Source organism: Zophobas morio, unplaced genomic scaffold (assembly GCF_036711695.1).
Source record: "Zophobas morio isolate AGI-343-1 ecotype UQ-CSIRO unplaced genomic scaffold, CSIRO_AGI_Zmor_V1 ptg000276l, whole genome shotgun sequence".
Lineage (NCBI taxonomy): Eukaryota > Metazoa > Arthropoda > Insecta > Coleoptera > Tenebrionidae > Zophobas > Zophobas morio.
Genome location: NW_026972380.1, coordinates 357,228 through 429,316, shown reverse-complemented (window position 1 = coordinate 429,316; position 72,089 = coordinate 357,228). Strand labels below are relative to the sequence as shown.

The window sequence follows — 72,089 nt, the reverse complement described above, 5'->3', positions numbered from 1 at the left end:
TTTTTTTCGTGGCGTTTCGAATGAGTAGAGATTTTAGGCAAAACTTTAGTAACCGCTTTCTTCCTTATACTTGTAGTAGTAAAAGGGACTTTAGTAGGATAAGGTCGTCTAGAACTCCTCGTTGTCACCATATTTTAAAACTTTGACAACATTAAATCAAAAAAAACTACCATCGTTACTAAGTACTAAATTTTGAAAAGGGTGGCTGCCCATGTATGAAATAGCGAGGAAGAAAGGTTATTGGTAGGAAATGTTGTTATTTCACGTCTCAAATTATTTGCAATATATAAAATAGTTTAGTACGAAGTAGTCATTTTTTTTTCGTACAAATAGATAATGCATACTAAAAAAAAAGTACCCAAGAGGTTTTTTTTAAGGAGTAACAGTTATCACACCATCTTTTATAATAGTCTTTAAAGTGAATGAAAGAGTTTAACGCAATATTTTGTAGAAGTTTCCTCATTACTTTTTAAGCAAAAAGTGTTTTACTACTAAGTGGACATCATTAGGTATAAGTATGCTATCAAAGGTAAGTAGCTTAGTTATACCTTTCACCGAGTTTATGTTTTTATGTAAGTATCTATAAATACTTCCCTTAATTTAAACTTTGTGTATAGCGAAATAATAGGTGACATATGCTACCTCACTTTTACTAATATAACAATTTTAAGCTTACTTTGCTGAAGTTCAAGAAGCGGTTTAATCATAAATTGATAAAGAAAAACTCTAAGTTCATATATAAAAAGTTTATTATAGTAATTTTAGTCGTTTAATATTTAGCGTTTTAGTTTAAAAGTAGACACCTTTAAACATATAGCTTTAATAGCGCAAATAACTGTTAGCCCTTATAATGGACAAATAGCCTTTTATTAATTATTATAAAGATTTTTTTAAAATTTTCTTTAACATCCGTGGTCTTTCTCTTCCTATAATTTTCAAATAATATTATAAAAATGTAAATGTTTGTAACAAATATTGTGTGACCCGTCAAAAAGTTTAACCTCAAGACTAGAGCAGCTAACACGAAACCACGTTAAATATTTAAATTTATATGATAACAAAGAGAAGTACCTGATATTCTACCAGCCAAATAACCTAAAAAATAAAGTGAAAAATAATTCTATACAATATACTAACTCAAACACACCTCACATATAGTGCACAGAATAGTTGTAGACAAAGTTTAGAACATAACACAAATCTACCAACCACTGAAAATTTTAAAATAATTATTATAGGTAGCTAATCCAAAAGTAGAAATTTCAACCAATCAATATGTTTTTTTTCAATTCAAATTAACCAAAAATTATAATTTAAATTATTTGAATTAATTAAAACCATACTATTTGGAACACGCACGTGGGAGAATTACCATATTTAGTTAATTACTATGTATTGTGTACGGATGCTCGCCCCTATGGCCACTTTCAACCGGAACCGCAAGGATCTCTACGACCACACCTTCTCTTTGCGCTTTATGTGTGCAACGTGCTACAGCCTGACGACTCTCCGCAGATTGCTCTCTAAGCGAATGGCACGGCGATTTACTTCTCGTTCAAAGTCGTATACCTAGTGTGCCAGCATCTGCAGTACTACCTAGTGACACTTGTCAACTAGTGTCGTTAGGAATTTACTATTACCGCAGAAAAGACCAAGCCCTTTTTACAGTAGAAGCGTACTACATTACTCCACCACTGATCTTTGCAAACAAGGTAATTTCCTTGGTGTCCTCGGCAAAGTATTTGGGGATCATTATAGTCGACAAGCCCTCGTGGCGGCGCACGTAATATATCGCGGCAAAGATCTAGGCGGCGGTTTAATTTCTTTACCCTTTACCTTGTGCTAGAAACAAACTCATGTTGCACAACAAACGAGGCTGATGTGTTGTGTATTCGACCAATGACATACGCGTCTATCCCCTCGGCCTACGACATATAGGCAAAAGTCTCCTTGCTTCAAGTAAGAGTAAGCTATTACATCTTTCGACGGGCGCACCGTGGTTTGTTCGCTATAGTGCCCTTACATCAAACCCTCTTAATTGTACCTCTGAGTAATGTTTTTCGACACAATGTACCAAAATTTGTATAAAAACGCAAACGCATATGAAGAAGTATATTAAATCAAGAATGCTTTTATTGACCAGTTTCGGTCTGTCCATATATGCTTCCATATATATACAATAAATTTTAATTGAACCAGATAAAATTTTACTCTGTTTACTTTCTATCCAATTAATAAGCTAGGTGAAATTAAATTTTTTATATTGAAATATTAATTTCTCTTTTCTTGTATTTTTATTGGTGGATTCTCAGGTTTTTGATTGGATTAATCACGATCATTTTTCCTGTGAAGATTTAGAGGGTTAGTCTTTTTTTGTTTGTATTTTTGTGTCTTACTATTGTGTACTTTATAAAGATTGTATTATGCAATCTTTTTTTGTAATCTATGTTTATTTTGTTTTTTTATTTCTGTTATTTTGTCTTATATTTCAAATAGTGTCTTCGGCGTTGTGTATATTGTGTTATTGTATTACCATGTTACCGCCATATACGCTCGGCTCAATGACAAATGAGGTTAAAATCTGGAACGGCGCAAGCTATCGCTGACCGCGCAATGGCTTTAAATATATTCGGTTGAGGGGTGAAATTATTTTTATGATATATATATTTAAGAGATTGCTTGAAAGCAAGCTTAAAGCTAATGTGTACTGAACCACCCTGTTGAGAGGTCATAAATTTAGTGTTTTGTCACGAACTGATTGAAAACCAGGAAATATTATAAATAAAAGGATAAAAAAGAAATTCATGCCCAGTCTCTTTTGTTTTTGAATTTTGAGTCTAGTTGCAGAATAGTTGAATAAACTTGCTACCTCCTTTTATGCCAATTTCAATGATTTAGCGTAACCGCCAACTCGTAAGAACTACGCGGTTGGGGCCCTAACTTTCGAAAGATTCCATTTAAATAAAAAGCTAATATACAAAATATATGTAAAACTTAGCCTTTTTAAAAATAACTTATACGGACTAGAGGGGACTTCTTTATTATCTCTTTATTTAATATATTTTCTTTTCCTGAAATACTTAATTTGTTATCTGTACTTTGGTAAAGTAAAAATTACCACTAACTAAGCAGTTGTTCCTTTAGGAACGTAGCAGTGATTACTAAAAAGTTTGTTAAATAGTTACTGTTCATCACTATTTATAATGTTATAACAATTATAACTATGCTAACTAAATAAAATCTCATTGTAGTAATCTCGTGGTTCTACACCCTTGACGAGCGGTCTAGAGATCTGGACAGTGTAACCATATTCACAACAATCGGCTATCTCTAGCTTGATTAAACAGCGAAACTGCTTGTTTTTTAGAGAGCACTACCCTTCCATAATTGTTCGTTGATAAATCAATATATTTTAAGTTACTATTATAAGGCCATGTAATTGTAAAATAAAGCCTAAATCCATTATAAATATTTCCATTGATTATATTGTTAAAAACAATGATTTCTAAATAATTAATTAATAAAGGATCGCCCTATAGACGATCAATGTCTTTGACATTCAAGCCCTGTAGACTAAAGTCTATAACAATTAATATTAGCTACCGACCAAATTACAAACGAAGAAACGGAAGCAGAGAGCGAGATGACCTTCTTTATTATCTAATGATTTATGCAAATGCCCATTACTATCAAGCGTATACTGCTTTGTGTTAAATAAAATTTTTGTCTATTTAATAATCATTTGGAAGCTATCAAGCTTTTGATTTCACACGTCTCCTAGACGTTAAGCTTTCTTTTAAACTCTCCTATAGTCGGTTATAACAACACAAAAAATTCAGCCCTATAGACTGAACGAACTCTATATAACAAAAACAGAAACAATTTCTTATTTATTAAGGTTAAAATAAATACACAGTTTTAGTATTATCTAAATAGATTTGGCGCAAAACGTATACGCTTCAGTTCATGGAAATCTCCTATTTTTAACTGTGCACTGTAGTGGATCACACCATCTACACTTAGGTTGGACTATAATTTAGTTAAATTGGCGAAGTGCGCATTTGTTTACATTATGATCTCCATTTTATATATACCTTTTTTTTTATTAACATAGGTATATATACATATATGTAAATGGTGCAATTTAGTATTATTTGACATATACTATTTGTAACCATTTTTTTTGATAAAAAAAGTTGTGGTTTACTCGTGCGCCAACAAGTTATCAAAGCAACTAGCACTTCATTGACTGTAATTACATCGAACAAGTATTGTAACGCGCCAAAAGATAAGGTCACTTCTATGAAGATGGCTGTGCTTTGTGTATAAGAATAATATCCAATAGACAAATAAATGTTAACGACTTTATTAAATATGAGACAATAAAAGGAAAAACAAGTATATCAGAACAAAGACGGACAGACTAAAAAAACACAAAAAGAACAACAGATAACTAGAACAGAATAAACAGATCCTTTACGGACAAGAGACCAGAACAGATCCCCGTGATAAGAAAGGGGAGCCCAAACCATGAAGAAAGTAAACACAACGAGTTTCTCCCTGTGCATGTAGGAATAGCGTATATATTTGAAAGGACTGACAAAAATGATTAGGTGACCACGTGCACTAATTTGAGGTTGAAAGGGGTGGTAGCTTAGAAAAAGAAGGGGCGGGTCCGAGTATTATGGAATGTAAGACAACTTTGTATGTTCTACTTTATCATTAAAAAAATTGTAAATAAAATAAATATAAAAAAAAATACTACGAGGAATTTCAATAGAGTATAAAAGTCTATAAATACTAAGCGTTCAACCCTTATTTAGTATGAACGTGTATATGAATATTGCAAACTGTGGACATATAAAAACTTTTTTTCAAGGATTTTTTAAATTATTTAAATTTATTTTTGAGTGTTATATGTCTCATAATAAGGGTCTATAAGAAAATTTTACTTATATTTTCTGCACATAAGTCGGGTACATTCTTAACTCTTTAATCCTCCAGTTTACCAAACGTTATGTTCGTACCAGTTAAAGGTTTGAATAAGTTATACTTCTATTCTTTATCATCTCGTTAATAGATACTTTCCTACTTTCTTAAACACCACTTATTAAATAGAAAAAATCTTCATTATTATAAATAGTAGCATAATGTCAGGCTCAAAATAATATGTTTAAAAGGCTTAAAATATGCCCCTTTCGTCTGAATAGGTAATTACTGTCTAACAGTAGAAAAATTAACCAATTGCTCTTAGCGAACTACACAAGCGCACTGAAATCGGTAAAAAGAATGTTGATATTGTTTATTAATTTATCGTTTAGACGTACTACAGCCGTTATACCTGTTATAACTTAAACTGCTTAATCTATATTCCCTCGTCAGAAGGAGGGTTAAGTAGGATGCCCTCCTTTACAAAAAATAAAGACTTTTATGAGAAGTTAACTTTTCCAGAAAATAATTAAGCCTTAAAATCCTACATATATAAACAATAATGAATCTAAAACTCAGTCGAACTTTTAAAACTTTAATATTCAGCCTCATTTTCTTTAAAACTTATTAAAAACTTTTTTTGCAGTATATCACTTATATAAATGTTAAAAATTAGAAAACTTTACATTTAAATCGTTAGTTACTTTTCACATTTTTGTTTTTTTAATATCGCCCTCCATGTTAACAAACTAGACCTCTTATTTACAAGCGTCAGGGTATATATTAGATAAAACGAGCTTTAACAAAAATGCTAAGGGTCAGAATGCCATAGAAGTATATTTGCTTTGTGCTAAAATTCCTTAGGTTAAAAAGCTTTTTAAACAATACTTGCTTACTACTTTTTAATGCACGACTCCTTAGCGAGAATTTATCTTTAAGTCCCTGTTGTTAAATCCTTTCTGCCATAAGTAATTCCTGAACTTAATCTTTTCAATAGCGTCAACAATAGAAAATGACGCTGTCCAGACTTCTAGGACAAATTAGTTCCGGGATAGATATGAACTTCACATTCACAAAAATTAAATAAAAATGCTATAGTCTGACTTTTCATTTTGGTAAAGACTTTTTTAGTTGTTAATTATGCTCTCTCTGCGTAATCTCTAAGTTAAACTATAAAACTTAAAGCTAAAAAGTTTGCGAAAAAAAGAATATTGTTTAATTATGTTGCTTTACATCCGCACCCTTGATCCACTTAAAAAAATCATGTAATATACAACCGCGTATATACTATATAAAATCGGCACCTCACCAAATAATAGCCAAGTTTAACTAGATCTTCTAATTGATTACTCATACTTCAAAATTAACATAACAAAATACTAAATAAGATAGGAAATTACTAGCGTTAAAAACTTGACGAACATATATAGTTGAATTCGTTTTCTTAAAGTAAAGCTCCAAGCAAACAAAAACGAAAAAATATTTTAGACTCTTTAACAAACTTTTGAACATTAAGGTTATCACATTACGCGTTTTTGCTTTATTATTTAATATATAACGAATACCTTATAATTGTTTCAAAGTGCCATTCTTCATTTGAACAAATATCCTGAGTAGTAAATTGGCTAGCTATTTGCTTAGAAGAAAATTATTTTATCCAATAAAATAAACATTGGCTAACCGAGAGGATGCTGAGGACAAATTAATAATATATTTTACAGTAAGCTATCCAATAGTTTCTTGTTAATCTGGTTTGCACAATTATCAAGAAAACTATTAGTGTTTATCATTAAAGCTGCGACTTTGTAAAGTGGTGAACCCTTCTGCCTTGTAGGTGTTCTTTACTTTATACTCTTTAAGTAATAATATTTATATTAAGAAATATTAAATCTTTTGTAGGAGCTTTAATGCCTATACCATCGCCAAATTTTATTTCTCGTTTCAGGAATTCTTCTACATCTATTTTTGTCTATTAAAGTTTCTGAAAATTGGAGGTGGATTACATTAGCTTTTATTTTATTGTATCTCTAGATCGTTAACTTATTAAAAATTAAAAAAACTGAGCCGTAATAGTAATATCAATTGCAATTTTTATTAATGACTATATACGAGAACTATAAATATTCCATTCTATAGGTATCGTTTGCTAGTGTATATATATTACTTATTATCACTTAGAATACTTCAAAAATCTGTAGAAGACAAAAATCGAGTTAGTTTAAGGGAAGTCAGAAAGTGGGTTATTTTTCAACATGTTCCTTTGAAGTTTTTAGCTTTATAGCTTTTGAAGGACCTTTAGTGGAGGTGAGTTTCTAATTTTTTTTTAAAAATTTTAAATTTAGTATAAAAGCTACAATATTGGTTTCATCGGCACTATATATTATATTTTTGGAGATTTAATTAATTTTTTAAACATATATATTTGTTAATTTCTGAACTACATTAAATTCATTATATATATTTATTTTTTACTTTTTACTTAATTAGCTGGGCTCATACTAATAAATTTCTTATAATAACTTTCATTCTTGGCATCGTTGACTTTATTGCCCTTATTCTCTTGGAGCTCTTTACAATCATCCTTTTGAAGGTTATAAATGTTTATAATAATTTTTATATTGTAATTAAAAATCAAATCAATAATTCGAATTTTTTTTAACATTTTTTTAATAAACTTGAATTATAAATCGTTTTTAAGAATTTTGTGTACTTCTTATTATGTTAAGAATTTACTTATATTTTTACTTACACTTAAGCACTAAACTTTTTTTATATAAACAAAATATTAAAAAATTTAAGTTAATTTAGTTAATAATAATTTAAAATTTTTGTTATTTACTCTTTTAAAATTATCTAAGTTTTTTAGATTTTCTTAATCTTATTCAAAATAAATATAAATAACTGTAGTATTATTTATATATACGATTTTTATTATTCTTTTGTTATAGAAGTGAAACCCCTATGATTATTTTTTCTAAGTTGACTTAAATTTTGTATAAATATAAACTTTTTATAATAAATAACTTTATTTTATTTTTTTGTTATTATGAAAATATTTTTATGAATATATTTTTAAGGCTTTTTTATGGACACGCTCGGTGGAGTCGTGGCATTTCAACCCTCAAGAACACCAATCAACTGCTCTTTTGTTTGCATGCTTTTCTACTTTGAAGACACCTTTAATCGCTGATGTAATTTGCTCTTCCCAGTCAATCCCTTTGCAGTATTTAAAAATAATTCGCTGCATTTTTGCTTATAAATATTATATTTATTCCACTTTATTAACGTAACATAAAAAAAATCAATAAATAAAATAGTATGAAAGCCCATTACAAGTTTATTATGAAATAGACATAAAAAATTCACTAAAAAACAAGTTTTTTAAGGGATTGCGGTAAGCACGCGCTGCAGAGAGCAAAGTATAGTTAAGAGTCACAGCAATTTTTGGCGATACATTTTTATTATAAAAAATATTATATGTAAGAATGAAGCATTTTTTTCTTCGAATATTTCAAAAGTAAAATATTTTTTATAGTATTCTATATATTGAGCATTCTTCACGTTTTTTGGATCATGGTTTTCATGCATGAATGGTGGTTATGATGAATATATATTTTTTATTTTTATAGCTGCAACTTATCGCAACCATTTTTTACTTTCTGGGATGATGTTATGGAAACCAGCTGGACTTCATTGAAAAATTTAATAGGTTAAGAGAAAAAGAAAAAATAAAAATTTTCTATAGCACTTGTTGATATTATTTTTTTTTTTGCGTTTTTTATAAATTCTGGTGAATAATAAAAAGGTACAAATTGTTATTTGTTTGAAACTTAATATTTTATATGCATTGCTTATTGCTTTTTTAAGATTGTATACGTTTATACAAATGTTACAGTTGTTTGGAATATTTAATAAAATTGGGAATTTATCTTCGTAATATTATAATACCTTCGGAAGTATAACTTGCTAAAGCCAAATCTAGTAAACATGCATAAAGATTGGATTTAAAAACATGATTATCCGATAAAGTTAATGTTCTTACACTTTTACTCTCTAGCTGGGCGTAGTTATTGATAGAAGACTTAAAGAAACCTTGTAAATTGTAGCCTTTTAAAGCGAAGTTGCTAACTTTTAGTTGTAAATTTTTCATTCGTTTAATACGATTTGTACTTCTATTGCATTAGTATTTAAATATTTTAATTACAACAAAAAAACAACTATAAGATCATTAACCAGTCGACAACAATTTGCATAAATCAACTTATTAAATAATTATTAATTTGTACATTAAGTCTATAATAATTAAATTGAAGTTACAAAGAGCGAGTAGTCAAGAATATGCTCGCAATAAAGTTGTAGCAACCAATACCTTTTGAAAATATTTTTAGAACAACTTCGTTAAATACAATATTTAATATGTATATTGGATCTTATTAATGTAAACTCGAATTCTTACTGAAATTGGGCATACTATAAAAATAAACCAACTAGTATTTCTTATCAATTATTATATTGCTAGTAATTCAGTTGACTATATATTTTGCTCATCATTATAGCCCTTTACCTTTTTTGATAAAAGATAACTTACCGCTCTTTTTAATCCAAGGACGGCACTTAGAAACTGTGCCAATATATAAAAAGCTGCATAAAATTATGTAATAAAGATATTATTTATGTTGACTAGAAATAAACTAGTTTGAGATCCTTCCCTCCAACATTGATGATGCTACAAACCAAACGCTGGATTTGTAATAAATATGTCACTGGGAGAACAAAAAATTAAATAAAGATTATTTAGATGCTAAGGAGCCACTAACGATAAAACAAAACTTACTTAAAAAGTTAACATATTTAATAAGACTATCCTGAGCTACTAGCTTACAACTCTTAGAAAGCTGTTTACTAGTAGCATTGGATGGAGCTTAACCTTTGATAGTGCAGTTAAAGGGGCCTCCGCAGTTATTAATAGGCCCCTCAAGCAGACTACTTTCATCTTCCGGTTAAACAACCTTAAGGCCAATGCCATTGGATGCGGGGTGCTTCCAAACATATAGTGGTATGCTTGATGAAACTGTCGCCGGTATGCAGGTCCTGCTCGAACGGAGGATGGAAAAGGGACTATAAAGGTATTGTATTATCCTTTCACAATTGAGCAAATTCACCCCGCCAATTCTGTCGCTACTAACAATACCCTCTTTACTGAAGAACGCTGCTGACAGCATTGCAGTTGCAGTAACACCAGCCCAAACCGTCGCAACGACGATGAGTGAAGTTAAGTACAGTTTTAACCGACACTTTGAGAAGTGCCTCATTTAAGCGATCATGGTCTTTGAATGTTGGGTACGAACTGGTGCTAAACCGCATACACAGGCACTTTAAGGAGATGCTCACTGCTGTACCCTAAACTATTTATATGGAAGGTCACTATGAACGATATGTCGGAGCAAGCAACCACGGCTGCCACTACAAAATGGCAGTATTATAGCTGAACGCCATGAAAAAAAACATTATAAAGCTCTTTGCTTCCCAGGGTATACCGCCTAAAACCTTTAATTGCTAAAGACGCGTTCCTTGTGCCAGCTTTTTTCAGCCCAATATAGCCGAGATCTAGGGCTGACTGCCACAGACGTGGTCTGAACGATTACCACAAAGTTAAGACGGCAACACTACTAAAATGCTGAAAACAACTGCCATCGATGGCTTTTTTTTTGGTGCTGCCTAGCCAACTTGAGTAAATAACGGTAATCATTGTTTTACTCGTCGTCATTAAAACCTCACCATTCATGGATTAAATTCAACAGAACAAGGCGCTTCTCATAACCAAAAAAAAAACACTGCGCTCTGCCGATTTGTTAACCATTTACGGCCAAAAAAGTCGATAAAAGTAGTAAGAGGTCGTTTATTTTTAATATATCATGTCGTACTCATGTGAAATACATAAAGCTAATTTCTCTTGTGCTGCAAAGCGAAGATTGTATGCTTTTTGGACCTGAGACCCCTTTATGAAAGCCTTCCGCTACAAGTGAGAAAAATCAACTCCTGCCCTCCTGAAGTTCGCGCTGAAAGTTGTACGTAATTCCCCACTGCGCCGCGAACAAGGGTCGTCATGTGCCTTAGTTTTAGAAGCAATGCTGAAGTCCCTAAAGAACGAAGAGCTGGAAACGCAGATCATCCGGTCATTTTATAGTAGCAAACCTTATTTACGGGTCTCCGCTGTAACGCACTCCGAGCGATGGTAACCAGTTACAAAGGTGTGTCTCCAAAGCGAACGCAAAGGGGGTATATTTTTGTTTATTGAATCACTAAAACTGTCCGATAGCACGTCTATTCTTAACGCGATCGAGCATAAAGAATGCCATTCGCAACTAATAAGTGTAATAGAAGTCCGAATCCTCTGTATTAGTTCAAATTGAACTTTTCTTTAATTGATTACACCGTTTCTGATAACGAATTAAAACATCCAAAGTTGTTGTTTTAGACGTTCACCACAGTACATGACAAGCTTCAGTGGTGAGTTTTATAAAAAAAGTCAAATTAACAATTACAAAATTTTTATATATATCGACTTATAGACTTTAGAAAATTGGTCATCCTGTCGGCACCTGTTTTGATGTAAATTTAGGAAAATATCTTGGTTTTCTTAGTTAAATACTTTTTTTATCTTTAGATAGATAAACTTTAGCTTATTGACTTTAAACAGACCATCGATGGATATCATTCGTTGTATATTTAATAATTACGGGAAAACATTTATTAAGGAAAGTCAGGAAGATCGTATTGATAATAAATTTTCTGGCAGACATAGACTTAAGGAAAGTTACCGGTTTTTACATCTTGACTTCGTTAACTTCCTTTTTAATAACTAACTAGAGCCTCTGTCTTTCAGTTACAATTCACTTATTAAATTAACATTAATAGCCACAAACCTTATCGTATATGTTAACTATAAGATTTTTCAAGGAATCCTTTTATTGAAGTGGCCGCCACCACTACACTTGCTGTAAGTTGTATTTCGCCAACTGCTTGATTGCAAGTTGCAAGCGTATTTTCAAGGTTGCCCTTAAATTGTTTGCTTGGAAGCTGAAAAGGCATGTCGTGTTGCTACTGTAGACACTACACAAAGGTAGATGCAACTATTTTTTTCCAGTCATTACAATAACTGTTATAATAAAAACTGTTTATAATACTTTTTTTGGTAGAGCGGAATAGAACGCTGTGTTGCCATACCTTTAAAGCTTTACTATAATTTATAAGAAAAAACAAACTATTTTAGTCAAGCTGTCTCCACCTAGAAGTTTACGATTTTTATAACACAAGTAAAAAGTTGTGTGAGGTGCGGAGAAACCAATACGGCGCTGGGTGCTTTCCAGCTAAATATAACCGAAGTTTTATAATTCGTATTTTATCACTTACACGAAGTCATCTATACACAATTCTTTGTAGTTCAAGAAATAAGGGATAATTTTCTAATTTTTTTAATTTTTTTATAACCAAATAGAATGTAAGTGGTATGGTTGTATACGAAAAATTGCGGCTATTGGATCTCTAAGCAGTCGAGATTTTGAAAGTAATAAAGCTGAAGCGAAAGTTTGCAATTTGCTAGAAAATTTGCCTTCACAAAGGAATCATAGAGGGCAAAGCCTGTGTTCTTTCTCGCTTACTCCTCTCTGCGAGGCTTCCGTTAGCTTAATAGCCGGAAGACGCTGATGGTGGTGGCTTTTGTAGCACAAGCCTCGTATGTTTATAAAACTCGGCCATGCAGGAATGGCATCCGGCTACCAGTGTTGTGCCTCAAGACAGTTTGATGAACTGCCTTGAAAATTTCTTCGCCGCTGGAGTGCATCGGTTGGCTTTTTTTTAATTTTTTAAATTATTTTTTTTGAGCATTAAAAAAATAACAAAAGCAGTTAACGTTCTTTTTCTGTTTGTAGGTTAATTACTTTCAACGAACACTTAAAAGCAGTTGGCGTGATCAGTCTGTCAGACATATTGGCATAATTGTAGATCACTTGAGCTAAATAAAAGTGACTTTCCAGTCTTGTGCATTCTACGGTAGTCCGTCCAATCAAAAATCAGTTGCATTTGGAACCAGTGGCATAAACAGCGAAAAATCATTTACTACAAGAGGCCGGAAGGCCCAATCGGGGAAGACCCTTTTATAGAGTTTCAAGTAAACGGTGTCTTCGCCAGGCAGACTTCCATTGAAGGCACACTTCATGTAGCCTTTGGGGGGGCCGACAAGAAGGCTAAAGGCGCCTATATACCACAATCGGGTGCCATGAGTGCCTAAAGACACCAGAATAAACCCCTTTAAATACTTTGATTCCAGTTCAAACTAATTCACTTCACCTGCCGTAAGAAATAATTGGGATCCCTCTTACTAATAATCCGTTAAAAACCACCTCTATAAAAATAGAGAAACCTCAAACACAAGACTGGGCATAAATCTTGTAACGTCGCCCGTCAAAATAAGGCGTTTGAGGATCTGCAGTAACGCTAAAACTTAACTACTATTCGCATTATTAAAAAATAAAAAGATTTGGTCCGGATCGCTTGACCTCACGCGGCCGGTTGCTAAGAGTGCAAGGGCCCCATGGTCGCCAATATTAAAAGCTACTCAGTAAAATGTGTCAAGTACACTGTGCCCTACCATTGGTAGAAATTGTACCCAATACCGGGCACGGCGTGTAATGATAGGGCGCGTGGATTGGGGCCTTGACTAATGGATGTTAAGAGTGGAAGTACCTCGTTCGCAAAAGTACGAGAGCAAGTTTACGCCAATACTTGAGCAAACCTCTCCAGCTTGTGCTTGTTTGCAACGCGTGTGCTGGGAAAAGGGCGTGCTTGCTCTGAACATTAAATGCGGAATGAGGAAAACAAGAGCGTCATATTATGTGGTTATCGATAAAGGCAAATAAGCCGCGCTTTGAGAATCTTTATCTACTTTGTTTTTTACTGTGATCTAGTTGCTCTGCACGTGCTTGAGAAGAATATTCAATACAGTCGCTTTATGTCGAATCGCAAAAAATAATTTAGCACAAACGGCAAAGCTTTAATTTAATATAAAATTGCCAATTACTAATAAGGACTGACCGATACTTCCCTTGAAACGATGCGCAGGTAAACAGTAACCTAAGAGTCAACTACCATCCCGTCCCGCACTCCTTTTTTAGCTGCTGAGCACGCCGAGTCAAAGTTAACAAACTCAAAGAAATTTTACTTTAAAGCAAAATTATATATAATTTTACTTAAGTAATTTTTAATTTAAATTCAGCAATTCTCTACTGGTATTAAAAAAATCTTTAAGCTTCTGGAGTACTCCAAAGGTAAATTTTCTTCCGAGTTCCACGGAGTATCTAGAAAATATTGCAAACCTCGATAGCCTTACAGAAAAAAATAAATAAATGATGTTAATATTAACAAGAGGCGATGGCCAAATTTTCGAAAGCGAATTCTGGCGGGAGGGCCAAGAGGAGTGTTATCGCCGGAAAACTGCAGATCATTCATGACTTTTTCGCTTTTCAACTTTTCAAGGGCTGCTAGATCATCCAATTTCAACGTACTTATCAGCCTCGTCGCTGAAGATATGAAAATTTTCAACTTTTTCATCCTGATCCAAAATTTTTTATCTGTATTGAGTGTTTTAAAAAAACTACAACTCTTGTATTAAAATTTATAAGCAAACTAGTAACAATTAAGTTTTTCGTTAACTTATTGAAACTCCTCTGCACAAAAAAAAACTAAAACCAAAAATTAATTAATTTTTATTGCCATTTAACCAATATCTAAAGGAAGATCATTTTCGTCTTCGGAGCGCCTGTAATCGTCAACCTACGTAGCCTGATGGGAGGAAGTACCTGACCACTTGCAAAACCAAAGTAAATGCTCTCATTTAATTTAATTAAAATCTATACCTTTTGGGACCAGCAAAGTATTTTTCGTTGAAAAAAATTTAGAAGTTTTTTAATCATTTTTAAATTCTGTAGAATCTCCATTACTGAGTCTCTGTTGATTCAATTCTACTGAATCCGCATAACTATATATAATACATAGTAAAAGAACAAATTAAACTAATTTTATAATTTAAAAAATCAGCGGGCATTAAAGAAAGCATATAAATTTTATTGCAATATTACTTATATTTAAGTGACCTTTAGTAATCAAGTATTCTTGCAAAGCGGGATAAGTAGTACTACAAATTCTGTCGGACTATTCGCAGAAAGCTAGAATTTATTTACAAATAAAATCAAAATTCCAACTTCTCCATACTTTATGGAGTAAATTTTATAATAAACTCAACTTTTGTAATCAATAAAGAACCCGAAGCCTGCACAACTTTCTCAACAAAATAATTTCCGTAATTTCTATGACTAACAAAGTGATTAACAATTCACGGCGCGCCTCGGATATATCCTAAAGTTAATCCAAGCATTATATAAATTTTAAAAATAATTTAAAAATTAAAGTTATCACCAGTAACAGTCAAAGATTGAAATTCTGAGATGTAATTAATATTTTAACAAGAACAAAACGATGACTCCTATAAGAAAGCTGTTTTCTTTTCATGTGAGAAAGATGTCGTTTAAAAAGAGATGCTGTGAAACAAAAAATTTAATATATTATAAAATAAATTATACTGGAGAATTTCTAACTCGCTGTCCAAAGTCAAAAGTTTCTCTTTTTAAAAATGAGTATAAATGTAATTTTTATAAATGTTAGATTCCTTTGTGACTTTCATAGGAATTTCAGTTAAGCCCTATTAGTTTTATATGACGAATACAAATATAACAGCAACTGAAAATTCTATTAAACCTGAATAAGTAACAGAAACGGCACTCCACATGCAAGCAAATATTTTATGAATAGTCCTCCGAATTCATCGGGAGGAGCTCGTGAAGAAACCAAAAACGCTCTACAGTCCGCAATCTTGACTATTTCCAACGTGGAAAACAATCTCTCGGGTATTCAAATGAAAAACTTGTGCTTATGTTTAGAAGATAAAATTACTAGAGAGTCTTTTCTATAATATGTAAATAATATAAATAGAAAGCATTAAAAAGATCATATTTAATACTTGTTCCTTACAATGGCACTTAAAATTTATACCGTTTTAAATGAGCAATGTTTAACGAGACCATCTTCAAGGGTTATAAACTTGGGCAATTGAAAAAAAGGATACAAAATAGATCTAACTATAAAGAAAATGTAAAATAAACAGTTAAAAAGAGAGAATAAATAAAACAAAGAGTTGTGTTTAGTATTCACCCTGATTTTCTTTCTCATTCTCGTCTTCGCTACGTGAGGCATCTGTCTTATTATACTCTCTGTGTGCGGTATATATAAACAGCTTAACCTCTGTAAGAGAAAAGCACAAGCTATACTGAGTATAGTGATAATGGATTACAAGCTTAAAACGTCGCTCAAAACTATCAACTTTATGAAGCAGCTGATTCTAGTATGGTAGAAGGTTGGCCCAAGGATGATACATTTGTAGTAAATTAAAAAGGCAATGCCACCGGATATTCAAAACAATTGACAAATATAATTAATTCGATAATTATTTAATAAATGGAAAGCTAGAAAATATAGAATTTAGTTGTGATATTATTGTGCCACCCGTGGGTACTGCGGGAAATTAAATTAATATTTTTATAGTAACGATAAATTTCCTATAAAGTTAAAATATATAAACTAGACGTACATCCCAATGTAAATTAAAATGACTTTTACTAAATTTTATAGTAAATAGCTAACTTAAAAAAATTATTTTAAAGTAATATTTTCTTTTGCTAATACATTAAGTATTCTACAAAGATTTATTTCAACTGAAAAAGGTTTCCTTTAACTCCTTTGACGGAAAGTAAAAACTATAATTTTTATTTAAAAGAAAATATAGTAAAGTCAGTGTAAAATTTATTTATCACCTAAAAATTAATTTTATATCAACTTATAATAAATAATTATTACACTGATTTTAAAATAATTCACGATGTAAAGAAAAACTTTTATAGTCTATGCAAAACCGATTATAAATTTTACTGCAAAAAAATTAAGTTAATTTTATTTTATATAAATTTAATGACAAAAATTAATTTTCATCTTCAATAGTAAGGCCGAATGAGTGACGGCTTCCAAGGGCCTATAAAAATATTTTGCAGCAAAAAAAAATAAAGCAATTATATATCAATGCTGTAATAAAATAATAATTAAATCAATATTAAAAATTACTTGGAAAAATATATATATATATATTTAAAGTAAAAGAACTTTTCACCTAAATAATTCCTTGCTAACTAGATTATTATTTCTTATATGCTTGTGCATACTAATAACTTATTTCCCTTATATATTATATTTGTAATTCATTATTATTATTGTTTAACTTTTTTTTATTGTATTTTATACACAGTTATTATTTTTTAACTAAATATGATTATTACCCTTTTCTTTTTTTAAAATACTTTTGATATATATTTTTTATTTTTTTAAGAACATTTTTATTAAATTTTTTTAAATTTAATATTATGAATATTCTATTATTACTTTAGTTAAAATTAACTTTAGCTTACAATATACAATTATTTTGAGGTTCCTCTCAATCCAGAGAAGAAAAATTCACTCAAGCTATAATAACCAGTTTTCTTGAAATCTTATGACCCAGGATTAAAATATTTACCAAATTTCTACCTTAGACTTCAGAAAGTTAAAGGCGTGAAAAAAATTAAATTTTTTGTATTTAATAATAAAAACATTATAGAAAGTTTAGCTTTTAAGTCATATTTTTTTACAGTTTTATTGGGTTAATTTTTTTAAATATAGTAAAAAGAACTCTTGTAATCTTGACATAAGACACATTGATATAGCTAAATTGAATTCTTAGAATAAAAAAAATAATTGCTTTTTTCTTTAGATTTTTAGAGTTAAACAAGGAGACATTAATTGGTAAAAACATAATCAAAATCATTTAAAAGTGATATGAATAGCCTTATAGACTTCCGCAGACTATGAAAATATTTAATTAATAGGAGAGACCTAAATTATTAATAGTTTTCTCCACAAAAGCCAAATAACTTATGGGAAGCGACTGTTGCGACATTTTTTGTAAACATTGAAACCCTTAAAGCACCTATCTTAAGAGAGGTAAAGCTTTTGGGCTCTTTCTAACTTCTCAACTAGGGGAAGAGGAGAGGAGGCCGAAGGAAAAAACTTCTCTTCCGTTATCTCTTTTTTTCTCTCTTTTTCTCCCCCTTCCCGATTTCCGCACTTCTTTGTTCTCTGGCCCTCCTTGGGTGGTAAAGGGGAGGGGAGGTGTGGAAGTTGTTAAAAGGAAGGGGAAGGAAAAGGTCACGGGCAACTTCTTAGAGGGACTATGGGTGGTTACTTGAAGTTATGTAAGTTTGAGGCAATAACAGGACTGGGACACCCTTAGACGTTCTGGCCAACACGCTCGCTACACTTTTCTGACAACAAAGTTTGTTGAAGATCAAATAATTAGCAACTAACCTTATATCCTTCTTTACACACAGCACATCTGCCTGGTGTACTTAAAGGTTTAATTTATGAGTTTGGCAAAAAATATTACAAGCGAAATAAAGGCACTGGTCTTGATAAAGTTGTTTAAAATTAATGATAGGCTTGTAATAAGGGGACATGCACGTAAGTAATAATTAAAATTATCTTGAAATGCCTCCAAATTTAAACAGAATGAGCTTGATAGTGAAAATTTTTTATAGATAATCTACTCTAAAATCCCCTATGATCCTAATGGATTGAAGCCCCATTAGAGAACAGAATACAAATCTGTATACCTTACGTACGAGCTCAAAGTAGTGGAGACAAGTTACTGAAAAACAGGTTTTCGTCAACCATCAGTTCACCTCAAACTATCTTCAGTACGCTCCCAAACTTCGCCCTCCAACTGAAGAGTTTGTGCTAAGAAAACTTAATAATTTTAATTTTCGCTTTTGAGTTTCGTTCTATAATTTTTCCTTGTTAGTGTTTACCAAACACTAATAGAATTTCCACCATTACAAATGAAAAGTTGTATCAATATATATTACGCGATCGTTATTGTTTATAAATACTATTATAATAACCTTAGTATGTTATTGTTATAAATGAGTTATGCATAGCATAACATTAACGTAAATGCTCTACATATAGAGAACGACTTATTGTCAGCAAACTATTTAACAACCGAGTTTATAATGAGATGTAAAAGTGTTTTGAAAAACTCAAATACAATCTTAGTGGTTCTATCACAGTTCCTAAGGAAATCATTAGTATACAGAAAAGGAAAAAGCTGACGGCTAAATATGGACTCCTCAAAGACCAACCTCGTGGAGTTCTCGAAAGCCACAAGCGTTCTAAGATCGAAGAAACTGAAAAAGGAATTTACCTACAACTCAAGTAAACAAATCTTGTGGACAAGGAAGTTTCTTGAATCATTAAAAATTATAGTCGGGACACTTATCTAAACCATAGAGGAAGTTCCGTGCCAAGGCTCTATTTAAATCAGGCGTAGCCGCTGAGGGAAGTCCCGCCAACAGAAGATAATTTTGTTTATGTGCACATAAATTTTTTTTTTTAACAAAAACCTTTTGGCATTGATTTTGTTTTAATTTGAGCTTACATTTTAAAAAGATTTACGAAAATGGTACAGCGTCTGCTGAGATCTGACCAAGACCAATGACGAAAGGTAAGTTCAACGGGATGTCTTGCACTCTATAAGCGCAGTACGATCGAATTTTTACGTCGATTTCATTGCTATTGGTGAGACTTGGGCCCATCACTATATTCCTATGATCATAAAAAGTCGAACAATGGACCGTAAAAGGAGATACAGTGCAAGGAAAGCAAAGACAGTTGCATCGACTAACAAGGTTATGTCAACTATTATTTGGGATTTAAATATAAAATTTTTTTTATTGATTATCTTTAAGAGGGCAAAACGAGCAATGTGGAGTATAACGCGAACTTATTGAAAAATTATAGGAAAAAGTTATTATTAGATAACGGACAGACTTAGCGAAAAAGAAAATCTTGGTCCCTCAAGGCAATTCACTAGTTCACACTTAACTCATTTTAGTGGCTAAAATCCAACAATTTAAGTTAGAATGACTTCGCCACTAATCATACTCTCCAGATTTAGCCGTTAGCCCTGTGCGATTACCATCTATTTCCAATCTCATTTGCAAACTATTACGTAGGCATAACGGCCTGTGAACATCGTTGGACCAAGTGCATCGAGCTAAATGGAGACTCCGTGGTAAAATAACTCCATATCATTTTTTTTTTCTTGTTCAAGCCAGGAATATATCATTCCACTCTTGTCCATATAACTTTTGCTATTTTTGCACTTTCTATGTCGTGCTGGTTTTTGGCAACTAGCTCCTTCTCAATGAATTGTTCTCTAGATTTAGCACCAGTAGTTCTGGGCAAACTGAAACGGTCGGTGCTAGCGGAAACACCCTCAGCTCATCTGGCGGACCGCCGGGGCTGCCCTACTTTTATGATAACTTTCTCGTAGGGGAGGAAGACACGCTTATAGCGCCTTTGCACTTAGCAAGGACGTTTGTTAAGTAGGGTTTATTGTGTTATTATGGGACTAAACCATCCCAACCGTAATGGAGATATGAAACTCGTCTTTTTCTTCATCATCTATATAAAGAAGAATTGGTAGTTGATCAAACAGTTCGAAGAGCAGCTCAGTGTGAAAAAAGGTGGATTTTTAGAGTTAAAAAACAAAAAATCCACGTAAAAACATTTACATTATAGCCATAAAAAAAGTTATTGAATGAATATACAAGCAAAAACTTTCTTTAATAGAAGCAGCATTTAAATTTTTAAAGCATTTCCCTCTACAGTTGGTAGATTGAATAAAGTTTCTTTAAGAGCATATCGGTACTCCTGATTAAATAATGATAGAGTTAATTTATTACTCTTTAAAGACTTATTGAGGAGAGTCAGACAATAATTTGGTTATAAGTTTTTACTTTCAGTGAGTGTTATAACTAACAGAATTGCTTTTTCTCATAATTAATATAAGACTTTTTATTGAAAAGAATGTATACAGTTTCTATTTTTTATTATAAATAATTTGATTTAATATTTCTCTTAATAATTTATAAGTGCTTGAATCGTAAAGTGCACTATTTAGTATGGAATCGGATCAATTTAACGCCCTGCTCAAAGAAGAAAAATATTTTTTGGAAAGAAGCCTAACGAATAAAATTGAGTTTATAATTCAACCAACAGCAATTAAAAATTATCAAATTTCTATAATCAAAGTACTCTTTAAACGCATTGTGACCAATAACCTAATTCTTAACCTTAACCCTAAATCTAACCTAACCTCTTACTTAACTTTCGTTAGATCTCTATATTCGTAATGAAGATATTGTTACGCAAATTTATAAATAAGGTAACTTATCTTATATGTAATTAAGTATTAAGTAAAATTTTTAATATAAAGACTATTAAATTAAAAATTTATATGCTAAATACTTACAAAAGAGTCCACTCTGAAAGCTCCATAAAAGAACCCAAAGCAATTGAATAATTTTTTTCGCACTTTAAAGCCCTAAGATATTTCCACCTTAAAAAAAAAAATTAAGTTAAGACTTTCAAAACTTGTAAGTTGATTAGTTTTTAAAAAAGCACCCTTTTTTTAGAAAGAAACCGGTTGCTACCAAGCCCACTATAAATAAATGCTATATATACGTATAGGCAGAAAAAAAATTAATTTATTATAATTTAAAATTAGAGTTAAACAGTTAAAAATAAAATAAAATGGTTGAGTATTATAATACAACTTAATCAGATTTGTAACTTTATTTCTTAAAAAGCAAGCACTTGCACAATGACCAATAAATAAATATCTATAAGATAATCATGAGTCAAAATGCACCCACAAAAAAAAAATTAGGAGGTTAATAGTCCTTATCATTATTATATCACACCTCAGACGCTTCTAATCATAAAACCTTTTTCTCTATATAATATATTTAGTTGTTAAAAGTAAGCTTACAATATTATAAGTTATATTTGACCATTATTATTAGCGTACTCTTTCTTAATACTATAAAAGTTTCTTAATAATCTGTTACTTTTTATCTAATTTAAGAATAGTAATTAATGTTACACCTAAAAATATTATATAGGAAGATGGGTTAAGCCTACTTAATAAAGTTTCAATCTAGCAGAAGGTAACTCTTCTGTTTTGCGCAAGCTGCGCATAGGATTTTACTGTGTGAAGTGTATTTTTAACATAATTAATTATTATCTATACATAATTATATTATTTTAAATCGCCTTCTTATAGAATTCTAAATTGTTATATAACTATACATTTAATTTTTATGATATATACTTAAAAATTGTGATTTTTTAAAATGTTATAATGTAGTGAAGTGCTGATCATTTAAGAGCTCACTAACTAATAGCTATAATGAAGGTTAATGAACACGCCCGGCTTTTTTTTAATTATACATTTTATTTGTCAGGCGGCGATCTCACAGTACCTAGGCAGCTCTAGAGCTATTAAATAATTATTAAAGTGCATCTAAGCTTTGATTAAATTCATATCATACCCTATTGTAATAATTTATCTATTATATTACTTTATTGTTAAAAATGTTAGTCCTTAAGTTTTAAGCTTGTAAGATAAACAAATTATCAAAATACTTTGTCAATTGTGAACAAGCAAATTTTTTTTAAATATGGTACACATTAAGATAAGGGGGCTTGATGAGTAAACGGCTTTAAGTTATGATGTAAACCGTTATATAAAATGATATATTAACTTATTTTATTAAAACTATTTACAGTTTTAAGGACTTCATAAGATAGAAACTTTTAATTTAGAGGTAGCTTTTTAGTCAAAAGTTTACTATGAACAATAAAATACCGGCTCTCTTTACTCGAAATCTTCGGTTTATAAGTATACTATATATTTTTGAGTGAATCCATTATTAAGATAGTTTTTCACAAGTGATAATGGTATAAAACTTAAAATTATCACACAGAAACACTACTATTCAACTCTGCGTCATGGGTAAGCACCCAACGTTGTTAAACATTTATAACTAGTTCTTTTTTTTCTGAAAAATGATTTACAAAAGGAGTGTAGCTTGAGTTCTCCTCTCACGATTACTCCAACCAAAATCTGATTCGAAAAAGCAAAAATATTTTATGAACTTCCCACCTACGCTGCATACCAGAAGAAATTAGTTAAGTACATAATAAAATAAAGTTTAGCGGTGTCATTGCGGGGTGGTGTACTTGTATTTTATAAAACTAGCAAGAAAGAAGACCTTATTTACCATTGTTAGAAAAAAATATGCTCTTAAGCTTTTTGCCGGCCAAAGAAAGATATGAGTTATGAGAAGATTTACGATTAAAAAAAAGCTCAAATATATGAGACTTTGTTTTAAGATACCGAATTTAAAAATAAGCTATAACTATTCTATGAAACATTAAAAATGTTTAATGTAGGCCGGTGACAATGTTAAATGCTAATATATGACACTTAATTTTAAACGCAATACTGGGATTTTAACTGTGGTTAAACGCTTGTCTGCAGCTCAGTCCTCAATTAGGTCATGCTACGACCCACACGGCACACAGTCTTATATTTAATTATACAGTAAGCTATGACGCCCAAAATCTTTTTATTCGTCGTGAGAGCCCCAGCGCGGCTCAGAGTGATAACGGGCCCTTTTTCCTTTACAAAACCTAGTCTAAAGGGGTTTCAGGATAAAATCTCTTAGCCCAAATCATCACACGTTTCTGTAAAAATCCAAATTCTCTACGACCAGCGTTCTGTGTATAATCTGGCTACAAACAGAAAAGTTAACCCCACAATAACATGGAGGATTCTATACTTGGTTTTTTACTCTATCGTAAGGGCACCTTACGACACATGTCGTCAGGTCACGTGGTTATCAACTATATTACACAGGTACACAATTCCTATAAAAGTCCTATAACAGGAAAAACATTATCTCCTTGCTCTCTTTTTTCATTAAATAACGAATACATTAGTGTTGTAGGCCTATATTACAAGTAGGTTAACTCTATAAATCTACGAGTGAGTCCGTTTTAATTGAATTTATTCTATTTTTTAAAGAGCTGTAGAGTATACATATAGGATATAAATGTTTTTATAATTAACATAGTTATAAAAACAGTTGACCTAAACTTACAGCTGCCTCAAATTTACAAGGCCTTTAAATCACTGCCAACTGGCCTGAAATTGTTATCAGTCAACCTTCTATAACTCTGTGTTAGTATAAAAAGGCGTCTTTAAGCAAGCACAAGATTGTAGACTAAACAAAAGGCTTTGAAGGTACAATAATTAAAAAAATAATCTTAAATTATGTGTAATATATATTTTCCTTTCTTTACAAATATAAAAATATGACGGTAAATTTTTTTAATGTTAGCCTCTAAAAAAAAATTAAATGAATGGTTTTCAGTAGCCCATACCCGCAATCTTTAAAGTCATGTCTGTATTTATTCTATCATATAAAGAAATCTGTACAACGTGTACAGTAGGGGGGGGGGAATGTAAGTATAACTTTATTAATAATAACGACAAATAAAATTTGATAGGTAAATTATAAAATAACAAGGTTTTTAAAGAAAGAAGACCCTTGAACATCAATTCCTTAATAACGCTAGGCATTATATCCCTGAGTCCTCTAATAAACATTAAGGTATTGCATAAAGGTGAGTACAAAAATATTAGTTCCTTTATATTAGAAAATAAACCTTATGGAATACTATTTAACTTGTTTTCATAAAGAGATTGTATATATAATATATACGGGTTATACATTTTAAAACTGCTATATTAATTCTACTGAAGGTAAAGGTTATAACTACTATTAAACTTACAAATATTTTAGTTTAACACGGTTTTTTAAAAAAAAACTTAGTAAAAAAAAATGTTATAATATAAATTTCATGTGAACTTTCTAAACTTAAATAAATGAAAAGGGAAATAATTTAAAAATTTGATACATACAGAGTTTCCAGGTTTGTTAAATCTTTAAACATATGGACGCTAATTGAACTAATAACGTTATTATTTAATCATCTAATAATATATATATAATAACTATATATTATTAGTAAAGGAATATATAATTAGTGATAATTCTACTTAAGAGTTAGTGCCGATAAGTTCGAAAAAGCGTCTGCGTGAAGAGAAGTAATTTTAATACTATCAAGGTATAAAAAAAATTTCTTAAAGTCCCAAAAATAGCGGGAAAAGATCTTATTTAAATTGTGTTTCCCTATTTCAATTGAAAAATTTAACATAAAAATAAACTGTATACAAATATACCTAACATTATGGCACAACTGGTATGCCAAGTCAAACATTAGTTATTATAAAGATTATATTTATCTGTGAGTGGAAATTCATCCATACTCCGGTCATTAGAAGCTTCTCGCGTCTTAAAACATGCAAAAATAAACAAAAAATAATAATAATCCATCTCGGTCCAAAGCTAAAATGCAAGTTAAGTAAAGCAAAATTAGCTACTGCGACGGGGAAAAGGTAAATTTGTTTAAATATTGATAATTCTACTTTATAGTAAGGTGTACACGTAGTTTTTAATATTTTAAAGAAGTCATCACTAAGTTTACTCTCCAGCATTCTAATGGCTTTATAAATTTTGAATGTGCTTTTCAATGTAGCTTGAAGCAACATGTATAAATAAAACTGACGAATTTTTTAATTTACTAATATTAATTACTTTGGATGACTGTGTCATTATGTCTCAAGTGTATAATGTAACCCTACAAATAATATTTACTCTTTTTTCGCCTTTTGTTATATTTCAAGTAAAATCGATTCAATTTAAAAAAAATATACTTTACTACTTAAAAATTGTTTTTGTTTTTACATAATGTATAATTAAGGTTGAAATACAGCACAAAAAAAGTATTACAGGTTGACGAGTTTTTCAGATGTATAACTTTATAAATATTGTTATCGTATGTACAAATTGTATATTTGTAAAAAAATAAACTTAGGGATACGTAACTATTCATTCCATGAAATTAACTTCCTAATTTACGTCATTTGCTACATGGTACCTACTGCCCTTTTTTCTCGAGACATACACTGGACGATATATGAAGACTACCCTCTCTGAAAGTGAAAGAGGTGCCAAATACAAATTTATAACAAACCCATCCTAACCTATGCTTCTTCTTCGAAAAGTAATTGCTCTTCTAATACATGATTATAAAAGTATCAATATATACTGTTGCGGATCTCCGCTGATATTCTGTTGTGTACCACGAACGCACAACTTTATAAGGATTTAAAATTTTAAAACCATGCAAGGATACATTAAAGCGATTAATAAGACGTCCATTTATACCTTAAACAGGATGGGTGAGCGTACAAACCTCACTCACTATTGAATCGTGTATTTCATAAGTGGAAAGTTTACTTTAGACCAAAAATTGTCTAAGTTCTGCTATATGGCTACTTTAAAGGGGAAACCTAGATAAAAAGAGTAAAAAATATTTGTACTTGAGCTGCGTATTGTTGAGATAATTAATAATAATAAAATCCTTTCTCTAGCATTTTTTAATAGTGAGTTTTTGTTTGGAAGTTGGAATTATTGCAAATATATGCACACCTTTCATAAGAGAACTAAAAGAACTGTTAAATCAAATAATTAAGAATTGTCCATCAATTTAGTAGACTTAAAAAGGGTTGAGAATTTTTAAACAATTTCGATTTCCTATTGTGTTAAATAATATCTAACCTTTTACTCTGATACCGGAGAGCACCTCAAATAGAGTTATAAAAAGTACTTTTATCTACCAAAAAAAATTTTTTTTTATAGAGATATAAAAAACTCTTCTAAAAGGGTGGAGCTTATACTATCTATGCAAAGAAAGTGAGGCTTTCACCTCCAAAGATAATAATGCAGAAACGTAAAAAAAAGTCTTCTATTTTTACTTAAACTAATATTAGCAAATAATTAGTACTGTTTTAATAATTACTAATTATTTGTAATACTATAAGTTGGAGGCAAAGCTTAAAAAGAAAGTATACTTTTTGTTGCTAAAAGTGTTCTTATTTTATAATAAATTTTATAATAACACTAAGCACCAGCAAATGGCTACTAAAAAGTATAATAAATAATATTCAATAAAAAAAATTGGTTATCTTAATAATTGAATTATACCGGGTTTACTACTAGCTACAGTTGCTATAGGCCCATTTACAAGGTGCACGGCCTAGATAAAGGGCAATTCTTAAGATCACCTGAAAGTTAGGCTTTCTACATAAATCAACGGGGAAATTATCATACCATAAATGTTTTAAATGTTTTATTTGAAAAGATGATTTTCTAGCTTTGAGTGAGGTTACCTTAATAGTATAAAACATAAAATAATTTTTTTAAAGACCGTTTTTTTAATAACAACTTAGCTTAGTTATACCTCTAGTTTGACTTAGAATACTACTAGAAACTCTAGACTTTTTTTATAATATTAGTATGATATTTAAAAAATGATTAATTTAGCTTATATTAGGAGATTATAAAGTTGGCGGCTTGATTAACTTTTTAATTTTATCCGTCTAGACGAAATATTTATTCTTAACTTTATATAAGCCAAAAAAAAATTTGGTTTAAATAAAACTTTTACCAATTTATGTTATATAAAAGGCAACTGTTTTATATATTACTTTTCTGTGTGGGTGCTTATATATAAGCTTTATGAAGAGAGGTTTACAAATTTTTTTGCAGAACGCCCCAGTCACTTTTTAATTTAAAAGGTTAATAGTTTGTTTCTATTTATATGAAAGATACAGATTAACATTTGGTTACTTCATTTGTTAAAAATGCAACATACATATTATAGCAAACACTCCCCTTTTAATATTATCTTCAGTAGCATAGCTACCAGGAAAGTTTCCATTCGAATAGTTTGAACTAAAATTATCCGGTACATTTATATATTCTATAACTTAAAGTAATTCAGGGATCTGTCATTGAAAATGTAATCGAAAATATATAACCAGTATCAAAGCCAGCTAAAAAACAAAAGTGATATAAAGTAATAAGCAGGTAGATTCTTGAAATTCGTTTTTATAAGGAAAAAGTTTAAGAAAAACTTTTCAGTGGACCCACATTATTAAATTGCAAAATAATATACTTTTAGATATTGTATCTTGTGTTATGATTCTGGAGATATTCAGGTTCTTTGACGATGATAAGCGCCCATAGGTAAACTTCTAAGAGTTAAACATATAATAAGGAGAAAAATCATTGAGTAATCTAATTAACTTTGAGTAAAAAGAGTTAACAGTATTAAGATCTTAGAGCAAGAGTGGGGCTTATGCACAACTATACCAAAACTTTAAGGTTGGAAGCCTTAAATATCTGTTTAAGTACTAAAAAAGAAATTATAAAAAATCATGGATTGGTCGCACTTAACCCCTTCTAGGTTACTAGTTACTACGTTTATCATTTGTCGCCTAGGTTCAACTTGCAAGAGTAGATCTACGGAAAATGACCCTAAATGACAGTCTCGGTCTCTGAAGCAACCTCTGGTAAGTTTGAGTACCATGTTCTAAAGGACTAGGCAGCAACCAACGAAACATAACATAAAAAAGTGGTAAATTTAGTTACCGGTGCACGTGGAGTTGAGCATATGTTGCGCGAGTTTTTATCGGACAAAAAAGTGTTTACTATGGATGTAAGAAGCTTATTTTTGGTTAGAAAGGTAAGTAAACCTTTGTTTTACTGTTTTATTTTTAAAATTTTAATTGTGATATAAAGAATCAAATTTTGAAGACAAATATTGGGCTTTAAAGTATAGATTCAACATAGGAAGCGAATTCGCAGAAAAAAACTAATCTATTTTGAGTCCCCAAAGTTTTGTTCGTAGAAGGGTTAACATAATAATTAATAATGAAAAAAAACTTACTTTTAAAAACTACCTCTAGAAATTTCTTCAATAAAATTTTAACAAGGGACTTACCTTAATTCTCAAAAAAAAATTCTTAGATAAAAAATATAAATATTAATGCTGTTAATTATAAAACCATAACGTTTTTGTTTACTTTTTCTTTTCAAATCCTTAATTAAGAACTTATAATTTAAAATAAAACTTGAAATGCATTTTTATACTTAGATAGTGTGAATGTGAATATTAATAACACCAATTGATAACAGTTTTGTACACTGATTCTTTTGGTTTTTTATTTTTTTCTGCACTTTTTCATTTTCATAATTATATATATACTTTTATATGCTTCTATTTTATCACTATCTTTTTATACACATAACTCAATGAAAGGTCATTCTTTGAACTATAAATTTTAATAAAGAATTTAGGCGTTCTCTGCGTAATTTGAAAATTTTTTTTGGTTACTATTTGCAAGTTATTTGTTACATGCTCTCCAATTTATTTTTAAAATTTGTGAAATTTTCAGCTTTCTTGGGATGTAGTCAGAAAGATTGAAATATGGTACTACAGTGAGGTAGTGCTTATTTAACAGCTATATTACTAAGATCATTTATTAAGTTTCTTAATTACTTAACAGTTTAATCTGTTGTTATTATCGTCCTGTTTAAATAACTTAACAAAAGAAACACAAAAGTAAAATTAATAAGAGTTTAGAGCGTAATTTGGGCTAAGACATAACTAAATAAAAGCTGTGCACAAATTAGAATAAAATAACTTAAAAACTGGAAACAGTAAGGAAAAAAATGAATTTTTATTATAAAAACCAAGCCATATACAGAACCAAATTTTTATTTTTTTTGTGGTAAGCTTTTTATATCTGATTGAGAAAAGCAATTTATAAATGCATCGGTCACAATTAATGTTTATTCTTACCTAAGACCTTAAAGCTTGGAGGAGCAAACAAAATTATAGCCTAGAAATGATGTTTTTTCTTGAAACTGTAGAAAGCATATTTCTCGTTTTAGTTTGCGTAGCTTTTTGGAGATATATAGGTATTAAATAGAGGTTTACTGAGAATCGTAGTATACTCTTTAACAGAGTTTGCTCCCTTCAGGAAGAGTTGTTGAAAAAAGTTTGATAAAAGAGTCTTGATTCCTATAGCTAAGAACCGCATTTTTACTCTTTTTCGTATCCATGAGAATAATTTCAAGTTCAAGAATTCTTTTGAACTCTTTTTAAGATACTTTGTTTATTTTATTCTGCGTTATCGCCTTTAAAACAAATAAAACTTTTCTACTAACGGTAGCCAAACCTCTCAGTTAATTTAGTTTTATAAAAAAAGTAATTAAAATGGAAAATAGGATTAAACAAAATAAGAATAAGATAATAAAGTTAGCTAAAATGAGGAGTACAAGCAAATTTATTAAAGTGAGGATAGCAAAAACTATAATTATGCACAAGTCCCCTTCTTCAAGCTATATACGTCTTACATATATGCAAGTATATGCTCATAGCGCATCACAGGAACAACGGTAACTGTTGGTTTTCCTACGATATATGTTAGTTTAGGTGACCAGTGGTGATTTAAATATCTCACGACGCTTTTATAAGCAGCACTGTTGCGTTAAAAAATAAAAATTTGATTTCTGGGGTACCCAGATAGTCGTATACTACAGAAGATATTAATTAATAACTTTATTTATAAAGATATTTACTCGGTTTCCCAAGTCTCAAAAAAAAACTTCTTAACGGACCCCCATTTATGCTTCACCCCTTTTCTTCATTTTTATTTATCCTCTATTTTTACCCAAAGGATGTAACAAAAACATTGCATCACGTAGTTGACGTTAGCGTGCGGTGATTTCGGAGCAGGTAACTAAGCTTGCTCACTGAAGGCCCGGATTGTAAGTAAGACCTATGCCCTTGACGTCAAGCAATGTGGACAATAAAGCGACCAAATCGGCAGCGTTGCCGTAGAGATAGTTTTTTGCCGAGTCTAGCGTCATAAGAGCTTATTCTGGTTTACAGTGGAAGGTGGAGAGGGTCGAAATGCTGTGGTGTTGTTGTTTAAACAGGTATATTGTTCTTCCGCGAGTAATGATATCAGCCTGTGCTTTGACACAATTTGCATAATTAGTGTGCAGGTTTTCAGCTTTTGTATAATAAACTGTAAGGTGCAGCGAGCGAACAGTAGGGTCTAAGCTATCATTGGACTCAAAGACCTGATAGCTGTTGCTCTTACACAGCTTTCGATTCAGACTAGCTAGTTAGAGGTAAGAGGAGAATTATCCTTATACAGCCATCAGATAGCAAAAAAAGTTGTTGGTCAATTATCGAAGAAGAGAAATAAAATCATTCAAAAAAACACGTTAAACGTGTAATATCAAATCATTTACATAAATTTAGAAGAAAACTTTTAGAAAAAGTGTTTTCTCAATAACTATTCTAAAGTGTGGGACTTGAAAATTAAGTCTTCACAGCATCGTGCTTCTTGATGTAAAGGTTTAATAACGATTAAAATATACAAATACAAAATATTAATTTATAAGAGTTAATTAATATTTTAAGTTGTTGAGGCATTTGACAGATAGGCGCTATCGAACTTTGCTTTACCGAAAGGGAGCCCCCACCATCTATAAATGAGTAGAAGAGATATTTATACTAGATAAACTTTCTATCTTACCCTAAAATTCTTAAGAATTGCCTCACAAATTTATTTTTTGTGTGGAAAGAAGCACTGTGTATATGCATACAAAAAACTTTTATAGCAACTCAGTTTTTTACACACCTAATTTTTAAAAAAAGATATATTTTGAGTACAATATTGATTATAAGTTAAAAAATTGGCACTTATATTACGATGAAAACAAGGATATCGGATAGTGACAGAGGGCAATAAAAAAAGATTAAAGAAGATTTTCAAGTGTACTAAAACCTCAACCACAAGTGAATGATCACCTTAAATTTTTAAACTAAATTTCTTGCGCGTAAAAGTGACATTTTAATTTTAAAGGTACTTATGAAGTTCTCTGTATATATAAAGCCCAGATAACTAATTAGACGTGAAAAAAAAAGTAAGTGGTGTATGCAGGCCTGCGACAAATGTTACCTTGGCGAACTATACGAGTATTATTTTATGCAGGTAAAAATGCGATAAGTATCTTTGAAGAAATATTCTATGTAAATTACAGTTAATTAATGATAAATGGTATTATATAAATGGCAACATGTTTTAAGTAAATATAAGGGACTACTTAAGTAAAAATAAAATAAATTATTAATTATATAAATCCATATATAGATTTTATTAAGTTTATAAAATCCTTTCTGAGTACTTACAGGGAGTATATATAGATAATTTACTAATGAAACAAAGTCGAGATCACAATATATTTTTTAGACCTTTTTTAGTTATAAGTAATACACTCATTTCGAAATATAAATAGTTTTAGCCAACTCGTAATGGTCTAGGGTTAAAATGTTCATTCTAACTTTGTACACATTGTATTTATTATTTATACAATTGCTCACCAAACCAACTACTTCCGCCACTTCAGTCTGTGGAAACTGTAAAGGTAAATAAATCTGCAATAAATAATTGTTTTAATTTTACTTAAAAATGTTTTAATGAATAACAAGGTTGTTTATGGGTTCAATACAACGCTTGCTATAATTGGGATCAAATAACGTGTAACAGATATTCAAATGATGGCTATTTGTATTGTATGTGACAAACATTATCAAGTTTGGTGGATATCTGCAATCAATATATTTTACATTTGATCAGGTCCAGAGACTACCCTTCCTAGCACGGAAACCACCACCTCATCTACAACTAATTTTCCAAACCCGACAGTAAGCCCAGAATACCCAATGACTTGTTCAGAGTGCCGGGATGGTATCATTATTTCGTAATATGTTATTTTAACCGTTATATTTAACTTCATACTATAAAGGTTGTTTGAATATCGACGTGGGCAAATGTATACAAGCATCTCAAACACTGTGCGACGATTTATACGAGTTTAACTTTATTTGGTGTCCAGCCGAATCCGCTACCAGTAAAAGTTTGCTTCTTTTTAGTTTTTTGTTGTATTCCAAAGATTACTACTCGCACACTCTCTCCACAGCTAGCACTGCTTTACCTACTCCTTCAAGTAACCCCGAGGAACCAATGTTATGTATTGATTGCTACAAGGGTATTATTTTTTGTTAGCTTGATGGTCTTCAACTAATTCATATTTTATAAGGGTGTTTAAGCGTGCATACGGGTAGCTGTTTACAGTTATCTAAAGAAATGTGCGACGACTTATATGAACACGACTATATATGGTGCCCAGGAGATTCAACTCCGACTACTGGTCCGACTACTGTCTTTAGCTTTTTTTTTATAACTACTAAGTATAGGCTATTAAAGAGGTTCCGCCGGAGACCCCCACAAGTTCAACTACAAGTTCAACTATGGCACCAGTACCTACCTCCACCCCCCCTGCCTCTGATGAAATAACTGAAAAATTACTTCAAGGCTTGCAAAACTCAGATGGCTCTTCCGTGTTTATGTTCGCTCATAGCTTATTTTTTTAATTGTTGTACCCGGCGACAATAGTTTTTAATAGGTACGAACTTCCATCCGGGGGTAAGGAGGTTTCGGATTTGTATCTCTGGAAAGATATGATCAATGCTGCCAGGGAGATGCTTTATACTGGAGTGGGCGCCTACACATTGTGGAATGGTAAAGAAAAAGATATTCATTTTTTTAAAAACTTTTTAATAGTGTTTTTATACAAAAAGGGGAGACAAATCATGTATACGGTATGGTAAGTATCGCGGCCTTTCTTGCTCAAGCAATGCAAGAAACAATACGGTATAATGCCTGTGATGAAAACAACTGGAGCGAAGCAAGTGTGACAGGACAAGTTGGCGGTGCAGTGTACTCAGCAGCCTCTGCCTGTGGGCAAATGGAACAATCTTACCAAGACTATAAGTGCAGTCAGGAGGATAACCAGTTAGCCATGCAAACTGGTTAACACCGCTATTCAAATATGGCTGGGACGTTAGCGTATAGACAGCTTTCGTCTTTAGGGGGTAAGCCCATGGAATGCGAAGTCGATCCCAATATGATTCAAAGAGCTACCACTTTTGCCAAGTGGTACGGCGCCCCTCCAGCATTGTTCTGTGCCCCGCGCTCTGTTTTACCCAAAGTGCCTAGATGGGACTATACCAGCCCATGGTGTCCCCAACGAGGTAGCTAAATAGTTAACTTGAAGTACTTGCAACTTTTAGATCCTAATGTACTTCCCCTTATAAAATTTCTTCTATTTAAAGGCGGATGGGGCTTTGTGGAACCCTTTCCTGATAATGACAAAAGTAAAGAATATTTTGACTACGTGAAAGATGGCGGAAGTTGCAGAGATTTTGATGGCATAAAAACTGGAGGGTGGAAGTTTGAGGGTTCAGGTTATTAAAAACTAATTATTATTATAAAAAATAAAGTAATTATATTCTTTATATAATAAATTTAAGGTTGTTCAAATGGAGCTTGCCCTGGATCAGCAGCGCCATACTATGGAAAAGGAGCTAGAGAAGACGTTGAAGGTTGCTGCTGGTGGGGACGAGGTAGTAAGCGTTATTAATATATAAGTGTATACCTTTAGCTTTGTTACTGGATTTTAGGAGTCATTCAAACAACGGGGGTTTGTAATTTTGGTAAGCTCAACTACTATTTAGGAAAGAGAGCAAAAGATGAAGGAAGAACAGCATTAGTATTTTTATGCACTACAAAGCTTATAAAGATTACTACGTTAACGATTCTTTATATAGTTTCCGAATTACGACTTTTGTAAAAATCCTGGCGCCATTTGTGATCCAACCTCGGATCCAAGAATTAAATGGACTGCAGGATTTTTTTTTTATATGAATGCTGTTGAAAACTACGACAGTGGTACATACTTATTTGCTTACTAAATATTTTCATTTCTTAAGATCAAAGGCGGTTGGAATTACAAAAATGAACTCAAAAAATGGGTTGACAATGGACTAAGAACCAGCGACACAGGATTTATAAATGGGGTGTCAGGAATAGTAAACAGGGGTATGCTTACTATAAACTTTAACCTTAATAACAGACAATTAACTAGTGATAACTTAAGGCTGCCATAACCCTCCCGCTTGTGGTACAGGTCCACTTCACGCCGGACAAGAACGTGCCAGCAATTTTGCTTCTGTACTAAAAGCAATGAAGCTAATATAGTTCTTTCTGCGCCAGGATACTTAATAAAAAGGAAAAAATAATAAAAAATTTTGTTAAAATTGCTCTATTATAAGATCATCACCGCCAAAAACAACCAGTTTTTTGTGGTTTTTATTCGCTTAAAATTTAAGTAGCTCCTTCCTTAATATCAGTAAACGTTAAGTTTATTACCTACGTTACTGCATATTACCAACTTACCAAATGATAAAGAAACAGTTGTTTAATTTTATACTCTTCAGGCAGGCAAGTAGAAAGGATTTAAAATACTTTAATGCCACTTATGCAATGGCCAAAGCCTTACAGGAATATGGAAGGTTAAAAGCACTTAATTATTACTGTTACTTATTTTGAAATAAATAATTTAATTTCTTTTATTCACTTTTAAAATTTGAGTAACTATCAAACATTCCACCGCCAAAGTGACCCAAGTTTTTATTTACATGCCCTTCATAAATATTAAGTTCATAACATCAGGAACCAATACATAAGCTGTTAAATTTTATTAGAAACGATTTGAGGTCCTTCATATACACTAAATACGATAGACTTTCAAATATACTTCTAGAACCGGAGTAGCTAATAAATTTTTTAATTGGCCATAATAATTATAATAATCCTAAGTAAAGTATAAATCGAAATTTTGAAAATTCTTTATACACAGTTAAAAATGCACTGGTTATTATTAACATTATTTTTATTCAGGTTCCTTGGTAGTCTTGTAGTTGGTAAGTGCATGTAACTTAGTGAGTTGTAAAATTACGATGTATAAAAGTTAACCCGTGATGCAGCTCGGGAGAACTTTTCCTTTATCGCATGGTTGTGAGCTGACCCGCTTTTGGCGTTGAGTAGCATCGCTGGGCTAATGAAATCAATAAATTATAATCTATAGTTTATGTACTTAATAATCTTTAGTATACTTCGGCTACTAGAATAGATAGTTTTGGTGCACGAAAATAACAGTTTAACAAAAGAAAGTTGCATTAAGTTAAAACGAGAGCACTTTTAAAGTGTTACAAACATTGTTCTGACTTTTTAAGTAACGTTGAAGCCCTCAAGGTTTATTAATATTTTCTGTATTCTAATATAATATTAGCTTATATATAAAGTATTCTATTACTTAAAATATATCAAGTGGTTACTTTTATTTCCTATGCTAGAAAAGTTTATAAAGTCTACAAGTATGTGCTAGCATCTCTGCCTATAACTAGCTCTATATTCTAGAATTATTGAATCCCCTTGTTTCTTAACTTTAGACGCCGTCACAGGAAAATTGTTTTTTGAAGTATATTATACGAACTCTTAACAGATTACGTGAGTGGCCTCTCATCTTCTATGTCATAATCTGGCGTATTTTTGGGGGTTAGTGAACAGAAAGACACCAAAAACGTCAGTATAACTTAAGCGACTATTAATTATAAATAGCTAAAAAAGTTAGGACCCCAATGCTTCTATTTTAAAAAAAATTTAAGATTTACTTCCTAATTTCAAAATAGTTAGCATTCATATTCCAAGTAGTTGAATTAAGGATGTTTTTTTTTTGTAACTCCAAATAAAAAAAGATTAAAGGAGAGCTTAAAAATGTTTAAAACTTGTTGCGTAACACCTACTTTTTCCCTTTACCACTCTTTTTTAAAAATTGGAAAGATGCCACTGACTTAACTTTAAGAACAGAACTTACTTCTGTAGTGGTAAACTTAATTACCAACTTTAAAGGCTTAAGATTTTAAAATTAATAATGTGGTAAAACTCTAACTCTACGGACGTAAACAAATATTTTTTCTATTTTTTTTAAAAAAAAATTCCTTAAACGAGTGGTCTTCGAAAAATAAAGCTTTGTATTCACCTTGAGTTAGAAGAAAAGGAAAGAGACACAAACTATTTATTGTCTTCTCTATTGAAATTTTTATTATTTTAAAAATTTGTCTTCTAAAATATTAATACGTTTAAGAAAAGTAAACAAAGGCTGAAGTTAACTCGAAACTTATAATAGTGTAACAAAAAAAAGCGTGAAGCCAACATATAAATACTTACTTGCAAAAAAGATTAACTTAAGTAATTTGAAGATCAGCTAGTACTCGTAAGGAACTTTTAAAAACGAGGAAATGGGTCCTATAAAAGTTTATGATCTATAAATTGGCAGGGAGTTGCCGAAGGAAGCTAATTAACTTGGATCTGAGCTTTACACAATTTTTTTCACTAATACAACATTTATGTTCGCTTACTGCTAGTTTTAATATCCGTCAGAACGGCAAAATAAAATTCATTTAAAGCTTCGTCTTATATAATCCAGTTTAGTAATAAATTTATAAACAGCTCTTTTTTTGCTCTTGGATACTCGTATTATCATGCAGTAGACGCGACCAATCGAGTCCCCTAATAGTTCTTTAGTGAGACGACTGTCTGATGAGGCTGTTGTATACTAAACCGATCCGCCGTAGCTTCCTCAAGTTGCCGATCGAGCAAATTCGAAATCTGTCTGTTTTTAAGGTCCAGCTTCTGGCAGTCCCCCGTCTCTTCTCGTCGGCCCCATTATAAAGTGTTACATAAAAAGCGGTCAGCTAATTTGAAAGCAACCCCCTGGAATTGCGGTAAGGGTTGCCCTACTGTAGGTCCAAAACATATGGTGGGAACAAGTCAATTATCTTAGGCAAGCCGTTAACTGGAAACACAGCACATACAGGCGTGGCTCGTTGTCTAATGAGTAAAGGATCCGCTACCTTGACCTTCGCCCAGGTTTACGTGAGACTGGTATCAAAGCTTTTTACGCTAGCTCTAACTAGTATGTCTAAGACTTGGTAATATTACGCTTCAGCCAGTATTAAGTGATTTTAGGCTAAGTCAAATTCGCCTGTTAAAAGTTATACCTTAATCGTACTTTAATTTAGCTAAGTTATTACTACACTGCGATCTAAACATTTGAGACTCAAAGTTTTGAGAAGAGATCTACTTTTGAACAGCACTTTCGTTAAAGGATCAATTTAAAGATACGGACTTGTACTCAACCTACCGAAGAAAATATTGTGTATTAAATTAATTACTTAGAAAGCGGACATGGTTTAAAATCAAAAGGTGCCATACTTTTTAATTACGCACTTTAAGGTAAAAACTAATTATAATTAAAGTACTTAAATAACACAAACTGAAAAATAAAATAAGCAATGTATTAAGGCACTGAAAAGTGTAGTGTTTGGTTCTTTACAAATGTAGTTTACATTTTAAAGTACTTTTGGTTTTATTATGATTTTATTTACAAAAATTGTTTCCTTTACAAAATAATCTACGTATTTTAATATTCTGTAGAACAATGAGCTAATGAAGTGCATAGTATTATAAAAAATAAAAAGCTAACCAGGTGAGCTCCCAAAGGTAGCTCAAGTGAAATTCTACCTCAGTCTTATAAAACAAGTATTTTTAATGTAAAGAAAAATGTTTATGGCAAGTGTTTACTTTAGAGAAACTTCCTTTAAATTAGTAAATTTACTATTAATATGTTAAAAGTATATTTTTAATATTATTTTAGTAAGAATCAAAAATTACGAGGCGCTCCCTTAGACTTATTATGTAGCTTTCGAGTAATAAGAAAATATTACACTTTCTTAGTTTTAGCTAAAAACCTTCTAATTCCAATAAATAAATTTGAACAGGATTAATAAAAGTAGTTGTAAAGTACTAGTAAGCCAACGTTTTTCGGTAAGGTAGCTTTTAAATATTAACCGAAGTTTTCTTATAATTTTAAACACTGTACAAATTAATAATTAGCGCTGTATGCAGTTGTATACGTGTATAAAAAAATGTATTTTTACAGTAAAAAACGTTAAATCAATTTATTTATAGTAATCTCTCATTACCATGGGAAGGAGTGCCGCACTTTTGGATGTGTGGTAAAATAAAAGTATTTTGTACTAAGATTCATAGTAAAAAAAACTTAAACTACCCCTTTTAAACGGACTTTTACCACTATAGGGAAAAAACGCGCTCACACATTCGTGTATAGCACTAAGTAAAGAGAGCTCCCAGCATAAATAAGTTAAAAATAGTAGCAAATTTTTGACTTTCAGTAAGAATATAAAAACTTCTACCGCTTCAAATTAGCAAATAGCGGCGCAGATGATTAAGGCCGTGTCCACCTGCAATAATTTTTTTTAAGCGCACAAAAAAAGTTACTATGAAGCGTTTTTGTAAGTAACAAAAGGAAAAAAAATTCTAAAAATATAAAGGTAATCTCTATAAGAATAGGTCAACTTGTAGATATAATGAAAAGTAGTTCTGGATATTACATACTAAACAAAATATCGTAAATAGTCTTAACCTTCCCTAAGCAAATTTTAATTTTTAAAGCAAAATTTTTAATAAATTTTTTAAAAATTTGTAAGCAGTTTAAACAATTTCTAAAACAACAGAAGTAGTTTTGTTACTCAAAACGGTGTTATACGTCTTAACAAAAACATTGTTATTTAACTTTTTATTATTATTATTTATTTTAGTTTATTTGTTATAATATTGTTAACTTTTATTTTCTATGTATATAAATTATAACTTCCGCCAATTATAAAAGATTATTATTTTTTAAATCTTCATAAATACGCTTGGAAACGACATTTCCTAAAGAATCTTCATACTCTTCCTCTTGATCGGGCTTAAACATTAGTTTCTGTTTGTCCAATTTTAGCTTTTCCCATACTAAAAAAATTATTATTATTATTAAAAGATAAAAAGTTAGTACTATAAAAATAGTAATATTAAATAAATTATAAGTTATATAAATATGTAACATCCTCGCCAGTTTTTTTGTGTATAAATTCAATTAAAAAGTGCGCTAATTTTTTTAATAAAAATTCACTCAACAAATTAAGCGATTGAAAAAAGTAGATAAAAAATAAATTTAAAAATACTGTTACAAAAAAAATTATAATGAACTATACGATAACTCTGGGAAAAAAAATATAAATACATTAAAAGTAAAGAATGAATATATAACCAAAGAAGACTCTAAAAATTAGCGCACTAAATCGTTATACAATCTATAACGCGCCATTATCCAAAAAAACCATAGTACTAATTTTAAGGATTAAAAAATAGCGCCAAATAAAATTAATATAAAAAGGGGACATTTTTTAGCTTCTTCTTTATTAGTAACATTTTGAAAATGGATGGTGTTCGGAATGCCCAACAACTTCATTCCTTGAGCGTGCTTGGCTTCCTATTAGATAATCAGCACTAATAATAAAACCATTTATAAATATTGCAATAATAATATATACAAGATAGAAGTAACAATAAAGTTGAAAAAAAAACTTCAAAAAAGTTTACTGTTGGCTTATTACAATAAAATACTTGTAAAAATAGTAAAAATACAGATGTAACCAATTAAAAAAGTTTATAGAAGCGCATTTATATTATTTATTTAATCATTCAAAAAGTTATCAGTTCGAAAATAACCACTTTTTAACCTTAAAAAAACAAAAAAAAAAAGAATTTTGCACATTTAAAAAGTGAAGTGCTATTATTATAGCAATTACTTTAACCATAACAAAAAAAATTTTTTTAATATTTTTCTAAAAGTGAAGTGACTGTTATTATACAAATTATTCAAAATATATTTACTATTATAAAAAGGAAGATACTTGAAAATGTCTTGCAAAAGCTTTTGGCCCACGATACTGCGCCCCATCGCAAATTTCGCAACTGTAATATTTACTCAAGCCATGCAGTTTGTACAACCAATAGGGAATACGCTTTCCGTCCTATACAGAGCAAAAAATTTGAGTATAAACAATTAAGCACAAAAAATAATATAAAAGTTACAAACGCTGTCAAATAGTTTAATATAATAACAGGAATAAAGCAGCGTTGGCTAAAAAAAAGTGAAATACAAAATTTATGTTCAAGTTTTCTGCCGCAGAATAATATAAACAGCTAGAAGTGATGCTTAATTCAATATATTAAATGCAAGTTAATAAAGGCGAGGGTAAGAAGTCAAATACCGCCAAAATATAATAAATAGGACAATAAAATTATTTTGAGGTTTATTTAACGCCAAATGAAAGTTAAAAAGAATGCGACATAAATCATAAAATAGAAAAACCTACCAAATAATTTAATAATGTAAAAAACTGGACCAGTAAACACTACACCATAAAAATTTGTTGGACATTAAAAAAATGGTTCAGCATATAAGAAAATAGACGCAACTTTAATGCCATCAAACTTTCAACAACAGCTACCCTCAAAATTTGCAACTACCAAAAAAATTTAAAAAGGATCAATAACTTGTTAACTAGATCATTACACCAATAATTACCAAAGTAACCTCAATATGGACCAATGGCGTTAATGTATTATAAATCCTACCCAATCAAGTGGAAGATTTTTCGGGTTATAAAGAGCAGCTTGATAGTCATCCTCCACTTCAACCTCTTCTTCACTGAGATCAGAATCTTCGCTTTCCTCGGCCCACTCGGAAGCGGTTCTGGCTTGCTTCCGTTCCACGTTCATTTTGGTGGCTGTTTTATTATATTTATTATTATTAATTATATTATTGAAACTATAATCATTACTGGAATTATTATTATATCATGTAATAAGCAACCTTCTCTTTGCTCAGAAAGTTTATTAGCCAAGAACTGTACGCTAAACTCCTACAAAGAAAAAGTAACATCACTTAGAATAAAGTAATACCAAACAAATAAGAATAAATATAACCATTTCAGCAATATGCTTATCTTTATCTCGAAGTAAATGTACGTTATTAAGCTTGAGAGCACTAATAAAAAAAAGATAAGTGAAATAATATATAAATAAAAGCAAGCGAACGTACCCAACATCAATGTGAGACCCCTTTTCCCGTGAAAAAAGTTCTTGTGCTTTTTTGTGTTTTTTGCCAAAGAGATGCGCTTGATAAACAGTTTCCTTTGCAAATTGTTTACAGCCTGAAAAAAAACAGAAAGTAATTAATCAAACCAGATTTCTTCCTCCAAACAATAAATAATAACAAAAAAGTGGCCAATCCTAAAAAAACCTTACAAGGAACACAAAATAGTTTAGAGGGTAACTCTTTCTGGTCTTGCACTTCCCATCCTGGCAACGCCCCTTCTGCCCAAAATGCCTCAAACTGCTGGTTTAATTCTTCTTCTATCGCCTATTAATATTAATATTAGTAATAACAATAAGTATAATTAACTTTTTAATTTATTAGATACCATTAATCCAAAAATTTTATTGTTTTATACTTTTCCTGTAAAAATTTTATGATTTATTTTATTTGTAAAAAAATTTTTTTAATAACAATAATATCAATAATAATTTATAAAAATTATTAATAAAGTTTGCAATGCATAATATTATTATTTAAATCCTCCTTAAACTTTACAATACTTTTAATAATAGAAATTAATTTCTATACTTTTCTTTATAAGTTTACTGTAGTTTTTTTACTTTGAATTATATTTTATAACAATAAAATACTGATTCATTAATGTTAATTATTAAGTTCGTAATTTTTAGAATTTATATTTTAGTTCTGTCTACTTATGCTTAAATACTTTTAATTATTATTTAACCGCATATCCAATATGATTATTATACATATATATACTTGCAAATAAATTTATTAACATACAACTGGTGTATTTAACTTTCTTATTATTATAAATATTACTATTATTTCAACCTCAAAAACTTCCAAGGGATGTGTGCGCTGATAATATTCGTATAAATAAGTTTTCAAAGACTTTAAGTAACTGTAATGAGAAATAAATAATAGTAAAAAGTAGTGAAATTATATAGAAATTAATATTTTATAAACTAATATAAAAATAGCTAATACTTTTTTTAATATAATGAAATCAAAAAAAAATTTAAAAAAAAGGAATTTTTTTTATTTTCTTTTTAATTTAAAAATTATACACAATAATTTGGCTTAAATAACAAAAAAAAGTATAATTATTCAAATGACTAAGCTTGTTTTTCATTTTTTTATTTATAAACTTTTATTATAAATTAAAAGTTTATTTTATATTATAATAAAGTTTATCTTCTCTAATTGTAAGTATAAAAACATATTGCATTTGTTTACATATTTCATAATTTAATTTTATTAAAGTTTGTTTAATAAGTTTTTAATTCAACAATTTAAATATATCGACTTAAGATCAATGAAAGTTTGGTTATCAATTATTATTATTAAATTTGCTTAATAAAAAATAATAAATATCAAAATGTAATAAATAATAAGGATAACATTTTTTAAGATTTTGTACTAAAATTTTAATTAAGTAAATTCAACAACTTATTTCTTAATATATAATAATTTTTATAGTTAAATATTATATATACATAAAAACGGGGTTTAATATAAGCTTTTTATTATATTCATAATGACGCTCTTATTAATAAAAAATTTAAAAAATTGATTATAATTTTATTTAAAATTAGAAATTTACATAAGTAATAACCTTAACAATTTCCTAAGTTTTTTTTAATATGTACACTATTATTATAAAGATTCTTTTTAATATAGATTATACACTTTGTAAATATTTTTTAAGTAAATTTTTTAATTGTATTTTTTTAAAAAAAAGGAATGCTCATTGGATACAAAAAAAATATAAATTCTACAAAATATTTATCTTATGAATAAATTTATTTTCACTTTATAAAATTCAATTTAATTAATAAATACTAAATAATTTTTTAATAAAAATATTTAAATAAACTAAATTCATATAAATTAAATTATTTAATTCAATAACAAAAAATTTATAACTACTACAAAATAAATTTGATAAGATTAATTTATATATAAAATAATAAATAATGGTTAAAATTTAAATTTATATAAAATAAATAAATCTTTTTCTAATCGTCGCTATGCGTAAACTCGAGTGATATATACCTATAAAGAAATAATAAAGACTCTAGCAACTTCAATAAAATTTATCATTTTTAAATATTTCTGCGATATATAATTATTTAATAAAATTATATTTTTATTAATATTTGTATAATAAAAAATATAGTAGTTATAAATGAAAATATAAATTTCATAAAAAAAAATTATATATACTCTTCTTTTAACCAAAAAAAAAAAGTTACTAATTTTAAAATAAAAAATTTATATATAGTACCATGTAATTTATTCTTTAATTCATTTTATTTATTAAAAAATTATAAAAAAATTAGTTATAAAATAAACTTTCTATAGTCGTCGCTTCGCTTAAACTCGAGTAGAATATACTTAAAAAAATAATAAAGACTTGGATAGTTTAATAAAATTATTACTAATAACTTTTCCAAATTACAATTTTTTCTTAATTATTTCTTAATAATAACCTCTTATTGATTACATTTTATTTTAAAAATTGCTCTTTTTTTAAAAAAAATTACTAATTTCATAATAAAAATTAAAAAAAAAAGTTAAAAAAATTAAGAAATTTTTTTTTACTAAAAAAAACTTTTTATAATCGTCGCTTCGCTTCAACTCGAGTGGAATACACTTGAAGTCATCGAAATGACTCAAATAAGACAAGTACTCTAGCGACTCTTCAAGCGGATTCTTCCGTTTCACTATTTTTGCTGGTACAGAAGTTTCTACAAGCTTGCGCTTTTTTAAAAAGTCAACAAACAAAACGTGCTGCTCTAGTAAATCTAAAAATCTTCCAAAGCCTTCCTCATCAGTAAAAGAGAAAAGCGCTTGAAAAAAATAAATAGAATAAAAATAATTACTTAAATATAATAAAAAAATTAATCACTAAAAAAATTTAATAAGTACAATAATAATTTAGGTTTTATTAAGGAAAGTTAAGAAAGCATCTAAAACATATAGTAAAAATTTATAAATTAAGTAAAAAAGTTAATTTATATAAAAATATATAAATAAACTAAAAAATTAAAAGTATAACAAAAAAATAAAAAAGTATAAAAAATTAAAAAAAATCAAAAATTTAATAATTCATAGTAGATTTTAGAAAGATAATTTAATAAGAGGTATAAAGTTTCCACAACTACGAAATAATAATAAAGTTAGGTTAATTATATAATATTTATATAAAAAAGACCAAAAGTTTAGTATTAATATGTAAAAAAAAACAAGTTATATTTATTAAAAAATTTAAATTTTTAATATTGAACAATATTATAAGTTGAAAAGAAGATATGATTCATAAAAACAAACTTTTATAGTTATTAAAAATAGTAATAAATATTATATAGAAAGAGAGAATACTATTAAGTTACTTTCAGCTTTAAAAATTAGAAATAATGATGTTAAATGAGATCCTAAAACCAAAATTACAATTTTTAAATATATATATATATCATAAAATACAGAATAGATTTGTGTATTAAATTGTCAAATTTAATTTAAAAAGTATATTAATAAATAAAAAGTTAAAAAAAATAGTCTAACGATCTAAATGTACAACTTATAAATAATTAAAATAAATATTCTATTTATACTCGTTTAAATAATTTATTAATAATGATATTCCACCTTTCACAATAAGAGGATCATTTTCTTTATAACCCACAGAAACTGGAGGCTCGATAACGTTCCGATCAAATTTATAAGCATTTTTAACTTCAGTAAACCGCTTATAAAATTCTGTAAATTCGTTGGGCTTCGATATTGCTTGTATCTCCGCTGCTCTTGAACTTTATATGAATAATATAAAAAATACACTTTATAATAATATTATTATTATTAATACCCGTCCCTGTCTTCATATATACTAATAAGCTTTTTGGATTTTACTTGCATGTCTCTAATCAAAGCAGCACACATGTGTTCATGGTACATTTGTTCTTTTCTCTTTTTATTTTTACCAGGAAATGAAAGAAATTTTATGAAATATAAAAAAAATTATTATAAACCACAACCGATTTTTTAGTATAATCTTCACAAAGGGAAGAAACTAAAGTGTCCTCTAACAACTCAATTTCTTCATGAAGGCTTCTCTGTGTTTCTATTAAAGAATTCATGACAATTTACTTAAATAAAAAAAAAGAATAGCAACTTTCTATAAAAAAAGAGCATAAGAAAAAAGAGAAAGCAATTTAAGTTATAAGTTGTGCTCAACTTTCCTCTATTTGGGCCCATTATTTATTTGTCTTAACAATTAGCTACTAAATAACAATAAGGAACCATATTAATGGTGATGTTACATTTTAAGCCTCGTGCTCACCTTCTTAGCAAACTCCCCCTTTGAAAAGCTAACGCGATCCAATTAATCTTAAAGATGAGTGTGTTCTGCTTTTAATTTATTTTTTTAAACCAAGTTATTATAAGTAAAAAACTAAACCCCTTTTTAGAAATTTATTTAAAATAATTTTTTTAAGGTGTTGCGGGTGCTAAGCTTTACGTTATATAAAATATTTTGGAATTAATTTGTTTTTTGTTTAATTTTTTTTTTTTACCTGTGTATCATATATAACCTGTTAAGTGAATTTTGTTACGAACCGTGTATAAACGTTGACTAAAAGGACACACGTCACTTTGAATAACAGCGAAAAGAGTAGAGAATCCTGTGAAGCCCTCGCTACGAGTTGGCAGAAGAAGACACACCAAAGGCCAATCCCCGTCGTTAAAAAAGGACTTGAGAGATGAAGAGTGCCAGCTTGCGTGAGGGACTTAAAGCCAAGCTGGGTGAACGGTTTATTCTTGCGAGGATGTAACCTGAATTTCAGATAAAGTGAACGTGTGACAGACGGATTTTCCATATGTTTAAAATAAAAACTAACAACCTGATTTTTGCCAGCTGTAAGAAAACCTTGAAAAACTTGAAAAAAACTTGATTTACTAATATCGAAGACGTTTACGGCAACTGTTTACTGTTATCCATTTTGAATGTAAAAACTATATCTTAAAACTTTGAGTTCAGCAGAACACAATATAATTGCAAATAATATGTATAAATGTTAATTTACGAATATAATAAGCAATTTCAAAGATTAAAGTAGATATTAACGTATTGTAATGAGTTCAACACACTCGCCTTAACCCCGATAGGGATAAAATGATAACTATTTTAACCACTAGACGATAATTGCATCTCATGAAATTTATCGAGTATTGTAGGTTATAAACAGGTATTAGTAGGTTTATATTTAGTTGTAAAGTTTGCATTCTATATTCTGTTGTTCTTGTTAAGGGCATTTAGAAAAGTTATGGCAAACTTACGAAATCAAAATAAAAGTGAGAAATTAGGAGAAATCATTTTAAATAGAATATTATTTTTAAAAAAGTCTAGAGTTAAAATAAGTTCACATCGACAGCAAACATTAAAAAACTTTTTCTTTTCACTTAAAAATTTACAAGTTTTATTCATTTTAGTCCTTGTTCACGTAACAGTGAGAGTTTATAGATATTACAGCTTGTTTTGGTTGTTCGCCTTAAAATTGTCTGCCACAAGAAAAGGATTATAGTAAACAGTCGAATGCTTTCAACAGCCTTGCCAGCAAAGTTCTTAGAATGTCCAGGCAATAAAAAAAAAGTAAAAAAGTAGTAAAAAAAAATTAAAGGCATAAATAAAAATCTAAATCGCGATTACACTAGTACCAGTGGATATTTTTCATAAAATTTTACTTTTCTTCAAAAAGTTGAAAAATTTAGAGATTTTTATAAATATGCCTTTAACATTCATATTTATAAAAGTTTGTAGTACTATAAGTCTAATTTCTTTTTCTTTTTTTTGCCTTTTGCAAAAATAAATTTTCAAGTAATTAAGTTAAACTTGCCATTAAGTTTTATTAATAAAAAAAGGTGCTTATTTAAATTGAGTATCCTAAAAAGTCTTGCTAGCTTAACGAGTTAAGAATTTAGAATATTAAGTGGCCCGCTTAAAGTTAACATTCCTATTATAAAAAATTAGCAGAGAAACATAACTTTTTATTGTAATAATGCGAAGCTTTTTAGCTTTAGATTTAACAAATTTTTCTTAGTTCAGTGTTCTCCTTTTCGGCTACTTATTTTTTATTAAATTTTTAATATTACACTTTTTCCTAATAAAATAAAGAATAAACGGAAAAGCAAGCAACAAAAAACAATAAAATAATTTTTAATTATAATTTCATAAAAAAATGTACTCGCTTATAAAAACTTTCGCCTAATGCATGTACACTATAAATAGAAAAGACATCCGCTATTCAGTAATTTAACAATAATCTTAACGTGTAAAGTAAAAGCTTATTAGAAAATAAATGATATATCTGTATATAAATTGTAAAGTACTGTAAAATTAAGTTATAAGGAAAATTACATATTAAACCAAACAAAGTTTAGAAAATGAAGATCAGGCCAATAAATTTATTTATTTTTTAAATTTCTTTCACGACTTCAATGCCACAAAGTCGAGCGTTAAAAATCACAGATTTGCAAAAAGAAATAAAAGGGACGTGCCTAACGCTTTCACAATCATGCTTTACTTTGGCTATTTCATAAATATGTTTTAGAGAAAGCTTCCCTAAAAATAGTGAAGCAAGTTAGCGAATAGTGAGAGGCTTCTAAATAGTGTAAACAACGAAAAACGGTAACTGCCAAGCAAAAAATTACCAACAACTTCTCTATTAGGACAAGAAGCTAATTTGTTTGTTCCAAGAGCTTCCTTAAAAAAATAAGAAAACGGTGGTTTTTTAGTAGTAAACTGAAAGTTTTTATCACCTACAGACAAAAATAAGAGTAACAAATGCTACAAAAAGTACATCTATGCCTGAAAAAAACACCATAAATATTAATAATAGTGGGAATAGGAATTCCAGGTTTTATATCTTTAGTTCTTTCGTTGAATTCTTTGCAAAACTTCATTATATTAACGCCCCGTTGCCCGAGCGCTGGACCTTTTAAGTTATAACTGATTGATAATAGTTATATATAAGTTATAAAATTAAGAATAAAGAAATCTTTTAAGTTAGTTAACATCCATTTTTCGAAGAATTAAAATTTTAATAAGTAACGTAAATTATGTAAAGTGATTTCTTTAAAAAATCTTTAAAAACTAAAGAAGGTATAACTCTTTTAATGATAATTTCTTGCATTTTTCATTAAAAAATTTGAGGATGGTGTAACAATAAGTTTCAAAAGAGCTTCTAAAAATGAGTACCTAAAGGTGGTGCGGGTGCCGCTTTGTTTGCGGGAATATGCATGGAAACGATAGCAGCTATCTGATTTTTGCCTACCGATGAAACGGCAGGAGAAACGTTTTTACCCGACATGAACAATGCTCTCAATATATATTGTAACTGTAAGTAGCAACAAGATAAAAAGTCTATTATAAAAAAGTCACGAAATGACAAGTGTGAACTATGCCACAAGCGAGTAACAACGCAAGAGCAAAAAAAATTAAAACCCCCTAAAACTCTGCCATGCCTACATTTTAAAAAAATAATCGCTCCCCAGTTGGTAATGCCCTATAAAACCACCGTCAGTTTCTTATTTCAATATTTATACATTTATAACTTTTTGAACGAAGTTACAAGGTTTGAAAAGAATTTTTATTAACGTTGTAGTGCAATTGAAGGTTTTTAATAATAAAAGAAACATAGAAAAAATTAAATGAAAAAAAAAGTCCACTGCTTTATAATGAGAACTAATAAAGTTAACAGGCTTACGATTATATAAAAAGTTTAAAGAATTTTTTTTTAAAAAAAAAAGAATAGCAGTTGATCCTTTCGGCTGTTTTTTAGGCGTAGTAGAATATACGTTAACGTAATAAATATGTTATTAATGAATTATTAATAACTATACTAACATAAACAATTGTACTTGGCAAGTTTGCACGTGCTTAGGGCTACTTGAAATGGGGGCCAGGAATATTTCTGAGTAAATTTAATAGTAGATGTGTACATTATTTTTTTTATTAAAAAACCTATCTATTTGGATTGTGCCATTCCATCTGCTAGGCTTATAAACTTTATATTAATTTTTTTTTTTTTAAATTATTCTACTTTTGACTAATTCACTATAAGTCTTTTATAGCAGAATATGCTGGTTTTTTCATATTAAAGAAATTTATTTATGTTAGTTTCTAATTTATATTGTATGCAAAGTAATTAAACACAGTAACCAGCGATTTTTGACTAAACTTTATATGTAAGAAAGCATTATCCCCATATTTTTATTTTATACTTTTCAAAAAAATTTTTAATGCTTTAAACATTTTTAATAATTTTTAAGTATTTTTAAGTTTACATGTTTAAATATATGATCTGCTTAATGTATTTTTGTACTTTTTATTGGTTTAAATACGATTTTTTTACGGCTCCTTTACTTTTATAATCTAATATTATTTCAATACAGTTGATTATATTAAATTTTAGTTGCACTACCTTTTTAATCTTACTTTACTTTTAATAAAATGTTCGAGAGCCGTTTAAAAAAAAGCAATACTTATTGAAAAGTTACTTTTATAAATTTGGTTATATATTTTTGTTGTATTACAAAATAAATTAACTAATTATATTTTCTGTCTTGAAAATTATAGTTTTTAATAATTTTAAATATTTTATGAAAAGATTTTTATAATATTATTGATTCTCTTATGTAACCTTTTAATTAATTAATTATTAATAAAAAGTTTTTTATAAGTAGTATAATTTAGAATGCCGAAACATTTTCGAAAACTTTGTCCCCTCTCAATTATAGATTTGTTTACGTTAAACGATTTCTTAGAGGATTTAGGGGTGAGGTATAGATAAACTTAATAAAATTAATAAAGAATTATATTATAAACTTAAGCAATTTACTAAAATTCACTTTTTCTTAAACATAAATATGTTAATTGTTACCATATAAAAAATAATTTTTTTTTTATTTTTAAACTTTATAGAAATGTTAATCTTCATTCAATCTCACTTCTCAAATATCTCCTGCAAACTCCGGAAATTTATGATTTATCTCGTTTAAAAGAACTTTCAAGCTTTCCTTTGTATGCTATAAAATCCATTCAAGAAAAGTTTGACCTTCTAACGAGCAAAGTCGTTGATGTTAAAAAGTAATTTATACTCTTACATTTTGTACAGTAACTTGAGTTGATCCCATTATATATTATTATAATATCAATTAATGAGCGTATTTGCTTTATATGTTAAGCCCGTTGCCTTGTAGACTTACCTAAGGAGTGGCAAAGCGGGGCTTAATGTATACATAACATTAATATACCAATTTTGATAATTTTTAAAATTAGAACCCTACCAAATTAAACATAAATAAAACCAATTTTTTACTTTGGTGCTTTTTAGTGACTTAACTATCATTGCTATACATTGCAAGAGAAATAAACTAATTTGGTCCTTTTGAAATAATTGCACTGATTTACTCTATTTTCCACCATATTTATGACGTCTTTGCTTTTTAATTTTTAATAAAAACTATCAATTTTGCCATCTTGAGTATTTAGTTGTTTTAAGGAGCAATCAGGTTATTATTATTAGTTAATGGCTATTGACTGAAAAACTTTTTTTCCATATTTATGTTCCTATTGTTATTATTACTATTATTATAATCATTATTTTAGTTCCATCGACGGTTCGACCACTAAACTATTAATTCAGCTACAAGACGGCTATAAAATTGAGGCAAACCAAAGCTTACTATTTTAATTTTTTATAATTTTATTTATTATTATGAAATTTCAATTCTTTTAACATTTCCTTTTATTTTCTTGTATTTTTATAAACTTCTTTTTCATATTTATTTTTATTATTTCTAATTATTATTATTATTTAGACGGTAATTATTCGTCACAGCGCCGGAGAAAAAAGAACTACAGTTTGTGTTTCCTCACAAATTGGATGTAAAATGGGCTGCTCTTTTTGTGCAACAGGTTTATTATTATTATATTTATTATTACTAATAGTTATTTATTAAAATTATATTTATCTATTTATTAATATTATTATTATATTTATATTATTATATTCATTATATTAATTTATTTTTATTATATTTATATTATTTATATTATTAATATTATCTTTTTATGTTATTATTATTATTACAATTATATATTATAATATTTATCATAAGGCACGATGGGAGAAATCGGAAACTTATTATGCGGTGAAATAGTGGAACAATTGCTTCATGCAAGAAAGTTTAGCGAAATAAGAAATGTAGTTTTCATGGGATTAGGCAACTTTTATAATAATAATATTAAAAACGTTAACAACAATAATAAAAAGTAAATAAAATGTATTTCATATAACATAAATAAATAGAAAAGTTTAAAAATAATAATAACAATGAAGAAAGTATAAATAATAATAATAAAGTTTTAATAGTATTAAAAGTCGTGAAGAAAAATTTTATACTACAAAAAAAATATAAAGTTTAAGAAATAATAATAAACAATGCATTAAAAACAAGAGAAGAAGTCAATAAATAATAATAATGAAAGCAACTTGTTTATATATATATTTTTATAATAATAGTATTAATAGAGTATAAATACTAATAATAAAAGCAACTTATAAATATATTTTTTATAATAATAATAATAATAAAATATATAATTAATAACATGAATAAAAGCAACTTTTAATATATTTTTATAATATTAATACTAAAAAGTTTTTTTATACTAATAAAAGTTATGAATACAAAAATATTTTTAAAAGTTTTTTTTTATATAAAAAATTAAAATAAGAAAAACTGAATAAAATAAATATATAAAATATTTTTTTTAATAATAATAATTAACGTAAATAAAAAGGTTTATTATATTTTGTAATAACAAAATAAGAAAAACAGAAAAAATCTTTATAATAATTTTTTTAATAATAATAAATAAAATAAGAAAAAAAAACTAAATAAAATGGATTAATAATAAAATGATTTCCTTTTTTTTTAAATAAAAAATATCAATAAAAAGTTTATTATTTATATTAATAATAATATAATAAAAAAATATGAAATAATAAATTTGTAATAAATCATTTCCTTTTTTGAATAAATAATAAAAAGAGTTTATTTTTTTTTTATTAAAATGATAGTATAAGAAAAGTTTAAATAAATAAATTATAGAAATTTTTTAATAATAATAAAAAGGAAAACAAGAAAAGTTGGAATTTGTTTAAAAATAATAATTAGTTTTTATTTTTAACATAATTCTACAGAAAATAATAATAACGAAATAATAAGTATATAATAAAAGTTTTTTAATAATAAAAAGTAAAACGAGAAAATGCTTTTTTTTAAAATAATAATAAGTTTTTCATTTAATATAATAAATAAAATAATGATGATAAGTAAAACAAGAAAAATTTTCTTAAAAATAATAATATATTATATTAAATAACAATTGAAAATATAATAAAATTTCATTTTTAAAATAATAATAATAAGTGAAACAAGAAAAGTTTTTTTTGTTAAAAAATAATAATATAATAATATATAATAATAATAATGAAAAAAATAATCTATAATAAAAAGTTTCTTTAGTAATAATAATAAGTAAAAAAGTAAAGATTTTTTAACAAAAAATATTAATATAATATATAAATTAATAATAATGGAAAAAATAAGTTTATAATAAAAATTCTTTTTTATCTCTTTGTATAATTTGCTTTTATTTTTATTATAATAAAAAATAATATACAGTTATATATTAATAATTTAAAATAATTTTTTTCTTAATACATCTTTATATAAATTTTTTATATAACAGTTATTATTATTATTTACTTTAATTAATGCTGTTTTTTTAATATCTATTATTACTATATATTTTTATTATTATAAAAATATTTATTATAAAAAGTTTATTTTTTATATAATTATATTTTTAAATAATAATTACTATTAAGATTTTTATAAAGAAATACATAAAAAGTATTTAATTTTTATTACTATTATTATATTTATTATTAACATTTTCAAGTACTCTAAAAAGTTTTTTAACTTTTCTAAATATTATTTTTTAATTATTCAGTTTTATTATTATTTATTATAATTGTAACGAACACTATTAACTTTCCTTTTTTGTATTTTTATATATTATAAAGGAGAACCGTTTAATAATTATGAGGAAGTACGAAAGTCTATACTAATAATTAGCCATCCGTCGCTTTTTAGCATCGCCCCGAAGCACATCACTGTTTCAACGGTAAATAATAATAGTAGTAACGATATATATATAGTAGGAATAATATTTAAAGAGACAAATTTAACTATAATAAATAAATATAAGTAAAATTAAACATAATAAATAATAATAATACTTGAGAAGGTCGGCATCGTCCCAAAAATCTACACTTTTATAAACGATCTTCCGTTGGTTCATCTGGCGGTATCTTTGCACGCTCCCAACCAATCGCTTCGAGCCTCCATTGTTCCTGCGGCTAAAGTATATTTTATTATTATTATTATTATTATTATTATTATTATTATTATTATTATTATTATTATTATTATTATTATTATTATTATTATTATCAGTATTATTATTATCATTATAATTAAGGTTTGGCCCATAAATATGTTGATGGAGGCCATTGACGAATACATAAGAAAAACCAGAAGAAGAATATTTATTGAATATGTTTTTTTGAAAGGTTTAAGAATATAATAATAGTAATAATATAGTAGTAATAGTAATAATAGCAATAATAATAACAATAAAAATAAAAATATTTATAACAATGAATAACTTAAAATTACATTACAAATTTATTAATAAATACTAACAAATAAACTTTATTTGCCTTCTTCAGTACTTTTATTTGGATTTGAAAAAAGCCGCTAAAACAGTTTTTAATTGTTGCCGATAATGCAATTATAGCGCCTGTTTATTTGTTTTTAAATTACCCAAATTATTATTCGAACGACTTTAGCTAAGAGGCACCAAAATATATATTTAAGCTGCGACTCTGAATTCTACCAATTATTTTAATTCTTTGCACGATTTAATAATAGAATATTTTTATTGTTTTAGTGAAAGAAGATTTTTATTTTTTACTAAAGTATATAATAATAATAATTCAATTTTTTATTTTTAATAGCATTTTACTTTTTTTTTTAGTGTTTCTTTTAAAGTTTGTTTTATTTTAATAATAATAATAAATATAAAATTAGTTTTAATTCTATTTGCTCCTTTTTTTATAAAAATAATTAACCAATTAAAACTCGTTTTATTAATCAGGCAGTTTTAATACTAATCTGTGCATTCTTCATCCAATTTTTGTTATAAGGCCAGATTAGTATATGTTTTTATAACATAAAAAAATTACCTTCTTTTTATTTGTTTCTGGGGGGTGGGGGTTTCATATCTTTAGTGTCAGTTTATACTATTAATAAAATTATTATGCTATAATTATTAACGTTATTTAAAGGAATCAACGATAGTGAAGAACACGCTCACCAATTGGGGCAACTTCTGCGCCTGCGCTCTTCCAACGTTACAGTATTTTTACTTGATTTCTTTTAATATAAATTTTTTATTATTATTTATATAAATAGTTAAACTGTATTCCTTATAATTCTACCTCCGTTGCTCGAAAGTTTCATTCACCTTCTTTCAGCTCTACACAGAAGTTTGTAAAAGTCGTGAAAAGTTATGGAGTTTTGGTTTACTTGATTATTAATATTAATATGATTATTTAATTATTATTATTTTAAAAATTCTATTTTTGCCTATAAATAAATAAATAAAATTTATAAAACAATAAGAAATCGACCAATGAACTCACGTATAAAACAATTAATTAATGACTGATATAAAAATTGATAACAAAAAAAATTATACTTATCTTTACTGCAAAATAATTGACTATCATCTGAAGAATAGTAAGCAAATGAAATTAAAATTTTTTAACAATTTTATAGATAAGGAAATTAATAATATAAGAATCCATAAAACCAAAATTTATATATAAATATTTATTAATTTAGATAATAAATATAAATTATGCAATTTTTTATATAAATTATTGACTAATCGTGCAATCAGAATTAACTGTCACATTAAATAAATATAACTAATCATTTGATTAGAAACAAACTTTATTATGCAATTCAATAAATAATAAAGAAGCAGTTAATAAATAGTTTTTTTATGAGTAATTAACAATCTAGATTTGCCGATAATACGAAGAACAAGAAAATTTTAATAATTATATGTAATTAATAAAAAATCTATTATAATTTTAAATATGAAAATTATGAAATAATTTTACATTAGAAAAAATATATCGATAAACAATTAAAGTAATAAAAATCATTAGTTTTGAATGAAATTTAAGTACGAGAACAATTAAACAATAAATATTTAGAACAAAGAAATAAAGTCGATTATAAAACCTACGAACTGTATAAAATAACTTTTCAAAGTAAAAAAAGTAAGGCATATAAATATATTATAAGCTAATGGAGTGGAGAATAATTAATTAATGAACTAATAAATAATAATAGATTTATAGAGTATAGAAGAAAAGAAAATAATTTTATTATCAGCATTGAAATGGAGAACTAAATAATAAAAAATTTTTATAGGTTAAAAGTACAAAAATAAATGTATAAGCCAAAGAAATGGAGAATAAATAACCAATAAACTAGTAAATAATAGAAATCCTTTAGAGTAGAAAAGGAAAGAAAATAACTTTATTATAAACTAATGAAATGGAGAATAAATTAATGAAAAAATAAATAATAAAAATCCTTTAAAGTTTAAAAGTAAAAAAAAAAATTTCCAAGTTAATGAAACGGATAATAAATAAACTATTGAACTAATAAATTATAAAAACTATTAATAAAAAATTGTATTATTGATGGAAAGGTGACTCTTCGCAAGGAGATGGGCGTTGATATTTCCGGCGCTTGCGGGCAACTCGTTACCGAACTGAAGGACGTGGAAGATTTGATAACTTCGCCGTATTATTTATTATTATTAAAGTCTGAATATTAATAAATGTTTAATAATAAAAGTTTTAAAAATATTGTAAAATATAAAAAGTTTTAGTTATATTAATAATAAATTTAACTCCAATAAAATTTTATTATATAATAAAAGTTAGTAAAGAAATAAGACAATAAAGTTTTATTATATATTCATTAAAGTTATTATTATTACTATAAACGTTTACAAAAAGCTTTAAAGCATACTAATTGGTCATTTTGATTTTTTATTTTTTATAATTCATTGCTTAAAATAATGGCGCCTAAAATAACTTCTTTTAGCATATCAAAAAATTTCGATACTTCAATTTTTTTTATGTGAAAATTTACTTTAATGCTTTCATGTGTCGTTATTAATTTTTACATTAATATCTAGTATTTCTTATTTGTTATTCGTTGAACGAAATATAATAGAAAAAATAAAAAAAGTAATAGTATTGAATTAGTTACTGTAGTACTTTTGTGCTCTCATTCCTGATTGGTAAAGATTGACGCCTACTTGGTGACTTTAATTTTTTTTTGTGATTTAAAGGAATTGATTAATATTATTAATATAATTCGGTTTAAACTTTTCTATATATTTTTAGTTTAATAATATTTATGTTTATTGGGTATATATTAAATATTATATATAATTTTTATTTCATAATTATAATTAGAAATTAGTTACAATATCTTTCTGCAATTTAGTAGAAAAAATGATTATTTATTAAAAATTTGGCCTATTTTTATTGGTGTAGAAAAGCTTCTGTTAGTATTGATATTAACAATTTTGGTTTTTTTACGGCTTTCTGGTAGAAAATAGCTCGTAGTGCCTAAATTTTCCATATTTATTTATTATTCAGTTTTATTTTATTTCTTTACTTATTAGTGATGAATATCTCAGTTAGCACTCTCAAATTTTTTTTCACGCTGTATTTTGTGTATTTTTAAATGGTTGAAAAACGCTTGTTTAGCATCTAAATTTTATTAGAATATTTTAATAGAATTGTTTAGTTATAATTGACTTTGTATTTCTAGATTTCATTTTGGCTTCAACATTTAATAAAATTCTGTATTTATTTATTTTTTCCAGCCAATGAAAAAAATTCGTTTCCATTATTCTTGTTTTTATTCATTATATCAACTTTTTCTAACCAATAAAAACTGCTTAGTTTTATCAGTTTTTAATTTTTTCTTGGCTAATAATAAATTTGAATTTCTTTTTAAATTTTTTTGACCAATAAAAACCGCTCAGTTTCTATTGAATATTTTTTTGTTGAGTAAATACTTTTGTTTATTTATTTATTTTTATAGTGTTTTAATATAATCATTTGATTAATAAAAACTGCGCATAAATGATTTAAAATTTTTTTCTTGACTAATAAAAACTCTGGATTATAATATTGCTTTTACGATTTTCCTAATTTGTACAGACATTATAATTGCTAAATTTTATATATGAATTTAATATTTCTTTGATCAATAAAAACGTTTTTTAATTTAATTGATTTTATATCAATATTTTAGTTTAATTTTTAATTTTTCTAACCAATAAAAACTGTTTGTTCCTTTTTGTTTTTACCATTTCTTTATTTTTTCTGACCAATAAAAATACTTAGTTCTGTTAAAATTATTCTATTAATCTTCTGCTATTTTTATTTCTAAAGTTTTTAAACTTCGAGTTGTTATTAATTTAAATTATTATTTATTATTAATTCTTTCTAGTGTTAAGTTTCTGAAGAAAAAAAAATTTTTTCAAACAAGTTTTCTTTTATTTTTCTAATTTTCCTTTTCCTTATTATTAATAAAATTTTTCCATTTAATTATTTTTTTTGTAATTTAACTTTTTAAAATGTTATTTATTTCAATATTATAAATTTATATTTTGCTTTTTATTATTTTTTTTAAAGAAACGTAAAACTTTATGTACTTTTTTTATAAGTTTTTGGTCTTTTTTTAAGTGTATAAAAATTATTAATATATTTTTAAATAAATTTTATAATTAATATTGTTTTAGTTTATCTATTATTATAAATACTAGTAAATATTAAATCTTAAAGCGCTTGTTTTAAATTTAACTATTTAGTATTTTTGAACTTTTTATTACGTTTAAATAAAAATATTATATAATTTATACATTGATAGTTTACCAAGAAAATTTATTTTATGATTATACTTAAAATTTATTAACCATTATATATCATAGAAATTTTTTAAAACTTTTACTTCTGCTTATTATTATTTTTAATATAAATAATTTTTCTATAATCAATTTTTAATTTTTATCTTAAATGTATAACTTTTTATGTACTCTTGCAAAAATTTTTATTTGCTTAAAGAAAAGTTTATTGGTTTCTGAAAAATCAATTTTATAATTTTTTTTTTATATTTTCCTTTAAAATTTAAAACTAAAGTAATATTTTGATAATACAATTTTTTTATACAAATTTTAAACCGAATTTATTTAATAATTATTATTATATATATAAACTAAAAAGTTATCTATTAACATGAAAAAAAAAAGTCCGCTATAATTTATAAAATTTTTATTAATTATATCTGCTTAATAAAAATAATTATTATTATCATTTATTTTTTTACTAAGAAAATTGGAACTTTCCAAAGATTTTTTATATTTTATTGATATGAGAAGATTTAAAAATAAATTATTTTTTTAAGAAAAATGGTATAAATGTTTTATTATATCATTTTTGAATAAAATTTTTACTAAATGGTTTATAAAAAATTATAAATTTTAACAATAAATAATATAAAATATTTTTTACTGAATCATTTATCCAAAAAAATTATTTATTAGTAAAAAACTTTATTAAAATGTTAACAATTTTTATTTATTAAAGAAAAAAAACTTTTATAAAATATTTTTTATCGAATTATTTAAAAATTATAAATTCCGAAAACTGAATTAATAAAATTTTTACAAATCATTATTTTTAAAAAAACTTTTATTAAATACTTTTTATAGAGTTATTTTTTAAGAAATATTTATTCATAAAAACTTTATATAATTAAGATATTAACTATTTTTAATAATAAAATTAATTAAACTTTTTTTTATTGATACTTTAACTATTTTTTAAACCGTTAACTTCTATAAAACATTATAAATCGAATAATTATTTATAAACTCTATAATTATAATTTTTATAATATTAACTTTTATAAAATATTTTGAAATCGAATAATTTTTTAAAAAATATTTGTGTAAACTTTATTAATAAAATTTTAACAAATATTACGTAATTCAAATTGAATCCAATTTCTTAAAAAAATTTATAAAAACTTTACTACTAAAATTATAAAAATTTTTATTTAAAATTTATTATTTAAATAAAAATTTCATCGAACAATTTATATTAAAAAATATTTATTTATAAAAAACTTTATTATAAAAATTTAAACAATTTTTATATATAAAAACATTTATGGAATATTTTTTAAATCGAGTCACATATAGAAAAAAAATTTATAAAAACTTTATTATTAAAAATATTAACAATTATTTTAAGAAACCATTATAAAAAAATTTTATTAGAATAATTTTTTACCTTTTTATATATTTTTTGAATTATAATAATTTCTGTATACTTATGTAAAACTTTATTCGAATTATTAAATCAACTTTTTTTTTCACGCCGAATGAGTAATAAAAAAATGCTTATAAAAATTTAGTAAAACTTTTTTATACTTGTTTATTTTATAAATACTTTATAAAAACATTTCTTCTATTAAAAAAGTCTCTTTAAAATATTTTATAATAATACTACTTAAATTTACATTAGGAACGACTTCCAACTTCAACCCCAACAACAGCGCCATCAAAAAAACAATGAACCGTTGTGGCCAAGAAAAATTAATCTTAAAAAGAAAAATGGCGCCAAAAAATTTACTATAAATGAGTCAGTTTTAAGCATAACTCTCTTCAGAGCGCACATCCCACGTGCGTTGTTTGGGGTTTTTTACCTTCTCGCTCCCCACGTGATCTTTCGATATGTTTTATCAATACAATAACGCCGAACCTTTTTTGATTGTTCGCAGATAAAATGCTTTTAAAAAGTTTTTATTTCCAGTAGAAGTGAAGTTCCGGCAAAGAAGAGGAATACAATTCCTCCTATTATATGTACTTTTGTTATAGTTAAAAAAAAAGAAAAGAAAAATGGAACGACAATATATGCTTTAAGAAAAATCAGAATTTTATATATAGATTTATTTTTATAAAATAAATATTTTAATAAATGTATTTTCTAAAAAGTTTTTTGAAGAATATTACTAGTAGATTTATTTCTATAGCAAACGTTATATAAAAAAATAGGAAATAGAATTATTTATAATAAATCTCTTTCTAATAATATATAATATTTATATAAGACAATCATCAAAATAGTTATAAAAAAAATAAAATAGATTATAACAAAAACTTATTCTGATAAAAATATTACAAAGATTTATTGATAACAGAAAAACTTATAAATAATAAATCATAATTTAAAACTTTATCTAATAGAAAATTATGATTGAAAATAAAAACGTAAAAACTTTTTTTATAAAATATTTGAGAATTCTAACGTTAAAAAAAAAAAAAAGCTTTATTACGTATAAAAATCTTCAAGTAAAGATTTATTATAAAAAAATTAATTTATTAAAAATAATATGCAAAAAATTGATTTATTCATAAAAGAGAACTTTCTAATAATAAAAGTTCAAAAAAATTATTTATTATAGATTTATTTATAACAAGCAACATAAAATTATGTATAAACTTTTTTAATAAGAATTTATAAATAAAAAAAACTTCAATAATATTATTTTAATTATTTTATAAAATTTGTAAATTTTATTATAATTTTTAAAACGTTTAAAAATTCTTCACCATAAAATTTTATTAGTAGATTTTGAAATCAAAATCTACTAATAAAAATTTTAAACTTCAATATCAAAGTAATTAATTAATACTGCTATAATATATTATTAAAATTTTTAACTTCATTCCATAATTTATAAGTTTAAGAATTTATAGATTAATTATTTTCAAAATTGTCTGAAACTTTATTAAACCATTTTTAATATTTCCAAATCCATTAATAAATTTTTAACACATTTCAGTTATTTTGAATAAATTTTTAAAGTTTTTATAAATTTTTGTCACCATTAATCCATAAAAATTTATTTAAAAGTCTACAGAAAATAATTTAAGGTTTATTATTATTATTAAATTAATATATTTATATTGCTTTAATATTTTGTTAAAATTCCAACTCCATACAAAATACACAAACTTTGTAATTTATTAAATATTTATATTTAAAATTTCTAAAATTTATTATAATTTTTCTAAAACTTTATAAAATCATTTAGAAAATTTGTAGTACATATAAAAATATAAACGCATTCTAATAACAAAATTATTATTTGCATAAATTATAAACTCATTCATTTATGAATTCTTCATAAATTTTTTTAAAAATAATTTTAATTAAAAATCTACTAAAAAAAAATTTTTTATTATAAAAATAATTTATTAATATTAACTATAAATATTTACATAATTATTAACTTCAATTAAAAAAATTAAATAAAAGTAAATTATAAATTATTTTTTTTAATTTTTCTAAAACTTCATAATTGTATTTAATATTTCAAAATAAATAAATAAATTTCTAACAACTTAATAATAATCAAAATACATTATATAAATTTTAAGATTTGCTATAAATTTCATCTCATTAAGTTGTAAATACTTCAAAATACAAATCTCATTAATATTTATTAAATAATTTATAAAATTTTCAAATCTATTAATAAATATTAAACACGATTTCATAATAATCGAAATACTTAAATATATTTTAAAATTTTTTGTAAATTATTAACACAAACCGTTATAAAAACTTTACAATTTCTTATAATAAAATTTTAACTTCAAAAAATTTTAAACACAATTTTATAATAATATAAATATTATAAAAAAAATCTAAAAAAAGCTATTAAAGGTATTAACGCATCTCCTTAAAACCACTTTACAAACTTCACCTGATCGCGCTGATATTCGACGAGCAAGAAGGCGTCCACCAATAACAGCGCTGAATGTGCATATGCTGTGCCCTAAAAACCCTCCCAGTATAACGGCGGAAGAATTCTAAAATGAAAAAAAAAAAAATGAAAAATAGAAATTAGATTCGAAGTTAATTAAAAAAATAAATTGAAAAAAGTTATTATTTTTTAAAAAAAATTTGTTTATTAAAAAAATTGTATAAACGTATTTAAAAAAAAAATAAATTGAAATTAGGAATTCTATATAAATATATATTTATATATAAGATTCAATATTATTATAGGAATATATATTTAAATAGATATTAATATAAAAAAAAAGTTTTATATTTATCAAATAAATTATAGAAACTTTTTATTATAATAAAAAATATTAATTCAAATACATATTAAATACGAATTCTGATTGGAAAAATAATTATAAAAAGAATTTCAAATAAATTTTAATAAAAATGGAAAAAGTTATTTTAATTATAATTAAAAAATTATATAAACTTTATTATAATAAAAAAATGTAAGTTAAAATTCAAAATGATAATATGCGAACCGAAAAAAAATAATAAATAAAGAAAAAATTTTAAAAAAGATTGAATGTTAATTATAAAATTAAATGAACTAAAAAAAAAAATTAGAGATTCAATTTTAAACTAAATAATTATTAATTTTCAATAAGAAAAAAACCTGAATAGAAAAAAAATTACTTAAAAATTTTAATATAAAATATAATTAAATAAATAACTTAATGTTATTAAAAAAGTTATATAAACTCTAATAATAATAAAAATTTAAATTCAATTTCAGGATTCAAGAATCCGAATCCCAAAGAAATTCAAAAATAAATTAGAATCGAAAATTTTTTAAAAAAAGTAATTTAAAGTTAATTATATATTATATACATTTTTGATAATAAAAATATGGTCCCCATGAAAAAATAAACAATTATAGAAATTCGGATCGGCCAAAAAAAAAATTAAAATTTAGAATCGAAATTATTTATAAAATTAAATTCAATTTTAAACTAAATAATTATATAAACTTTTATTAAAGCAATAATTACAAAATTCTTGTTCTAAAACAATTTAAGGAAAAAATGAGATCCGAAATTATTAATAGCATATACATATAAAAAGTAAATATAAAAAAAGTTTATAATAACATACTAAAAGTAATTATTGAAACTAATATTAATAATATATAATAATAAACGTAAAGTGATAATGAAATTTATAATAATAATAATAATAATGAAAGTAAAAATACTAATATACAATCAAATAATCATAATAATTAATAGCAATAATAAATAGTAATGAACTAAAAAAAATTAAGGTTAATAAAATACTTAAAATTTAGTAAATAAATAATTTATATAAACGTTGGAGTAATAAATTATGGTTTCCATTATAGACTAAAAATTATATAAATAGTCAAAAATATTTCAGACTTAATAAATTTTTTTAAAAAAAAGATATAAGGCGTTTTCAAATTTTTTTTTAAAGTTTATATTTATTTATTAATATTTATTAATAATATTATAAGAATAAAAAAAAAGTTATTTATTAATTATAAAAAAAAAATAATAATTAAATTTATTAGAAAATTAAAGTAAACAAGTACAATAAAAAATAAAAAAAATATTAATTTTTTTAATATTTATAAAAACCACATAACTTAAATTATTATATTTAAGTAAAACGTTTATTAAAATTTATTGTTTTTATATATAAATGTTACTTTTTCCATGAAAAATACAATAAAACATAAAAAGTTTATTATTTTTCTACTTTCAAAATTTTTTTATAATTAAAACTAATTAGAAATTTATTAAAACACTACAACCGCTTTAAAAGAAGTTTATTATAAATATTATATAGAAACAAAAATTTATCACGCAAATTTTAAAAATGGGCTAAATTTTGTATAAATAAAAAATTTAAGCTGATTTCTAAACAACTCTACAATTTTTATATAATAAAAATTTACAAAAAAGAATTCGCTGTATTCAAAATAAAGAAAAATTATATTGATAAATATTATATAATTAATACTTTAACGCTTTTTGAAAAACTTAAATTTATATATTAAAAAATTCAATATTTAAACCTAAAATTTGTTTATAATAAAAAGTTAAATAAAAAAATCTTCACACCAAATACCAAAAGTTAAAAAAGTAATAAAACTAAATTTATTTCTTTTTACTTAAAAAAAACCGGCACATAAATAAATATTAATAAAGTTTAAAAATCTTTTACGTTAAATCTAAAATAAAAAACTAAAAGTTGTATATAATAAAAATAAATATTAGAATATTTCATGCCGCATGAAAAACTTAAAATAAAAAAATAATTAAACTAAAATTGGCTTTAAAAAATTAAAAAATTAAAAATTCTTCAACCGCTTTGAAAATGGAAACCCAAAAAAACTAAATTTTAAAATGAAAAAATAATTAAGAGATAAAAAAAAAAACTTTACGCCGCTTTAAATAATGAAGAACATATTAAAAATTTTATATATACAAAGAAGTTAATAATAAATATAAACTAAAAAGGATAAAAGTTTTATATTTTTAATAAGTAATAATAAAATAATTATGATTAATAAATAAAATATATATAGTAATCATGTGAAATGAAAATACTTATTTTATTATAATAAAAATAAGTTCTGCATTATTAATAAATAATTAATAAAATTTTTATATCAATATTAAAAAATAATGACCAAAAAATTTAATAATAATAAATAAATATTAAATAATAAATGATTAAAGTATAAATTATAGGGTAAGGTTAAGGATTAGGTTATATTTATAACAAATTTTATAATAATGTAAAAATAAGAAATCTTCACAAATATTTATGGTATTGAAAAAAAAATTGATAAAAGATTTCAAAAATCTCGACGCTGAATTAAAATAAATTTTTTTTTTGTAGATAATAAATATATAAATATAAGAAATCTTCGCAAATTTTAGTTTATAAATAAAAAAAAATTTAAAACAATTATAAAAATATAATCGTCAGCTCAAAAAAAATTCTCAAAGCTGACTTTAATATTAAAATAGAAATAATGTAGATATCAAAATTTTAAAACAGAAAATCTTCCGAATAATCAGCGTAAAATAAAGGAAATGCATTCATTAAAGTAATTTTTAATTTCAATTTTTAAAAAAAAAAAATGTCTAAAATTATAAAAATCTCGACGCTGAACGTTGAAATAAAAACTAAATTTGGAAAAAACATAATAAAATTTTATTATTATAAAATTTCAAAATTTTAATTTTTATAATTTAAAAAAATTGCAACGCCTTAATTTTAAGCAAATTTCAATACAATAAGAAAATACTATAAATTATAAATTTAAAATTCTTAACGATTATGAAATAATAAACCAAAATTTATAATAAAAATATTAATATAAAAAATCTTCACAAATTTTAAATTTATATATAAAAATTAAATAAAAGAAAAAATAATAATCAGCGTTAAAAAAAATTGCAATGTCTAGCCTCTCGCGCGGCCAATAGGAAAGTTGCTATCTGCGAGCGGTCGCCCCACTCCGCCAGAAAAGTCATCACAAACGATTGAATTAAGATTTTTTTATTTTTCCGAATTCCTAAAAAACTGCAAAATATTTTTTTTCATAAGCAAAAAAAAGTAAAACAACTCGCAAACTTTTTTTATATAAAATAAATAATAATAAACAAAAAAATTAAAAATTAATAAAACTAATCAAAATTTTATAAATAAATAAATAACAATAATTTTGTGTAAGTAAAATAACCAAAAAAAAATAAACATAACAGAAATATTAAAAAAAAATAATAAATATTCTAATTAAATTTTTGAAAAATAAATAAAATTAATTAACAAAAAAAATAATTGAAAATTGTAAATAATAGAAAAATACAATAAAACAATAAAGAGAACTTATAATAAAACTTATAATAAAACTTTTATGATATAAATAAAAAAGTGAAAAATAAATAAATAGTAATAAATATTTTAAAAAATAATAAAATAATAATTAATATTAAAAATTACAATAAAAAAAATAAAAATAAAAAAAGCTTGTAATAAAAATAAATAAATATAATAAATGAAAAAAAACTAATAATAAAAATTTTATATAGTAAATATATAAAAATAAAAAATAATATAAGAAATACATTAAAAATATAAATAGTAAATAGAAATAATAATAATAATAAATAAACTACTTTTTTCCTTCTTCAACATCAAAATTAGTAAAAGTTGAAGAGTTTTCGTCGATTTTCTCGGTAGAATTAATCTCTTGTTGAACTCGCTTTTCATATAATTATTATTATAATAAAATAAATTAAAAGTAAAAATATTAAAAGTTTTTAAAATTTAAAAAAAGCATATAAAAAGTAAATATAATAAAAAAAAAAATAAATATAGTTTTATAAATAAAAAAATTTATATCATAAAAAAAATATTTCAAGATGTCACTTTCATAAGAATATCAAAGATAAATATAATAAGTAAATTTATATAAAAATATAAAAAAAAAACTAATTACTTTTCAAAGGTATAAAAAATATTTATTTCGAAGAATTATAATAAGAAACCACTTTAATAAATTTTAAAATTATAATAATATAATAATAAATAACAAAATATATAAAAATATATATAAACAATTGCGTTGAGAATAAACTTTAATATATTTTGTAATAATAATAATAATAATAGTTATAAAAAAGACATCGAAAATATAAATAAAAAAAATATTACTTATAATAATTATCATAAGAAACACTAATGTTATGATAATAATAATAATAAAATAACATCAAAAAAATGATAAATATAAAATTTGCAAATAATTGAAAAACTCGAAAAAAAAAGATTTAGATTTTTTTAACTGTTTTTTTACTTCGTATTCTTCAAGCGCATAATCTACAGGAAGCTTAATTCCTTCATATAACATTTTTATTCCTGTTCAATATTAAAAAAAAAAGATTGAAGTCGAACTTTACATATATATACTTATTATTATTATTATCCAGTTATTATCTACCACCTTTTATTACTGATTTTATTATATTCTATCAATTCCACTTTCTTACGTATTTACTTATTATTATTTCATTAGCTTTTAATAAAACACATAATATTGTATAAAAAAATCGAATTTGAACTTTTTATATATATTTACTTATTATGTTATTATTTATCAACTTTTATTACGTAATTACTTATTAGTAGTATTCCATCAACTTTTAATAAAAATATAATAAGCAAATGCACACAAAAAAATCGAACTTTTTTATATGTTTACTTATTGTTATTATTTAGTTATCTTAATTAACTTATTATTATAAATATTATAAGCCAGTAATTCTCTTATTTCTTTACTTATTAGAATTTAAATTTATTATATTTCATATATTTTTTTTCATAACTATAAATTTATAATTTTTAATATCCCTTTATTAATTCTTTACTTAATACTATAATTAAATTATTAATGTACTTTTATTATTTCTTTATTTTCTTATTATAAACATTATTTTCCATCAACTTTTCTTATTTACTTACTTAATATTATTATAATTTTTATTTTTTAAGTTTATATAAATTTGTTATTACTATTATCATTAATAAAATTTATCAACTATTCTTATATTTATATATTTATCTATTATTATACCAAAAAAAAAAAGTAAAAATGTTGAACAGGAGAAGGTGTATATTTTAGGGATTATTGCTGTTAGCGAGCCGACATACGAGGAAAGCATCGTCATTACAAAAAGAGCACCGCATGCACCGATTAATACCAGCAATCTAAAAATTATAATAAAGAAAAGAAAAAAAAAAAAAAAACTCACCTTGAACTACGCATAGCCAATACGGCTGCTATAAAAAAAGTTTTATCTCCTTCAGAAAAAAAAGAATATAAAAATTAAAAAAAGTTAAAATAAATGAAAATACCGATTTCGCTAAAAAGAATAACAGAAAAGGAAGAGAGAAAACCGTGCAAAAAGTTAAACTCAGGTTGAGTAGATTGCAGATTTAAAAACTTTCGTATATATGATGTCAATTATTATATAATTAATAAAATTAAAAAGCGCTATACACCATATTTATTAAAAAATATAGCAAGGGGAAAACACTAGCTTTTTTATATATATATATAGCTCGTAAAGTTACTCAATATAAAGTTTGATTAAAATTAAAAATTACTTACTTTATTGTAGTAATTTACCTAATAAAATTATTATTAGTAAAAAAAAAGTGAATTAATTTCCACATAAAAAAATTCTAAATAATTTTTTTTAAAAAATATAAGCTAAAAGTAAGCTGCAACAAGGGCAATGAATTATAAAACTTAAATTACTTTCTAATAAAGTATAAAGTAGTCTTGAAAAAAATTGGAACTTAAAAAAACTATTTTTGAAAAATATTTTTATGAAATTTACTATAAAAGAAGAAATTTACACTTTTATTTATCCCTTTACCAATATTAGTTAAAAGGGGCAACTTTATATATTAATTTATATAATTAAATTATAAAATTTCATATATCAAAGAAAATTTTAACAAGGCTTTAAAAAGATAAATAAAATAAAATACCGAGCTTGCCATTCCAAGTTTTTTTTTTATCAAAACCCGTTTACTACTTTGGTATCCGTTTCCTTTTTTAGAAATTTAAAGAAAAAAGCTTTTACTAAACTCGTGATCGATTCATCGTTTTGTATTATATACAAGAATGGGGGTAACAGTTATATTATATTGCAAAGAAGTATAATAGAGTTACTAAAAATTAAGAGCTATAATAATTTCAATTTCTCTTGGGCCGCCTGCGTAGCCAACTCTCAACTACATATAACAATATAAAACTTTTTTTGTCCAAAATTTAATATTTTTTTTATTATTTTATTTAATAAATAAAAAATAGTAATTTAAAGGGTTTCTGATATAGAATATATTATAAAGAAATTCAAAAAAAGTTTAAAAATTATATAATACTGATTGTTTTTTTTTATTCATAGTAATAGAGGTGGTGATTTTTAAAAAAGATCTAAATATACCTATATTGTTTGATGCTTTCTGTTTTTTCAAGCTGAGTTATACGAAAGCTTATATATATTGTGCTTCCTTGCAACACACTTCCATGGATTAAATTTTTTTTGCTAGGTAGATAATTTGTCTTTGGCTGAAAATTAATATTTATTTGATTTATATTTATGAAGTACTTCTGTCACACTTCACTTTACTTTGTTCTTCAACTTCATTTGAGATAATTTTTTATTTATTTACATAAAAATGGCGAGGCGATAGAAATATGCACATCTAATAAGCACTCCTATTAAAATTAGTTATAAGTTTGTTTTACAAAGTTAGTCACCAAAGAAATATAGTCATCCACAAGATTTACTTAAAGGCTTAAAAAACAACGTAAGTTTAGCATTTCTTTGTAACAAGAGATTTAAGATTTGAGTAAAATTATTATAAAAACAGAATGTTAACTTAAAAAAATCGTAGATCTAACGAACTAACAATACAATAGAGTTTTACATTGATTAATAAAAATAACTAAATTAAACCACATAAATCTTTATTTTTTACTTAAATATATATAAAGTTAAATAAGCAAACTGAATAATTAAATAATTTTCGTAGCTTCCATACTTTCTTTCTCTGCTTCTGTTTAATTCTTTTTTTTTTATTACAAGTTGTAGATAAATAAAAAAGACAAAAAGAAACTTACCAGGAACGTAAAAGTTTTTGAATATATACTGACTTTTACAGCTCCATTGTAAATAGCGTACTAAAAAAAAACCAAGCCGAACTATATTTTTATTAAAAAGTTTGTTGCCAACTAATTGAGATAATTACTCTGGTGGTATTCAAGGCGGCCTGCGACGTAAAATCTTTGCAAAAAGTAAAAGCCAACTAACATAATCAAAAGCAATTTATAGACACTTAAAGTTCGAAATTTGCTATAATTAAGAGGGGGTGTCGTCTTCAAAAAACTTGAAGTCTTGTTAATTAACTTTTTTTTTAATAAGTTTTTGTTTATAACGAAAAAGTTTATAGTTTGTTCCGAATAGAAAGTACTTACCAGTTCTGAATATGGCCTTTTTTTTTTATAAAATAATGTAAGCTCTTTTTTTTTCAAAGTGTTAAGTTTAAAATGTCTTAAGCCCCTAATATTAATATTACAAAGTTTATTATAAGTTTTAATAATAATATAAAGTTAATTAAGACTAAAAAACATAATTTATTCGAAAATTTTGAAGGCGGCTTACACGCGCAACATCGAACAGCAAAAACCACAAATTAATGAAAAAAACTTAGTGCTCAAAAGCCATTCCGTATAAACACATAATAATTTGCCCTCGAGAATTTCCGAGTGCTTTCCCTTAACAGCTTGAAAACAGCTGAAATTATTTAATAGATAGCTTGCAGAGCAAGCCTTCTAGAAACTGATAATTGTTTAAAATATTACAAGAGACAAGAATATTAGACTTCTTAGGTTTAACCGTTTAGCCTTGAGCTCCAAAAAAATTTTGTTAGTCTACCAGTCTATTATCATCAAAATCCACTACATAATTTTTTTTTAATTTTATCTCGCTGACTTTTAAAAAGCTTTTAATAAAACTTAGTTCACATAATCCATTACTTAAAAAACTTTTTTAATAGTAGCTTGTCCCACCAATTCTCATCAGAAAGCTTTATTATTATCGAAATAAAGTATCTTTTTGCAACTAGTCTTTCCACTTTGTTGACATCTTTATCATGGATTTTTTTCATCTTTTCTTCATATAATTCCTGTTTGTCTAATATTTTCATATCATTTTTCAGTTTACGTTAACCAATGTCATGATTAAAAAATAATTAAATTAAATTTCTTCTTGAAGCTCTTTAACAGCTAAAAGAAATATCACGAACACTATCATAGACTGTTTTAGTTTCAGGTAGTTTTATTAAATCCATTGAAAAGCTGTGAAATTGTACTCAGAATCTACTAATCGTATTTATAGGCGCCTTTCACTTATTA

General features: G+C 26.2%; 3 protein-coding genes and 4 long non-coding RNA genes across 7 annotated transcripts in view; 4 read left to right on the top strand and 3 right to left on the bottom strand.

The window, feature by feature from the left end:
• The window catches only part of LOC135119603 (uncharacterized), a 6,588-nt gene extending 6,427 nt beyond the window's left edge, over nucleotides 1-161 (bottom strand). The window contains exon 1 of the mRNA XM_064044007.1: nucleotides 1-161. This exon is cut by the window's left edge and continues 11 nt beyond it. Coding sequence (XP_063900077.1) covers nucleotides 1-131 — 131 coding nt within the window. The 5' untranslated portion in view covers nucleotides 132-161.
• A 6,977-nt stretch (nucleotides 162-7,138) lies between these two features.
• LOC135119584 (uncharacterized) lies at nucleotides 7,139-8,196 on the top strand. The gene is made up of 3 exons (XR_010278284.1): nucleotides 7,139-7,233; nucleotides 7,417-7,519; nucleotides 8,007-8,196. It is a non-coding gene; the product is annotated as an uncharacterized LOC135119584 (long non-coding RNA).
• Nucleotides 8,197-11,257: 3,061 nt separating this feature from the next.
• Nucleotides 11,258-11,733, top strand: LOC135119616 (uncharacterized). Its single transcript, XR_010278292.1, has 3 exons — nucleotides 11,258-11,439; nucleotides 11,502-11,572; nucleotides 11,630-11,733. It is a non-coding gene; the product is annotated as an uncharacterized LOC135119616 (long non-coding RNA).
• A 96-nt stretch (nucleotides 11,734-11,829) lies between these two features.
• LOC135119615 (uncharacterized) lies at nucleotides 11,830-12,945 on the top strand. The gene is made up of 4 exons (XR_010278291.1): nucleotides 11,830-11,929; nucleotides 11,983-12,052; nucleotides 12,428-12,774; nucleotides 12,861-12,945. It is a non-coding gene; the product is annotated as an uncharacterized LOC135119615 (long non-coding RNA).
• A 26,726-nt stretch (nucleotides 12,946-39,671) lies between these two features.
• LOC135119602 (splicing factor 3A subunit 3-like) lies at nucleotides 39,672-46,077 on the bottom strand. The gene is made up of 13 exons (XM_064044006.1): nucleotides 46,001-46,077; nucleotides 45,832-45,932; nucleotides 45,615-45,775; nucleotides 44,568-44,815; nucleotides 42,795-42,864; nucleotides 42,149-42,263; nucleotides 41,943-42,054; nucleotides 41,828-41,888; nucleotides 41,715-41,763; nucleotides 41,477-41,628; nucleotides 40,750-40,869; nucleotides 40,235-40,325; nucleotides 39,672-39,805 (listed from the first exon to the last, which is right to left on the bottom strand). The coding sequence occupies exons 8-13, from the start codon at nucleotides 41,828-41,830 to the stop codon at nucleotides 39,672-39,674; spliced, it is 549 nt and encodes a 182-aa protein (XP_063900076.1). The 5' UTR covers nucleotides 41,831-41,888; nucleotides 41,943-42,054; nucleotides 42,149-42,263; nucleotides 42,795-42,864; nucleotides 44,568-44,815; nucleotides 45,615-45,775; nucleotides 45,832-45,932; nucleotides 46,001-46,077.
• Nucleotides 46,078-55,440: 9,363 nt separating this feature from the next.
• Nucleotides 55,441-56,988, top strand: LOC135119614 (uncharacterized). Its single transcript, XR_010278290.1, has 3 exons — nucleotides 55,441-55,515; nucleotides 55,572-55,679; nucleotides 56,887-56,988. It is a non-coding gene; the product is annotated as an uncharacterized LOC135119614 (long non-coding RNA).
• Nucleotides 56,989-60,979: 3,991 nt separating this feature from the next.
• Nucleotides 60,980-69,057, bottom strand: LOC135119613 (putative divalent cation/proton antiporter TMEM165). The gene is made up of 8 exons (XM_064044017.1): nucleotides 69,017-69,057; nucleotides 68,914-68,962; nucleotides 68,736-68,869; nucleotides 67,959-68,020; nucleotides 67,279-67,364; nucleotides 66,568-66,682; nucleotides 63,039-63,144; nucleotides 60,980-61,119 (listed from the first exon to the last, which is right to left on the bottom strand). Exons 2-8 carry the CDS (start codon nucleotides 68,925-68,927, stop codon nucleotides 61,058-61,060), a joined length of 579 nt encoding a protein of 192 aa, XP_063900087.1. The 5' UTR covers nucleotides 68,928-68,962; nucleotides 69,017-69,057; the 3' UTR covers nucleotides 60,980-61,057.
• Nucleotides 69,058-72,089: the final 3,032 nt, after the last annotated feature.

What these genes read in the sequence shown, in the direction of transcription:
- LOC135119602 (XM_064044006.1), bottom strand. An exon ending in AAAATCTTCCACTTGATTGG is followed by an intron (nt 40,870 to 41,476) that starts GTAGGATTTATA and finishes TGCTCTGTATAG; the next exon opens with GACGGAAAGCGTATTCCCTA. An exon ending in TAAAGAAGAAGCTAAAAAAT is followed by an intron (nt 39,806 to 40,234) that starts GTCCCCTTTTTA and finishes TAATTTTTTTAG; the next exon opens with TATGGGAAAAGCTAAAATTG.
- LOC135119613 (XM_064044017.1), bottom strand. An exon ending in ATTTTTACTTTTTTTTTTTG is followed by an intron (nt 68,021 to 68,735) that starts GTATAATAATAG and finishes AATATTGAACAG; the next exon opens with GAATAAAAATGTTATATGAA. An exon ending in TCGAATATCAGCGCGATCAG is followed by an intron (nt 61,120 to 63,038) that starts GTGAAGTTTGTA and finishes TACATATAATAG; the next exon opens with GAGGAATTGTATTCCTCTTC.